We start from the raw sequence: 65,246 nt of genomic DNA, 5'->3' as shown, positions 1-65,246 counted from the left end.
TACTACTTTGTTTTCAGACTTAGTCATTTTCTTAGAAAAATAGTATTTGTTAAGACAAAAATTTCTTTATCTAATGACTATGGGATGGTCCACCCCTAATCACTTAGAATAGCTAACAAACATGCAAACCTTGGTTAACAATTCTAGCTGTTCTTAAGATTACAATTAGGTCATCGATGAATCTAGTAATGGTTTATACTAAGTACATAACCATTCCATCATTCTAAAATTCTTTTTCACTAGGGTATGTCCCTAGAAGGATTTAGGCAACGATTAATAATTAATCATAGACCTTATACTCTCATTAAAATGCAAATCAAATTTATGTGGAGGTAAGTTTGGATATAGTTCAAAAAAAATCAACTTAATGATCTTTGAACTAGATATCTAAATATTTCTCCACCCCTATCAGTTCGCAAGATCTTTAACCACTTACCTTAATGGTTTTCCACCATTGCTAGAAATTCATGAAATTTTTCAAACATTTCAAATTTCTTTTGCATAAGGTAAACTCTAGAGTGATCGTCTTATGAATATAACGAAAACTCATATCCACCCCTGAATGTACATCCATCTTCGAATGAGATGATTATACTTTCAGTGGATATAGGCATATTGACTCTTTACAGAGAAAGATCTTGTCAAAACCACTATGAACAAGATAGAAATGCCATAGATCTATATAAGCATGTAGTTGTGGTCTTTCGATGACTTAAGTCTAGTTATATCAAAGAGTTCTTAGAATAGTCCAAGTGGATTCTATCACAGAATATTAAACTCACATCCATACTAACATACAGTTTGAATCCATTGATAGAAAATGGATATTAAACACTTGTGAAAGTTTAACTGTATTGTATTCTGGAAATAGAAATATAAAATTTCTATTTGGAATCTAAAATTTAAAGTCAAAGACTTAAATTTATACCAAATGTACAATGAGTTTTGATTCTAGCTTTGACCACCACTACTAATCTAACTCTAAGTATGATTTGCCTAAAGTAAACATATACAAGTAGGAAATTTCTAAGATTGAGGACTTATATCAATCCGGGATCGAATGTCAGGAATATAATCATGTGCGCCATTCAATTTCTTAAGAGAAAATACAATGACATATTATGCAAATACTTTATAAACCATTCATCCAATGATATATTATTTAAGCTAATTCGAAATGAATAGGATAAGAGGAAAAATAAAGGATAATTTCGATTAAAATATAAGAATCCAACGATGTCCCGATTAGCGAGAATCAAAGTTATTCTTACTTTTATAAAATTCTTCATTGTTTCATATTGTAAATATTAGTCTAAGGTGTCATCTATTGATGAACAGCTAGATGTTGCATTTACAAATATTTATCTATCGAGATCTAACACTATTATGTTTGTCTAATGGATGACAATCCATTAGGGATTTATCCCATTAAAAACAACAAGCCAAGTTAGACCAACGATGAAGATTCAAAATTTAAACTACAATTAATAACAAAAAATAACATGGTTCAATATAAATTCACACACAATTCAAAAATTATTAAACATATAGCAAATAGGAATGACAAGTGAAAATACTAAAACATACAATCCTAAATAATTTCCAAGGTTTTCAACAAACTGATATCAGTGTCCCGTTTAGGCGAGAGTCAAAGATACTATCCATTGAATAGAGTTATCAGCTCATCTAAAATGAAAAACATTTTAGCAACCTTTTATTCGATCAAGATAAGAATTCAGCATTGTCCCGTTTAGGCGAGAGTCAATGCCATTCTATCTTATGAGCTTCTACAATTGTTTCATACTTTTGTAAGTCTTACTAATAGTCGCCACCATTAGGGTGATCCATACTAAAAATAAAACACTTACAAAAATACTTATCTTTCGAGATCTATGGCGTTAAATTGCTAATGAACGTTCTTCCATTAGGGAAGATTACTCACTAAAACAAAAAACTATGTAGCACCCACAATGGAGATCGAATATCCTAATAATAAAGCTCATTATTTAAAGAGTATTTTATTCTAATATGTATTTTAATCTATTTATTTTTTTAAATATATATATTTATTTAGTTAAAATTTCCAATTTAGAATAAAATTCTAAATATAAATTTTAATTTAATATTTATAAAATTATACTTAGATGGATATAAAAATAAAATGAATTATTTCCATCCTAGCAATAATTTTCAATAAATATTTAGAAAATTATTCAATTTAAGTTGTATCAAAATTAATTTAAATTAATTTACAACTCAAATTTAATTTTACTATAAATATATATTGCATTTCGAAAATTAATGTATTTAATAATAAATAAAATTTTTGAAAATGCTCTAAAATAAATAAAATAAATCCTGAAAAATTATTCTAATTTTATGTTGGTCCAAAATTAAAAAAAAAAAAAATTCAACATAAATATAATTTTCCTATTTAATTAAATATTTAAGAAAATTTCAAATATTTAAGTATCATGATAAAAATCAACTTAAATATTAATTTTCTATTTTATTAAATATCACTAGAACAATACTTCAAACAAACAAATAATAACTATCTAGACTTTCATTGACTAATTAATTTATTTTCTAATTATAATATATTTTAGTTCATTTATTTTAGTTAATCATTTAAATGAAAAATATAATGATTTAAGTTGGTCTAAAATTAAGATAAATAATTTCAACTTTAATCTATTTTTCAAGAAAAATTCAAAAAATTTCTGTTCAAAATTCAACTTTAATAAATAAAATAAATTATATTTTGAAAATTATTCAAATTTAAGTTGTTCTGAAATTAAAATTTCCAACTTAAAATAATTTTCTATTTAATTAAATATTCTGAAAAATAATAATATTTAAGTATCAAGAATGAAATCAACTTAAATGTTTTATTTTCAATTTAATTAAATGTATTAAATACAAGAATTAAATAATCAAGTATAAAATAAACTTAATTATTAATTCTAATTTAATACTAGGAAAAAATATTTTTAATTAAGTTGATCCAAAATTAATTAAAATAAATAATTAATTTTCAACTTAAAATATTTTCCTAATTAAATATTAGAAAATATAACTAGTCACTAGAAATAACTATCTTAAATATATTTCAATTAACTAAGTGTTTTTCTTAAATTAACTTTAAAATATTAATAAAAAAATCATATATTTTAAAAGTTAATTATGTTGCTAATTCAATTTTAATTAGGTTAGACTAATATAATTAACTTAATACAATTATTTAAATAAGGCAAATGGGCCTTCACAATTGGGGTGGTTCATGTGAGGGAGGGCTGGGTTCAGTATGTCGTACCCACTCCTATTGGCCCCCTAACTCTCACACAAGGCTCAAAGGAGAGGAATTTAACCTTTAAATAAATAATTGTTATTAATTGAATAAGCCCAATTCTAATTGGGCCTAAATAAAATTACTTATGTGAACTTTTATTTTAGCAACCTAGTCCATTTAATTAATTAAACTTAAATGGGCTTCCTATATGCATCTAAGCTCAAAAGCAAACATATAGGCTCACACAGGTCAAATGATTTGGATGAGCTCTATCATGTTACTAGGTTTACACAGATGAAAGAAGTACAAAATTTACCTGTTACAAATTATTTATAGGATCTATTGACAATAGGACTATGATTAAAATCAGATCATTGGATCTGTCAACAAGTTAATCATAGCAATTTAGATCAAATAAATAATAGGTTTGTTAAAAAAAATTGAATAAACAATATAAATAAACAAACAATGTCCATATAACAGATGTGAAATAAGATTTTAATGTAATTAAATTATTATTTTAAACTAACCAACTAAATTTTGAAAATTTAGGGTTGTTAAAACCAACCTTAAAAATCTCATCAAAATTTAAAATTCAAAAATGAAAACTAATTTAAAATATCTAGATTATTTGAATTATTTTATCAAATTAAATTAAATATCAAATAAGATAAATGATTTGAAAAATAATATTTTCAATATCATTTTCAATCTTATAATTTAATAAAATAAACCAATTTTAAAATAGATATGGTTAGGCAATTATTATTTTAAGAATAAAATAATAAATAAATAAATAACAATTTTCCTAATTATATGTCAAAATATCTCAAATTAAGCATTATTCAAATTTCTACAAAAATATCTAAGATATTTAAATATTTAAAATATAATTTATAAATTTCTAATAGGTAAAATGATATATAAAAAAAAATATATCATTTTTCAAACTTATAATTTATAAACAATTAAATATCTAACAAAATAATAAATTTTTGAATTTAAAAATATTATGGTTAGAATATCTATAAAAATATCTAGCTTAATTTCAAATTTATTAATTATTTAATTTATCATATAAGGTGATTTTAATATAATATTTTCAAATTAAAAAGATAATGATATCTTTAATTTAAAATATATATAATATTAAAATATCTAACCTTAAAAATAAATAATATATAAATATTAAAGAAATTAACAAATTTTAAATCTGACCATAATTTAAAAATAAAATAATCACTTTTTAAATTTAAACCTCAAAATATCAAAGATTAATAATAATCTATCAAAAAAATAAATATTATTCATTTAAAATATTGATATTTAGGTTTAAATGATAAAAATAATATTTTATTTTAATTTTAGGGTTTGAAAATTGGGAAAAATAAAAATTGAGAAAAAAATCCCACAAAATTCGGGTTGGGTGAGGTGGTTGCCCAGGAGGCTGCACACACCCCAGGACGCACGGGGAAGTGAGGGACAGCAGGGTGCTTGGGCAGCATTCTTCGATGCCTGCAGGGTGGGACGGGCGAACGTGCAAGGTGCTGGGCTTAGTGACCGAGGCTTCAGACAATTCCTGTCTGAAGGACGCGCGCGGATGGGGCTCCTTGTCCTAGTGCCTGGTGCACTCGATGCACCTACTCGACACCCCATTCAACCCGAAACTTCTAAAATTCATAACTTTCTCAATTTTTATCGGAATCGAGTTCCGTAAAAACCAAAATTGCTTAAATTTTCACAAGGAATCCAAATAATATATTTTCAGAAAGAAAAAAAATATATATTTATTTTATGGAAAAATTTCGTACAACACATACATTCATCAAATAAGCACATAAACCAACATGAAACCATCCAAATCAACACAAACATCATTTTAATCAATATTTCATAAAATTAAATCATTACCATGGCTCTGAGGCCAGTTGTTGGAAATATTTTACCAGGATCTAGATTTACTAACAAGTATGTTTCATTAACATCCTAATATGAATTTCTAAAACAATGAAATAAACACATAAGGGTTTAAGGAAACCTTACATTGATTGCAGCAGAATATAATGACTCCCCGTTCAGATCTCTAGCCCTTGATTCCTTTCTGAGCAGAGCATTATCAAGATCTGAACCTGAATCTCTTTCTCTCCTTCCTTGAGCCCGATTCTCCTTCTTGTTGATTGGACTCTTCACAGTCTTACACACTATGATTGAGATACCACTTGATGTGTGTGGACACTCACTCTATCACTCAAGGTATGAAAATTTGAAGAAGAAAAGAGAGGGTATAGGTTCAGCTATAGGTAGGAGCCTCAATATTTTCTGAAGACAAGAAATTTCATCAATCTATTAAGTGTGAGCCATCACTATCTATTTATAGGTAACCACCTAGGTTTAGGTTAGATTTAATTAGCATTAAAATAATAGAAAAATAAATGGTCAAATCCATGCATAGTGGCCGGCAATGGGTTGGATAATGGGCGCACTTTGCAATTTTGCCATTTTGTCATTTTCCCATCTAATTTTCTCAAAAATGCCAATTTTTCAATTTAACCACTTAAATGCCAATTCCAATTATTTAATAACTAAAAATTAATAATTAAATAATATTTTCATTTAATATATTTATTAATTAGACTAATCAAAGTCTCTTAATTAACAAATAAACCTAGAATCTCTTTTCTTCACATTTAAGCCCTTGCTTAGTGAAAATTCATAAACTAGACATAGTCTAAATTTAGAATTATAATTGATTAACTAAAATCAATTAACTGAGTCTTACAAGAAGTATGGTCTCAACTAGTATGGGGACCATGGGCCTATATAACCAAGCTTCCAATAAGTAGACCCAAAACTTACCAGGTAAATTCACTGACTTATTAATTCCTTGTTGCATCCACGCATAGAACTTGGAATTGCACTCTCAGTCATATAGAACGCTCAATATGTTCCACGATATAGATACGCTATTAGTTATCCATTGTTATAATCCCAATAATCAATGATCCTCTATAGATGATCTACATTGCATAGGGATAAAATTACCGTTGCATCCTTTCAATGTATTTTATCCTTAAAACACTTGGTCACCTATAAATGATATTATAGTGAACTAATATAGTCACTAAAATGAGCGCTCTATCATTTATCTCTTTTTAGCAAGTTCAAAGGAAATCATCGTTTCACTTCTAAATACACATAGAAGCTATAGATTCCATATCTATGATTAGCACTCCCACTCCATTGCACTACCATGTTCCCAAAATGTACGTATCACCCTGACCAAAAAGTAGGCTTAACTAACAAATCAAAGAACATGAATAACACTCTTGAGATCGAACTTAATCATATCAGGATTAAGATCATTTGATCTACGATCAACTAGGTGATATTGAATTGAATAGATATTACGGTAAATTTATCATATCTAATCAAAGTTCAATATCGGTCCATTCCAATGTATACTCCATACATCCGATACTGGTAAACTTTGCCAATACCCTGGAAAGGACATAAAACTTATCCAAGGTGTAAGAATACCTAGCGCTAATTATCATGCCACTCTAAATCCAGTGAACTAACAAATCAGGGAATTAAACTTTCGAACATATAATCATGATTATATTTTACTGTGCTAACAACACTATAATCATGAACAAAAACATATGTTCTGGACCTAATAGAATTTATACATTAAAGATAATCATGAAATAAATCATGTGAAGCATGCAACATAAAATGTGATTTCTGATCTTTATTGATCAGTAAAGTTGATTATATTTAAATGGGTTTTATTTAGGGCACAAAACCCAACAATCTGTTCTTCCGATTTCTGATAATCTGAATACCGAGAACATAGTTTAATATATCTGAATCAAAGTTCAATATCGGTCCCTTCCGATGCATACTCCATGCATCCAACCCAAGCTTTACTTTAACCAATGCTATGGAAAGAACATAGCACTTATCCAAGGTGCAAGTAAACTATGTTGTAGATTGTCATATTAGTTAAACCCTATGTACTGATAAATCTAGGAATATATCTTTAATCACATAATCTTGATTACTTTCCACTATCCTGGCGACACAATAAACAAGAACATAAATGTGATAAGGGCTTGGATGAATTTATAAATCAAATAGACAAGTAATTGATAACATGAACCAAATGACACAAAAATAAGTGAAAAGTACTTCTGTTACTCTATGATTGTTGTTGTCTCAGATGCTCAATCGGTGGTGAGGGCCTTGGAAGCAAGGCGCTATCCTCTGGTGTGGGAGGTTAGACCTTTAGCAATCACAGTTCTTAGTTTTGTTCTAATTTCAATGCTTGTAACTTCTTTTATATTTCCTGTTTAGACAATTTGATTCAATTGCCAAGAAGGCTAGAATTGAGGGTAATTTTAATGGTGTATTCGATAGGGAGGGTGTTGGGTTTTGTGCCCTAAATAAAACCCATTACAATCTGATTGGTTATCAATTTAGAATTTTGAAGTGGTTTATGTTTACATGTATGTTACATGTTTATGGTTTAATATACATATTTAATATATGCACAAAAATCAGTTAAATCCAGAACATATATTCATTCACAATTACAGTATTGTCAATACAGTGGAATGTGATTGTGATTATATGATTCAAAAGACTTAGTCCCTGTTCATCAGTGTTTTGGATTTACACTGATGTGATAATCAGCAATGAAGTATACTTACACTTGGAGTAAGTGTTATGTTCTTTCCAGGACATTGGTAAAGTATACTAGTTTCGAATGTATGGAGTATACATTGGACTGGACCGATATTGAACTTATATAAGATATTATAAACTTACCGTTGTATCTTTCCAAGTCAATATCAGAAGTTGATCTTAGATTAAGAGAATCTAAATCTTGACATGCTTAGGCTCAATCTCAGGAGAGTTATTCATGTTCTTTAATTTATTAGTTAAGCCTACTTTTGGGTCAGGGTGATACGTATATTTTGGGAACATGATAGCATAACTGAATGGGAGTGCTGAACATAAATATGGAATATATAGCTTCTACTGGTGTATAGAAGTCAAGTGATGATTCCCTTCGAGCTTAGTTAAATAGAAGTAAATGGATGAGCTCTTGTTTCAGTGACTGTATATTAGATCACTAAAACATCATTTACAGGTAACTAAGTGTTTTAAGGGGCAAAATACATTGAGGGGTGTAAACGGTAAATTTGTCCCATCTCGATGTAAATCATCTATATAGAGGATCTTTTAATCACATTAAGATTATAACAATGGTTAAATGAGATAGCATATGGATATCGTGAAACATATAATATGCTCTATATAAGACTGAGAGTGCAATTCCAAGTTCTAAGAGTGGATTCAACAAGGAATTAATAAGTTAGGGATTTACTTGGTAAATCGGTTTAACTTATTGGAAGCTCAGCAATATAGATCCATGGTCCCCATTCTAGTTGAGACTATACTGTTTGTAAGACTCTATAATTGATTTATAATTAATCAATTATAATTCTAAAAGTTAGATTATGTCTAATTTGTGAATTCTCACAGTTTAAGGATGAAATTGTAAATAAAAGGGTTTCTTGGTTTAATTATTAATTAAGAGACTTTGTATGTCTAATTAATAATTATTTTAAATGACAATATATTTAATAATCTATTTTAGTTATTAAATAATTAGTTTTGGCATTTAAATGGTTAGAATTGGAAAAATGGTATTTTTGGAGAAATAGAAATAAAATTGAGAAAACTGCAAAATCCATGTGAGGCCCATACACACCATGGTCGGCCACATGCTTTGATGTTTCCCAATTATTATTTTCAATTTTAATTGCGATATAATTGCTAATCAAAGCCTAGCAATAATCGGAAAGTGGTGGATCACACTAAATAAGGTAGTTAATCAATTACACAGTAAAAGAGGAAACTACTTATTTGGAAAGTTGAGCTCTCTCTTTTCCCTATATATAGCAGCCATTGTTCTCTTCTCTCGTATGCATTCACTATACACAAAATTAAGAGAGAAAAGAAGAGAGAATTTTAAAATCTTTGTGAGAGAGAAGTGCCCACACACATCAGTCAGTACCTCAATCATAGTTTAGAAGACTGTGAAGGATCACATCCAATTGAAGGACATTCGGGCTCAGATCTTGATTATACTCTGCTACAGACAGGAATCAAGGGTTAGAGATCTGAGTGGAAGGAGACACTTAATTCCGCTGCCATCACTGTAAGTTATTCTTAACTTTTATGTGTTTTGTTTATCGTTTTAGAAGTTCATATTTAGGTTGTTAAATCAACATACTTGTGAGTAGATCTAAGATCCTGGTAAAATTAATTCCAACAGAGGGGTCCTGTGGTGTGATACCCAATTTTCTTCTTCAATGAACTCCTTTGTGTTCTTTAAGAAAATATTATTTTCAAAATTTATTTTAAAATTAAATAAAATAATAAAAATAAAAATATAATATTTAAAAAATAAAAAAAATATTATAAAATTTGAAATAATTTTTATATTTTTTAAATAATAATATTAAGTGTGTCAATATAAATTTGACACATGCACAAAAGTATACACATAAGTCCTCTATATTGGCAATTAACTATGAAAAATAGATGACGCCTTAAATTTATTAGAAATTCAATAGTTTGGAGGGTTTTACTATCAAAATTTGAATTTAAGGTTAAGTGCAAATAGAGTGATAATTGAGAGGGTTTAGCCATAAAAAAAAAATCATTTTATTTTAATTTTTAATATTAAAATAATATATTTATAATTACACTTTTATATTTATATATATATTATAATATGAGATAGTTTAAAAAAATAGAAAAAAAAAATTTAGTGCTAAAATTATATTTTTTAATGTTGATTTAACTCTAAAATTAAATTTTAATATTAGAATTGCTTTTAAATTGAGAATGTACTAAGATCAAAATAGTAGAAGAATAGAGAAGAAAAAGTAGCTATGAACTACATACAATGAGAGAAGAAATAAATTATGGAAATGAAAAACCAACCAATTAAATTATTTTTAGAAAGAAAAAGGAAAAAAAAAATCAGCTTCATAAACTTTTTATATTTCCAAGAGCTGCCCTTAATTTAATGTACATAATAGCTAAAATAAGTTGAATGTTAGAAAGGGTATTTAGTATTTTACTTAGTATTGATATAATTAAGTATTAAATCTCATATAAATTAAAATATTAATAATCAATCGCAAGACGTCATCCCTAAACGATGTTAAGTACCGCACAATAGCAATTCTTCTAAAATAAACCTTTAAAAGTTATCCTTATCTAAGGTCTAAAACATGTCTATATACTATTATGGACATAACAAGGGTAACCACCACTTTTGTAAGTTTTTATAGGAGAATTTAGTGCAAGGAAAATACCCAAATTTCATTATTTAGCATGTGATTAATGATTATTACTTTACAAGAGACGCGGGACCCACAGTAACGGAAAAAAAAAAAAAAAAAAAAAAAAAGATGATAGGATCACAAAATTTTGTACTTACGGAAGGAGAATAAATCGCTCATTCCTCCGGTCCGGCAGTGAAGACATCGCCGAGAAAGTAAAGATTTATGGGAGATTCAAACCTTTTAATTACCCAATTTTTTCAACAGAGTGGACGATCTAACAATTTCAGAGAACTAAAAGACATAGTGCCTTCTAATATTCAAAGAGTGAAAATTGTTTTGTTTTTTTTTTTTTGATAATTATGTTTAATTGGAGTTGTATTAAGTGTGGAATAATACACGACAATAGAAACAATAAATACAAAGCATTGAAATAAAAATAATAATAATGAGATAAAATAGTATAATTCAATTGTCACAATGCCATAGACATACATACTCTCAAGATTTAAGCAATCGCAAAATTCCAATATATATTTAAAAATATATATAAATGGTTACAACTTTTCCCGAGTAATTGGTTTTCCAGATAACTCAATTCCTAAACAATTGGTTTTCCAGATATCCCGATTTCCTGTCACCATAACTGACCGTTCCTAAGGCCTCTTCTTGATTGAGTTTGGATGTGAAGGTGTTCGACGCCGAGTTCTCCTACAGCAGCTTTGGACCTATCTCAACCAGCCCTTCTTTATGGATATTCCAAACTCTTTGGATGTTCTAAATGGGGACAGCCTTCTTAAAATCCCTCTTTAGGTGCAAGTTTTCAACACTCATTTCCTCAAACGCACTGGCCAGCTAGCAGAACTTGTCTCTGCTTCTCTTAGCCACCTCTTAGAAGTGTATCGGCCATCCTTTCGTGAAACTTGGGGACCATACTTTCGTATTAGAGTCATGTTTGATGTGGCACACCCTCTCCCCTGGGGAATTCCTGTCAATTTCTCGAGTAAAAACAAGGTGGTTTGGCACGAATTAAAATACGAAAAATCTCCCCGATATTTGCTTTTTAGTGGTCGTATGGGACACAGCTATAATAAGGGTTGCGTGGACTATATGAAGGCTTGTGATGAAGCCCCTCTTCCGCCCGATCTCAGGAATGACATCAAATCCATTACTGACAAAGTTAAGGTTACTACTAACCCTATGTGGTGTCCTGAACAGCTTACTTTCGCCAGCCCTCCGGTGGCCAATTTCATGACTTCAAACCCCGCCAGTGTCGTGTGTATCTCTCTTCCTGACTCTATGCCTTCATTCCCTATCCACTGCCCTCAGGACCAAAATCTAGCCCACTACCAAACCCAACTTGTGGGCCTTTACAAGTCGGGCCCCTCCACTCAAACACATGACACTGTGACATGGACTCAAGGAGATGTCCAACCCAATAACACCAATCTACCCCAAACTGATACCAACCCACCCTCATTTACGGCTCTCCTAAATGCAACCATGAGCAACACTAGTGTTCAAAAAGCTCCACAAGCTTCAACATCTAGTTTTTCAAGTACCTCACAAAATTCTAGTAGCTCCAAATCTACTAGTTCCAAGTATTGCCATGTCCCTTTGCCCGTCAACATCCCTCTCCTTGACACTAGCAAACGGTTGGAGGCTATGAACCTAACCTATCAACCAGGAGTTGCCACTCCCTCTAGCTCAAAAGGCACAAAAAGGAAAAGCAAACCAGCTCGAAAGATAGCTTCAAAAGGCAAACTGAGATGGTCAATGGGGAACTTTGTCAACAGATCAAGCGCTCCCGCTCGGACAATCATCAGGACACTGAAATCTCTCTTGGAAACGCAGGCCTGGCCGCTGAGAAGGCCTACCCGCCACCATGAAGCTTGTGAGCTGGAATGCACGAGGTATTGGGAGTGATCGTGCATTCCGTCATCTCTCCCGTTTGGTCTCCTTATGTAAACCCGATATTTTGTTTATTATGGAATCAAGACTTGCTAAAAATGTTGTTGATTTTCTTAGAGTTAAGCTCCATTTTGACTCCGGTTTGGAGGTTCCTAGGATAGGTAGAGGCGGGGGCCTCATGTTATTTTGGACTAATGATGTAACTTTAACTTTGCTTTCTCAATCTATTAGTCATTTTGATTGTTATGTGTCGCTCTCTTTGAATAATGTTTTTTTCCATCTCACTTGTTTTCATGGCTCACCTATTGAGTCACATTGACCCCACACTTGGAAGATTTTGAATAGGATAGGGAATGATAACCCCAGAGATCCTTGGCTTATCATTGGGGACTTCAGTGCTTTCCTAACCTCGGGTGACAAGCAGGGGGTAACCCTGACAGGGGTCCTTCCTCTGAGTTTAGGCACTTGTTGGGTTCCCTTAATCTAACCTCACTAGACCTGAAAGGCCCTCTGCTTACTTGGAATAACAACGTGGCTTTGCCAAGAAATATCCAGGAGCGTATTGATTGGGGTATTGTTAACTCTTCTTGGATCGATCTCTTCCCTGATGCTCTTCTCACTCATCTTGGTTTTTTCGCGTCGGACAACCGAGATCTTGAGCTTGTTACCACCAGCACAGCCATTCCCCCTTCTGATCGTCCTAATAAACGTTTTCTCTTTGAAAATGTTTGGCTCTCGGAACCGAATTGGAAGCGAACTTGGAATCGTCTTGGGCTAATCCTCTTAGCCCATCTAGAGACATTCCGCGTCTCCTTGCAACTCAAGCCAGCTGCGCTAATCAGCTAAATGCTTGGAACCACAATAAAGATTTCCAGTTCAAAAATCGCATCAATAGGCTTGAAAAAGACCTTGAGCATGCTAGAAATAGCACCACTTGGGATGATCGTACGATTGGAAATATCAAGGATATCTAATCCCCGCTTGATGTTTTTTCTCTACAAAGAGGAGACGTAGTGGAAGCGAAGAGCCAGAACTAAATGGCTAGCCCAAGGCAACAAAAATACTAAGTTCTTCCATCGTCACGCCTCCCATAGGAAGAAAGTCAATAAAATCCTTCAACTTCACACAGAGAATGGAGGAATCGTCACCACAGAGGAAGACATCACTCATGAAATCGAAACCTACTTCCATTCGCTCTTCTCTTCCACAAATTCATCATTTTATGACATGCAAATTTCTTTGGATGGCATTGACTGTTCCTTGTCAGATATCGACAAATCCTTTCTGGATGGAACTTTTTCAATTGAGGAAGTTGAGAAAGCGTTCTCTCAGCTCTCTTTGGATAAAGCTCCTGGCCTTGACGGTTTCAACTCCAATTTTTACACAGCAAACTGGCCGCTTGTTAGGAAAGATGTGTTATCTGTGGTGCTTAGCTTCCTTAATGGAGATGGGGACATTGCACCCCTTAACACCACTCTTATAACTCTCATCCCTAAGACCAAGCAACCCTCTTCAGTTAAGGATTTTAGACCCATAAGCTTGTGCAACATAATCTACAAAATTATCTCGAAAGCGATCGCCAACAAGCTTAAATTAGTTCTAACCACCATTTTTGTATATTTTTAAAGGAGAATTCAGTGCAAGGCAAATACCCAAATTTCATTATTTAGCATGTCATTAATGATTATTACTTTACAAGAGACGCGGGACTCACAGTAACGGAAGAAAAAAAAAAAGATGATAGGATCACAAAATTTTGTACTTACGGACGGAGAATAAATCGCTCATTCCTCCGGTCCGGCATTGAAGACATCGCCGAGAAAGTAAACATTTCTGGGAGATTCAAACCTTTTAATTACCCAATTTTTTCAACAAAGTGGACGATCTAACAATTTCAGAGAACTAAAAGACATAGTGCCTTCTAATATTCAAAGAGTGAGAATTGTTTTGTTTTTTTTTTTTTGATAATTATGTTTAATTGGAGTTGTATTAAGTGTGGAATAATACACGACAATAGAAACAATAAATACAAAGCATTGAAATAAAAATAATAATAATGAGATAAAATAGTATAATTCAATTGTCACAATGCCATAGACATACATACTCTCAAGATTTAAGCAATCGCAAAATTCCAATATATATTTAAAAATATATATAAATGGTTACAACTTTTCCCGAGCAATTAGTTTTCCAGATAATTCAATTTCTAAACAATTGGTTTTCCAGATATCCCGATTTCCTGTCACCATAACTGACCGTTCCTAAGGCCTCTTCTTGATTGAGTTTGGATGTGAAGGTGATCGACGCCGAGTTCTCCTACAGCAGCTTTGGACCTATCTCAACCAGCCCTTCTTTATGGATATTCCAAACTCTTTGGATGTTCTAAATGGGGACAGCCTTCTTAAAATCCCTCTTTAGGTGCAAGTTTTCAACACTCATTTCCTCAAACGCACTGGCCAGCTAGCAGAACTTGTCTCTGCTTCTCTTAGCCACCTCTTAGAAGTGTATCGGCCATCCTTTCGTGAAACTTGGGGACCATACTTTCGTATTAGAGTCATGTTTGATGTGGCACACCCTCTCCTTTGGGGAATTCCTGTCAATTTCTCGGGTAAAAACAAGGTGGTTTGGTACGAATTAAAATACGAAAAATCTCCCCGATATTTGCTTTTTAGTGGTCGTATGGGACACAGCTATAATAAGGGTTGCGTGGACTATATGAAGGCTTGTGATGAAGCCCCTCTTCCGCCCGATCTCAGGAATGACATCAAATCCATTACTGACAAAGTTAAGGTTACTACTAACCCTATGTTGTGTCCTGAAGAGCTTACTTTCGCCAACCCTTCGTTGCCAATTTCATGACTTCAAACCCCGCCAGTGTCGTGTGTATCTCTCTTCCTGACTCTATGCCTTCATTCCCTATCCACTGCCCTCAGGACCAAAATCTAACCCACTACCAAACCCAACTTGTGGGCCTTTACAAGTCGGGCCCCTCCACTCAAACACATGACACTGTGACATGGACTCAAGGAGATGTCCAACCCAATAACACCAATCTACCCCAAACTGATACCAACCCACCCTCATTTACGGCTCTCCTAAATGCAACCATGAGCAACACTAGTGTTCAAAAAGCTCCACAAGCTTCAACATCTAGTTTTTCAAGTACCTCACAAAATTCTAGTAGCTCCAAATCTACTAGTTCCAAGTATTGCCATGTCCCTTTGCCCGTCAACATCCCTCTCCTTGACACTAGCAAACGGTTGGAGGCTATGAACCTAACCTATCAACCAGGAGTTGCCACTCCCTCTAGCTCAAAAGGCACAAAAAGGAAAAGCAAACCAGCTCGAAAGATAGCTTCAAAAGGCAAACTGAGATGGTCAATGGGGAACTTTGTCAACAGATCAAGCGCTCCCGCTCGGACAATCATCAGGACACTGAAATCTCTCTTGGAAACGCAGGCCTGGCCGCTGAGAAGGCCTACCCGCCGCCATGAAGCTTGTGAGCTGGAATGCACGAGGTATTGGGAGTGATCGTGCATTCCGTCATCTCTCCCGTTTGGTCTCCTTATGTAAACCCGATAATTTGTTTATTATGGAATCAAGACTTGCTAAAAATGTTGTTGATTTTCTTAGAGTTAAGCTCCATTTTGACTCCGGTTTGGAGGTTCCTAGGATAGGTAGAGGTGGGGGCCTCATGTTATTTTGGACTAATGATGTAACTTTAACTTTGCTTTCTCAATCTATTAGTCATTTTGATTGTTATGTGTCGCTCTCTTTGAATAATGTTTTTTTCCATCTCACTTGTTTTCATGGCTCACCTATTGAGTCACATTGACCCCACACTTGGAAGATTTTGAATAGGATAGGGAATGATAACCCCAGAGATCCTTGGCTTATCATTGGGGACTTCAGTGCTTTCCTAACCTCGGGTGACAAGCAGGGGGTAACCCTGACAGGGGTCCTTCCTCTGAGTTTAGGCACTTGTTGGGTTCCTTTAATCTAACCTCACTAGACCTGAAAGGCCCTCTGCTTACTTGGAATAACAACGTGGCTTTGCCAAGAAATATCCAGGAGCGTATTGATTGGGGTATTGTTAACTCTTCTTGGATCGATCTCTTCCCTGATGCTCTTCTCGCTCATCTTGGTTTTTTCGAGTCGGACCACCGAGATCTTGAGCTTGTTACCACCAGCACAGCCATTCCCCCTTCTGATCGTCCTAATAAACGTTTTCTCTTTGAAAATGTTTGGCTCTCGGAACCGAATTGGAAGGCGAACTTGGAATCGTCTTGGGCTAATCCTCTTAGCCCATATGGAGACATTCCGCGTCTCCTTGCAACTCAAGCCAGCTGCGCTAATCAGCTAAATGCTTGGAACCACAATAAAGATTTCCAGTTCAAAAATCGCATCAATAGGCTTGAAAAAGACCTTGAGCATGCTAGAAATAGCACCACTTGGGATGATCGTACGATTGGAAATATCAAGGATACCTAATCCCCGCTTGATGCCCTTCTCTACAAAGAGGAGACGTACTGGAAGCGAACAGCCAGAACTCAATGGCTAGCCCAAGGCAACAAAAATACTAAGTTCTTCCATCGTCACGCCTCCCACAGGAAGAAAGTCAATAAAATCCTTCAACTTCACACAGAGAATGGAGGAATCGTCACCACGGAGGAAGACATCACTCATGAAATCGAAACCTACTTCCATTCGCTCTTCTCTTCCACAAATTCATCGTTCTATGACATGCAAATTGCTTTGGATGGCATTGACTGTTCCTTGTCAGATATCGACAAATCCTTTCTGGATGGAACTTTTTCAATTGAGGAAGTTGAGAAAGCGTTCTCTCAGCTCTCTTCGGATAAAGCTCCTGGCCTTGACGGTTTCAACTCCAATTTTTACACAGCAAACTGGCCGCTTGTTAGGAAAGATGTGTTATCTGTGGTGCTTAGCTTCCTTAATGGAGATGGGGACATTGCACCCCTTAACACCACTCTTATAACTCTCATCCCTAAGACCAAGCAACCCTCTTCAGTTAAGGATTTTAGACCCATAAGCCTGTGCAACATAATCTACAAAATTATCTCGAAAGCGATCGCCAACAAGCTTAAATTAGTTCTAACCACCATTTTTGTATATTTTTAGAGAATTTAGTGCAAGGCAAATACCCAAATTTCATTATTTAGCATTTGATTAATAATTATTACTTCACAAGAGACGCAGGACCCACAGTAACGGAAGAAAAAAAAATGATAAGATCACAAAATTTTGTACTTACGTTGGGAGAATAAATCGCTCATTCCTCCGGTCCGGCAGTGAAGACATCGCCGAGAAAGTAAACATTTCTGAGAGATTCAAACCTTTTAATTACCCAATTTTTTCAACAGAGTGGACGATCTAACAATTTCAGATAACTAAAAGACAGTGCCTTCTAATATTCAAAGAGTGAGAATTGTTTTTTTGGAGTTGTATTGTGGAACAATACACGACAATAGAAACTATAAATACAAAGCATTGAAATAAAAATAATAATAATGAGATAAAAGAGCAGAATTCCATTGTCACAATGCCATAGACATACATACTCTCAAGATTTAAGCAATCGCAAAATTCCAATATATATATATTTAGAAATATATATATATATATATAAATGGTTACAGCTTTTCCCGAGCAATTGGTTTTCCAGATAACTCAATTCCTAAACAATGAAGTTAACTATTGTTGACCTAAAAGTACTGTGCATCACAAAGATTCCATAACTGAACTAAACTATTCTTTTCCAGTATTTTCTATGTCACTACATTACCCACCTAAAAGGCTAAAATCCATCTGTCCTTTTGTTAATCTATGTATGTACGTTGTCAAAGACCTTTTCTTCAGTGTAAAAAAGAAATTCAAACTATGTCAGCCAAAAGCTATCCAGTCCACAGCACCTCAACAAAAAAACATAGAGGTCTTAACATTGTCATGCAACTTAGGGAGATCTGGAACAGGAATACTACCCGAAGAACTAACTGATCTCTGTCCTGAAGAAGTATCGGAGAAATCGTCCAACTTGATGAACTGGCCCATTTGATATGCAGCAAGATGGGCATAACATATTGGAGCAACTGGAAAATGAAAATGAACGTTTGAGCAGTGTATGTAAGATATTTAAAAATATATGTATTGCGCATGTATTAGGAGGAAAAAAAAATTCCCAAACAACCTACCTATTGATATTGCAGTTGTGCTTCTTTGGTACCTGAAACAAGTTCAGTAAGCGTAATGTTAAAAGGTAATATAGACAAATGTTTTTCTTTTATTTTTTTTTTTTCAAAAAAAAAAACCGAATAAAAGCTTACACATAAGATAAGGAGTGGATAAGGTTTTGTAAGTCATCAGGAGAGAAATCGATCTCATCAACAAGGACATGGTAGTGTGCTGGTCTAGAAGTTCCCTGAGTTTTGTAGCAGCCAATAAAGAAAATGAAAGGTATAGAAAAAGAAGCATACAATGTGATCCAATTTTTAATTTGATCAGCATTTAATAGATCAAATCAGGAAAAATGAATAGTATGACAGTCAGGAATATATGATAGTTCAAAACACATGCAAATATCTCCGACAACCAACTTATCCAGACTAAACATCAAATCTCATTATGCAACCTAAAAAACTTCATTGTTATATGCAAGTTAATTAAACCGACAAAACATTTAAATGATAGGCTAATAAAATTGTGACTGATGCACAACACACTTAAATAAGAATGGTATATGAGAGTTAGGGTAGAGAATCATTTGGTTAAGTGAGCATTAGTTCTTGGAAGAGAGCTGGGTCGCTCAAATACCCAGCAAACTTGTTCTCTTTATTTTCCAATATCAATATATCAGCTATATTTCCTTCTATTGGCTACTGTTCTTGCCTAACTGATAGGAGATTCCTATCAACACTCTCCTAAGATACAAGATACTTACAATCATCCCAGCATGAGAGCACAGATAGAAATCATAGTTCCTTGGGTGCACAATTCCATTGTCCACAATAGTTCCTGAGAGACGAAAACAGAAATTACAAAACTAAGTACAGCTTTACTCAAAGGAATAATGTACCAATTATTTAAAAGCACAAACACACCTGGTGGAATATTATTGTTGGCACCACCAGCTTGAAATAACTTTGTGTGATGATTCTTCTGTGCCACAATCACAGTAAACTTAGGAAGGTTTTCCTCCCCTAGATGTTGATACGCCTGTAACACAAAAAGCTACTACATGTCATAGGAAAGACATGAGACTACAGAGACTACTATTAGCCGTATAAAGCAAGCACTTGGCAGAAAACACTGGATACAGAAATCAGTACAGAAAATATTGAAGAGCTTAATATAATATTTGCTAGAAACAATAGGGTTAGAATTTTTCTTTTTTCTAAAAAAAGGGTAAATACATAGAATAATAAAATTTCATATGATATATCGAATCCTGAATTACAGTTGATCAAGGTTTGTCCATAACCTTTATGATTTGATCCAACTCAATGTTCAAGACTTGATTGAATTGTGATTCACTTACTCCATCCCTAGAAAGAAAATCAATATGCTCAAGTGTTATAAAAACTGTCTTCAGCAATTAAAAGAAATACATATAACAAATTCAGGGGGCAAAAAAGTGAAAGATAATATTTCAAAACAATAATGGAAGCAAGATTTCATTACTAAATACTTAAAAATCTGAATGAAGAGTATCAATCAATATATTGCACAATTTCATTTCAACCTGGTTAAAAATTTGGCATTTTGATAGAGCAATGCGTCTAATAATTTTATCAAAATAACACAGGCACTAGTCATATGAGAAATAAATAACCAATACTGAAAATCACCGACCAATAGATCTTACACAATGTCATGATACCTGAAAATAATTATCTGATTAGGTTTCTGCGCATTACTTGTTTGGTAGAAGTCAATAAGCAGCTCCCTGCAATCAAAGGTTCATTCCAGTCTTAAGACGATTGAAAATTGACATATCCAAATAAATGAAGCTTGGTGGGTTTTTTTTTCTAAAAAAACAATTCTGTCAGGAGCAGTGTTGTACACTTGAACAAACAATAAAACATGAAAGTAACAAAGAATAATACAGTCAAAATATTAAAAATGTTGCTGGGACAATGCTCACAATTAATATTCACACAGATGATAAGGAGGAGCATGGCATAAAAGCCTGGATATATCACAACCAATCTAAAAGCTAGATGTGACATTACATATACTTCAATACCTTATGATTCCACCATCCTTTCCATTTTCCAAGGGCTTGTATAGACCATCGATCATCTCCATTTTAGGTGACTGTGTTTTTACTGATGCTCTATACCTTGAAATACATGGCCAACTTCGAGAGCTAACCACCTGAAAGCAACAAGACTATCAAATACCAAATAAAGAGACACTGATGCTTTGGACAAGAAAAAATAACATTTTAAATACCGCAGCTATTGAAGGGACATCTGAGCGCCCAGGAGACCCATGGGACACATCCATTCCCAAAATCATTGTGGGATTATCTTTTATGACAGGAATTCGTGAAGGTTTTTCAATTGCCAACAAAGAATTAATCCCCCCAAGCTAGAGGAAAAAAAAAACAAGCACAACATGTTATTTTGGTTAAATAAAAAAGAAACTATGTAAAAAAAAACACTTCTAACTTATAAAATTTACCTTGGTATTGATTTTCAGAAGAACATTGGTTAGATATTGATCGTTGACCTTAAATGGGGCGATACACTGGGTGACAATTCCGAAGTCACATAGGCATCTTTTCTTCCATGGCCCTAAAATAAAAATAACAATATTAACATTAACATTAACATTAATATTAATAATAAATATCACATGGTATAAAGATATGCATCACATAATATTAGAAAGTGCACCATAGATCTCAGAATTTTTTCTCTCCGGCAAGAGGCAAAGGATAAACTCAGGTGGGCCTGGAACCTTGTCTCTAATCAGCTCAAACATCTTTTCAACCCTTGTAACAGGGGATCCTCGGCGAGATAGATGATCTTCATCAATTAATGTTTTCGGCCCATCAATTTGCTGTACAGGAAAAAATCAGTCTGTTCTAGATAGTTTAAAACAAAATAGTTCAAGAACTTTACAATCGATACATAGAACATACAATTCCTTTCTTCCTTCCACAGCTAATAAGATCCCTTGAAATTTTACTCATATCACAGCGCGCAGAGAAGTTGACCACAACCCAACAGCTAATGCTAATTGGCGTCAAAACAGTCTGGAAATATATATATGTGCATTATAAATAGAGAATGAAAGTAACTCTCTTGGGAGAAAAAATTACTATAAGAACCGCTGTTTATTGATATCAAAAGACTGGGAAAATAAAATACATGTCAAAGGCCAGTGAGCATTAAAACTACGAAAGTGTACCTTATTGTTAAAGTTCCATCTCCCGTTAGATGGGGCAAAGCCACGATCATTACCAAACTCCAACTGTGATGTATAATAGGAAAAATGAAACCAATAGTCAATATGGATGTAGTAACACATTTCCCTCCAAACACTAACAACTATGCAAAATAATGCATGTCTCAATTATAAATCCAATTTTCCGAATCACCTCCAAAAAACATGGCCATACTTATGCAGACAATCACATGAATTTTTGTTTTTACCTTTGGGGGATCAAGGATGCGACCATCAACTTGAGTAAATTGCTTCTCTATAGAGATGCCACAGTCAGCTAGCAATGGGTCACTATCATAGCGGTAATTTCTTACTGCCTGAAATATTAAATCAGAAAGAAAAAAATAAGACAATGTTTAAATGAAAGATATTATTGATTCAGGTGAAAATAAAACTTACATCAACGACAATTTTCATCTTTTCCTGAGGCTTTTGTCGAGATTTTTCCACCAGCGATGCCCTCTGCCCAGAAGATAATGCTTTTGTATACCGTTGAAGCGAAACAAGTGAACACAACTGAAACAGAAATAGAAGAGTACAGAAAAAAACCACAAAATATTATTTTGCAAAAGAATTCATCAACACTTCTAATAAATAGATTGTCAAGCATATAAACCTAGCATACCTCAAGAGGTAGAAAGTTAGGTTTTTTTGGTCTGCCAACAATAAGGCATGGCAGGTAAGCAGATTCACGTAGCTCTATACCACAGTGTTTCATAAAATAGTCGTACACAGATATTTCTTCAGTCTCGTCTCCATTTGTATTATCACCATTTTTCACTTTCATGTTAAAACTGAGAAAATAAGACGATAAAATTATAGTTTTTTCAATAGAAACCAACTAGGGTAGGGAAAAATAGAGAAAGTAGCTTAGAAAGATAAACACATACAATAGATCACGGCATGGCTTGTCAGTCAAGCCTATGATTTTAAACTCCATGTGGCGGTGTCTTGTTTTAATCCTCAGATTTTTAAGCATTCGCTTTGCCTAAGTCACCAAAAATTATGTTTACAACAAATTAATGATCATGTCTAAGCACACATTTTAACAATTTATTTACCTTCCCCCAATCAACTTGACGAATATTTTGTACACCCTGATTAGCTATCAGAAATTCAATAACAGATCCAGGTCTCAAAATCAACGTTGTGGACACATCTAGACAAAGTTGAGAGGCAGCAATGTCAAAAAAACAGGTAGCAATAACACATCTTCATGTCTACATCACAATTTAGAAATCACAATTATAGAAAAAGTGATACCCATATTGAGGGACAAGCCATTCTGAGTTGGGCGAAAGCTAGCATGTAACCCTCGAACACCAGTTATTCCACCTCCAACATCAGTGAAGTTCCTCAAGTCGTCGTGAAAAAATGACTGCCTTACCATAAGGCATCCCCTGTAAATTGGAACAAACATAGTTTCGACAAGACAACATTACAGCTTCAAAAAGAAAATGGCCTAAAATATAAACCAGAGAGATAATGAGCAGGAGAGACAATGACATACCTGTTAGCTGCTTGCTGCCTAAGGATGATATCAAGCACTCTCAATGCATCCTGAGTGCTATTATCTGCATCAACTCCTTTAAGAGCAAGAGCAACCGACCTCAAAGGTACTTTGGTAGCATAACTTAATTCTACCTTAAAAGTCTTTGAGTGATAAGAGCGTTTTGAGCGTTTACTCTTTTCACTGGGATTATCCCTGCCACCAGGACTCCCATTTTCCCTACCGCACATACCCAAATAATGTCAGTCACCAAAAAGAAACAGTAAAAAGAAACAGTAAAAAGAAACAAGTAATAACAAAGAGACCTACTGCTTTGCTAATGACTCCTCCAAGACAACAGTGAACTCAAACTTGATTTGTGGCAGAGGACCAACTGTGTAAAGACTTTTCTCTCCATCATATGCAAACCTTTTACCAGAAAATTCAGAAGAATAAGTTTGGTGCAGCCTATCAATAACTTTTCTTCCAATTCCCTTAAGATTAACTTCTTTACCATCTTCTGAAGTAATAGATACCTGAAAGTGGTAGTACATCATAATCAAATTATAATGAGATTGAATAAACCCAGAAAGCACAAAAACACATGCAACTGAAACATACACTGTAGTGATAAAATACTGCATCTGGGACATTAAGGGAAACATTAAAATGATTTGCCAGTAAAGGTATCCGGCGCCCTGCACGTCCAGTTCCTTTTCTGCTCATTAAAGAATACTTTGGAGGGGTGACGGCCAGTTCTTGATTCACAATTGCCGGGACACCACATTGTTCCTTAGAACCCATCTGTAGATATTTCAACAAAAGTTATTGAAGAAATCATTCACAATATGAAACAAAAAAGTACAAGCCTAAACCTTGTTTCCAACCACTAAAGACTTTTCAATTTCCTAGAAGGCAAATATGACCCAAAAAAAATACAAAACCCTTGAAACTTTTTAAAAGGCAAAAAAAAATTAATAGAAAACCCTTAAAACCTTTTAAAGGCACATACAGTACCAGAAAAACAAATTAAACAACTGCGCATACAGAAGAAATCTTTCAAAACACAATATAGGTACATTCTCAAGCACAATAATCATTTGATTTTGTTTCATAAAGAGAACACTACCATGAACCCAAGAAACCCAGAAATCCATTCCGTAAAAAGAACCAAGAGAAATATAGACATGCTTATACAGAAAGATAAACAGGAAATTCAGTCTCAACATCGATACAAATAGAAGCCACATATGAAAACAGAGATAGAGCAATGCAGCATGGAAAACAAAAGTCGGTAACGAACTAATCCAATCTAAAGATTCGTTCATGCAAAAATTACTCCATTTTTTTAAGTTTATTAAACAGAAAAATAGGGGAAGAGGAAGATCGCAGAAAAAACACTACCATCTGTAGACATATACATAAATAATTATATAATTATAAACAAATTGAGTAGGAAACACAATAATCGTACCTACTAAGCTTTCTTTCTTGCTTTCCTTCACGGCCGACTGAGACTAAAAGAGTGAAGATGGAAAGAGAGAGTGACAAAGAGACCTTGAGGCTGGAGGGAAAAAAAATATATAATATATAGATATAAATTTGGTTTCCAATTTTAAATTTGGTTTCCCAATTTTCTCAAAAGAAAATAAAATAATAATAATAATAATAAAATGGTTTCTCAAATCTAAATTTGGTTTGCCAAGACTGCCCTTTCGCATTTCTCATATTCTGTCCGTATTTGTTTGTGAGGTACGGCATTACGTTAGGACGCAGACGCACGGGCCACGGCCACTCCATTGTACAGAAGATGTGGGAAAACGTTGAGCCTGTTGCCAAGAATTTTGACACGTGAGCCGTGGTGAATTCTCTCCTTGTTAGAAAAAGTGGAAGAAAATTAATAATTATTACTAGTAACATTTTTTTAATCATTCAAATACATATTATATCAAAAAAAAAATATAATATTTTTTTACTTTAATTTTTCTTTTTTACCAATGAATAACTTCATTGAAAAAAGAAATCATAATATCATACAATCTTTAAGTCTTAAGAAACTCCAATAAAAGAAGAAATATCATCAAATTATACTAGTTCTCTATCCACCCGAAGAGCATGCGTAACTAATCCATGTGCAACCTCATTGGTTGTCTGACGAACATGGATTAGGGATACTCCAAGAAAACTAGCTAGACAGCAAACTAGCTAAATCCTCTAACAAGAAATCAAGTTCATTGAGGAAAAAAGTACGTTTAGAAAACGCAATTACAACCGCTAAACAATCAGATTCAACAAAATGTAAAGAAAGTCCCACAATAATATTTTTTTTTACTTTAATTAAATAAATATATAGTACAAAATCTTCACATCATTTCACTCTAATAGCACTCCGAATTATGTACCAAATTAATGTGCACTAATTCTACACTATTAATAGTGTTGAATTTTAAATATACACCAATTTAGTGTACAACATTTTTTTTGCATTGTAACACTTATTTTATTTTATTTTAAAATATAATCATACATTATATTCCTCAAATTAAAATTTATCACAAAAATAATAATTAATTTTTTTATAAAAAAAAAAATAAAATATTTTTTAAAACACTAACATATTTAAAAATACAAAATAATAAAATAAATATTAATGCTAATAAAATAAAAACAACATCACACAAAGTTATAAAACTAAATAGAATAACATAAAGTAAAATAATAATTTAATAATCAAATTGAGCACGTATAGATCTTAACCTTGAAGAATAGCAAATTATTAGCTATATGTACTTTAAGTATTTTGAGAATATTAATATTTTTGAGATGCTTAATATTATTGGTGAACTCTTTTTTGTGTAATCTTTTTGGCTCATTTTAAAAATGGTCGCGTATAATAAGATCAATAACTTAAATAAGATTTTTTAAAAAAAAAAAAATATGTGTGGTATTTAATTGATTTAATAAATATTTATTTTACTAAATTATTTTAAGATTTTAAATTCTTACAAGTAGTATCCATGATACAATTCTTACTAATTATTTCATAAATTAATTATTTTAGGTTATTGATGTAAATAATATAAAATGTAAAATCTTTTAAGTAAAATATATTTATTTTGTAGAATATTTAGTGTGAATCATTAGAGATGTTGCACCAAAAAGTAAAAAATTCTACACTAAATTGTAGGGGTGTTCATTGGATCACATCCAATATTTTTAGGCCCATCCAGATCCGATCCAATTATATATTGGATGTTAGATTTTACCATCCGATCCGATCCAATTGATTTCAGTCATCCAATCGATCCAACATCCATTGGATGTTGGATTGGATCGGTTCTATCCATTGGATGTATTTCATATATATTTATTGGTTCAATTTGAATTTATTCAATATTTTAGACTAGTATTTTTGGATCGGATCAGATCCATCCAATATTTTAGGTCCAATATGTATTGGATTAGACTGGATCCATCCAATCCAAGGAAAAAAGAGTAAAATTTTTATGTATACATATATATTTTACGTATAACATTATGAAATCTAATTACTCATCCAAACTAAATGAAAATACTAATTAGTTTAATTGGATGTTGGATGTATTGGATTTTTAGACACTCCATCCAACATCCAATCTGATCCAATTGGATATTCAAAAATAACATCCAATCCGATCCAATCACAATTGGATATCCAATGTTTGGCGGTCGGTTATCATTGGATTGGATCGATTTATGCACACCCCTACTAAATTGGGTAGATTCCACACCAAATTGGTGTAATCATTGGAGATGGTCTTAGGTGCATTTGGTAAAATATTTTTCGACTTGAATTTTACCTTAGTATAATTACCACAAAGTTAAATGAAATTTTAGTTGCTGTAGCATTGAACCACTATTCTTTTAGTACAAATCGGTGATAACATAGACACCATTATTAATGTTCACTTGAGATCGCATGTCTCGCTCTTGCACAGTTAATGTATTGGATTTTATGCCCTAAATAACGCATTTTAATATAATCTTATTTGCTAATTAATAAAAGATCATAAATCATTTTATGTTGCATGGTTCACATAATTACATGATTATATGTTTAATATATAAATTCTATTAAATCTCGAACATATAATTACTCATGATTATAGTATTGTCTACAATATAGAAATTATTCATGATTATATTCTTCAAACTATTATTAGTCCCACGATTTATTAGTGTACTGAATTTATACTGACGTGATAATCAGCGATGTGGTTTTATTTATACTTGTATAAGTGGAATGTCTTTTTCAGGGCATTAGCAAAGTAAACATGTATCTAATGTATTGGCTATACATCAAACTGGACTGATATTGATAGTGGAAAATATATCATAAACTTATCGCTATGTATTTTCTAAGTCAATGTCCCTTAGTTGATCTTAGGTCAATTGATCTCAATCCTGAATGATTAAATTCTAGCTTAATTATACTATACGGGTTCTTTAACTTGTTTGTTACCAGCTTACCCGTAGGAGTCAGTGACGGACCCAGGATTTTTACTTTGTGGGGGCTTATTTATCGTAAAAAAATATTTATAGCTACATTATAATCACTTATACTAAATTTATCTAATTTAGTGGGGGCTTTTCTACTATTTTGGCCTATAATTATTAAATTAAAAAATTTACATTTAATTTTTTAAAAGGCAATATTTTTGTTCATGGGGGCTATAGCCCCCACATCACTCTTAATGGGTCCGTCCCTGCGTAGGACTAGCCCATACTTACATCTTGGGAATTTGGTAGTGCAACTAAGTGGGAGTGTTAATCATATATATAGAATTTATAGCTTCTATAACTATTTAGAAGTGAAACGATGATTTCCTTTAAACTTGGCTAAATGTGATAAATGATTGAGTACTCATTTCAATGATTATATTAGTTTATTGAAATATCATTTACAAGGAGCTAAGTATTTTAACGATAAAATATATAAATACATTAAAGGGTAAAACAGTAAATTTGTCCCTATTCAATGTAAACCGTCTATAGAGGATCGTTGATTATTTAGATTGTAACATTGGATAATTCATAGCGTGCCTATATTTAAAATGTAGAGTGTTCTATGTAGCCAAGAGTACAATTCTGAATCTATTGTGGAGTCAGGATGAATTAATAAGCTAGGAAAGTCAGGAGGAATCAATAAGCTAGGAAGTTTACTTAGTAAATTTTGGGTCTACTTATTAGGAGCTTGGTTACATAGGCCCATGGTCCCCACATTGGTTACATAGACCCATGGTCCCCCCGGACAGAACTAAAGCGCGTCGAGGAAGTTTACAATCACTACTAGGATAGATTTTAGGAAGATGTTGGGGAGCTTCTGGGCGATGGAGACGTCCTTTCGCCCGACTTCCTTATGGGGAACCTTCTTGAGGAGTTTACTAAGGTAATCTTGTATTTTACTTTTATTTCGTCCAACCAGCTCTTATTTCCACCTTAACTGACTTTGCCATTTTTTCCTTAGTTAAACTTGCAGGCCAGATACATCTACTGTCGGACCAAGGTTGTGGTGAAGCAGTCCGTCACTAACAAGGCCAAAATTAAGCGACTTAGACAGGAGCTGGCTGAAAAAGAAAAGACCTTGGAGCAAGCCAATGGGATCTATCCAAGCAGAAGAAAAAGGCTAAAGAGTTGACCCAACAAATTGCCAAGATCCCTTCGACTGCCTAGCTGGAGAAGGAATGTAACACCCTACTAGTTTAGGCGTGTTATCGTGATTTTATACTAACTGTGCAGCTTGTTGCTAATCAACGAGTTTATTAAAAATTGTGATTAATTAAAACTTTATTTAAATACTTATAAATACCAAACTAACATATATTTATAACTGAGATCTCATGTACAAAATATTTACAACTGTTTCAAGCACTAGATATAAAAGTTGTGGTCTAGCGACTGTACAAAATACAACCAGTTATCCCAAAGACCGTACGCTCTAGGCCTAACTGCCCTGACATGTACATGTTGGGTTTTATGCCCTAAATAAAACTTCATTTCAATATAATCTTTATCTTTTAAATATCAATAAAGAAACAGAAGTATTTTCATCACTTATTTGTGTGTCATTTGGTTCATGTTATCATTTACTTGTTTATTTGATTTATAAATTCATCCAAACCCATATCACATTTATATTCTTGTTTATTGTGTCGTCAGCACAGTGGAAAGTAATCAAGATTATGTGATTAAATATATATTCCTAGGTTTATCAGTACACAGGGTTTAATTGATATGTGAATCTACAACATAGTTTACTTGCACCTTAGATAAGTGCTATGTTCTTTCCAGGGTATTGGTTAAAGTAAAGCTTGGGTTGAATGCATGGAGCATGCATCGGAAGGGACCGATATTAAACTTTGATTTAGATATATTAAATTTACCATAGTATCTATTTAATTCAATATCACCTAGTTGATCCTAGATCAAATGATCTTAATCCTGATATGGTTAGGTTCGATCTCAGGAGTATTATACATGTTCTTTGATTGGTTAGTTAAGCCTACTTTTTGGTCAGGGTGATACATACATTTTGGGAACATGGTAGTGCAATTGAGTGGGAGCGCTAAACATAGATATGGAATCTATAGCTTCTATCTAGCAAATAGAAGTGAAATGATGATTTCCTTCGAGCTTGGCTAAATAGAGATAAATGGTTGAGTACTCATTTCAGTTCACTGAAATATCATTTATAGGTGGCTAAGTGTTTTAAGGATAAAATACATTGAAGGGTGTAACGGTAATTTAATCCCTATACAATGTAAATCATCTATAGAGGATCATTGATTATTGGGATTATAACAATGGATAATTGATAGTGTATCTATATTGTGGAGCATATAGAGCGCTCTATATAACTGAGAGTGCAATTCCAAGTTCTATGCGTGGATGCAACAAGGAATTAATAAGTTAGTGAATTTATCTGGTAAGTTCTTGGTCTGCTTATTGGAAGCTCGGATAAATAGGCCCATGGTCCTCATACTAGTTGAGACTATACTACTTGTAAGACTCAGTTAATTGATTTTGATTAATCAATTATAATTCTAAAATTAGACTATGTCTAGTTTATGAATTTTCACTAAGCAAGGGCTTAATTGAGAAGAAAGAGTTTCTAGGGTTCATTTGTTAATTAAGAGACTTTGATTAGTCTAATTAATAAATATATTAAATGACAATATTATTTAATAATTAATTCTTAGTTATTAAATAATTAGAATTGGCATTTAAGTGGTTAAATTAGAAAATTGGCGTTTTTGAGAAAATGAGATGTAGAAATGATAAAATGACAAAATTACAAAGTGGGGCCCATTATCCTATACATGGCCGACCACTTATGTAGCCTATTTATCATTTATTTTTTCATTATTATAATGCCAAATAAATCTAACCTAACCCTAGGTGGTTTCCTATAAATAGGTAGTGATGGCTTCAGGAAAAAGATGATGCATCTCATTCCTTCAGAGAAAACTCAAAGCCTTCTTCCTAAACCTAGCCGCCACCTTCTCTCTCTCTTTCTCTCTTCTGAAAACCGAACCCTATAGTGAGTGAGTGAGTGCCCACACACATCGAGTGGTATCTCAATCATAGTGTGGAAGATTGTGAAGAATCCAGATTCAAGAGAAGGACATGCGGGCTCAGATCTTGATGATACTCTGCGACAGAAAGGATACAAGGGTTAGAGATCTGAGTGGAAGGAGACATTATATTCCGCTGCAACCACTGTATAGTTTCTTCTACTTTATATGTGTTTATTTCATATCGTTTTAGAAGTTCATATTTAGGATGTTAAATAACATACTTGTTAGTAAATCTAAGATCCTGGTAAAATATTTCCAACAGTACAATCTTCATTCTCTGGCTCTCACGGCTGCTCAACCTTAGCCTTGCCCTTACCTAAATATACAAACAATATCCGTGAGTCGACTGTTGTCCTCAAAAGTGAGTGTTTTAATATTTATACTCGCAAGTGCACGAATCGTTTCGGAATATAGTGTTCATGTAAGTGCAAGGTCGAACCCATGGGAGTTGACTAACATCAAAAGAAACTATTTCAAACAAAATAAGAATAATCTAACCTAGCTCCAAATATTTGATGGGATTTTAGTTTTGCAAAATAAAATAAAAGACAAGTAACTAAAATACTTAAGATTAAAGATGAGTGAGTATGAAAATGATTTTCAAATAAGATGTGTAAAATAAGATTATTAAGATATTAGAATCCACAAAATGCAAGTTCAATAATATTTATAAGTATATTGATTCCCAAGTTTTAGATATAGTTGAAATAAATCTCACCATATTTTCCAAAATATATTTTTCATTTAAGTACAAGTTATTTTCAAAAAGGTAGGATTTTTCTTCACTTATAAAATGTATAATTTCTAAGTATTAAATGTGTTACAATTTAATGAAACTACACAAAATCAAAGAAACTATGTTTAGGCAAAATATAACACTTATATTCTAAGAATTAGATGTAAACAATTTAATGAAAGACATTTAATCAAAGAGTATTATATTTTTGCATAATGAAGAACTAAGTAGAAATATGCTTTAACAATAAAAAATACATGATATTGAAGATGAAAAAGACATATTTTTGATAGAAAAATCCATGAACTTTATAACACAAATGGGAAATCAACATACAAACATAAACACTATCTAGTTACATTTTGCTTCATCATCATCTTAATAATCTTGAAAAAAAGATTAGAAGCTCATAACTAGATAAAAATTACAAAAGATAAACATACTTGACATGCTCTTCAAAGTGTAAAAATGGTAGAAAGAAAATGGTAAAAATGAAGAGTGTGGAATGGAGAAGTGTTTTGGGTTGAAGAGGTGTTTAGGAGGGTGAAGAGATGTGTAGGAGGGTGAAGAGATGTCCCTTGAAATGGTCTTCCAACACCATATTTATAGGCAAAATTGGGAGATTAAATTAATCAAAATAAAATAAATAAATTGATTAATTTAATTAGTGTTGGGAAGAGATGGGATAAATAGAGTATGTGTAAGAGTATTGGAAAAAATAAATGTTTGTTTGGATGGAAAAATAGTGAAAAGATAGGGTAAAAATAAATTAGGAATGTTTATTTAGGTGAAAATAATTGGGAGAATAAAGTTGATATTTAGGTGTAAGTTGTGAGAGAAAATGAGAATTTTGGCTTTTTGTAAAGTAATTTATTTGGCTGAGATGTATCAAATTTAAACAGCCATTTTTTCCTTTTTTTTTTCTTCTGCAGGACACTTGGCGTGCTCGGGTTGGTAGGAAGGCCGACGAGTTGCCGAGGTGGCAGGACGCCGTTGGAGGAGAACCGCCGGCCGGGACCCGCGCGTGCAGGCTGGGGAGAAGGATTCCAGGCGTCACTTGCGCCTGCCTGGGGGTGAGTTGCACTCGCCCATCTGGGCCGTGCGATCAGTCAAGGAACGGCTCAGATTGGGTCAACTCTCTGACCGTGAGTGGGCTTCTTCTTGGGCTGATTTGATTTGCTTTTAAAATTGCATTTTGACCCCAATTTCTTCACATCTTCTTCAAATTAATCCATACTTTATCCACCAAATACACCTAAAGATTCATAAAATTAATTAGAAAACTAAAATAAAATTAAAAATAAATACTACATAACATATTATAATAAAATAATTATAAAACACACAAAAACATATAAAATTACAATAAAGCTAATAAATTCAAAAATAATTAAAAACTTACTAAATTAATTAAAAACTTAAGAACTAAACCAATTTTTAGTAAAAAAAATGTGAAAAATAACTCTAATTTCTAGAGTTATCACAACCCCAAACTTAAAATTTTGCTAGTCCTCAAGCAAAAGAAAAATTAAAAACACACATTTTTTTTTATTATTTTTTTTTTATTTTGGTGATATCAAAAATGTCCTCAAAAATTGCACATTGAAAATAGCTTATATAAAATATGAATAAAAATTAAGCTCATGTAATTAATTCAATAGTCAATCTTGCTTTGAAAATATAATTTAAGTTATAAATCTAAAATTTGATTTTTTTAGCAAAATTGACCCAAGAATTAAAAATAAAGCTTAAAAGAGATTCATATTTGTATAAACTAAAATCAAACTCAATCAAGGGTATTATCATAGGAAAAAGGGGATATCACCAAAGGGTTTTTTTTTTTCTTTTTGTTTTTTTTTAAGGCATAAATATATATATATAGAAAATTAATAAATTTTTTGTTTTTTTGTTTTTTTTTTTTTTATAAAAATATATAATATTACTACTTTAGCATCCAAACAATAATTTATTTTTTTTTTTAGTGAAAAATATTCTACCATTTCTAAGCACATGAAAGAAATAACCATAGGAACTCACCACCCCAAACTTAATTTATGCATTGTCCTCAATGTATCAAAATACAAATATAAATTGAAAGTGAAAGAGTTGAGAGTTTAGAATGGTCATACCTCATCTTGGAGCATGTCAAGAGCAACAAAAAGATAACAAAAATCAAAACAAAAAGTTAATCTAAAACATAAAGAAAAATACATATTACCAAGAATTGATGAGAGCAATTAAGGATCATGGTAAATTGGATCCTCAAGGAGGATTTCATCCACTTCCACATTTTTCAATTCTAAAAATGGTTTCAATTTTTGTCCATTAACTTTGAATACATTACCATTATTAGGATTTTCAACTTCAATGGCTCCATGTGGAAAAACAGTGCGAATAATGTATGGACCTACCCACCTAGAGCGTAACTTTCCCGGGAAAAGATGCAAACGAGAATTGTATAAAAGGACTTTTTGACCGGGAGAAAAATCTTTTCTCAAAATATTTTTGTCATGGTAAAATTTCATTCGGTCCTTATACTTTTTCGAATAGTCATATGCATCATGCCTAAGCTCTTCTAACTCATTCAATTGAAGCTTTCTTTTCTCACCCGCTTTGTCTAAGGAAAAGTTTAGTTGCTTAATAGCCCAATAGGCTCTATGTTCTAACTCAACGGGTAAGTGGCATGCCTTCCCATAAACAAGTCTATAGGGAGACATTCCAATGGGCGTTTTATATGCAGTACGATATGCCCATAATGCATCAATGAGTCTTAGGGACCAATCTTTCCTAGTGGGGTTGACAGTTTTCTCTAAGATGTGCTTAATCTCCCTATTTGATATTTCAACTTGACCACTAGTTTGTGGGTGATAAGGTGTAGTGACTTTATGTGTAATGCCATATTGTTTCATTAAATGTTCAAAAGGCCTATTACAAAAGTGTGTACCATTATCACTAATGATAGCACGTGGTGAACCAAATCGTGAGAAAATATTTTCTTTCAAAAACTTAAGCACAACTTTGTGGTCATTAGTGTGGCATGCGATAGCTTCTACCCATTTAGACACATAATCAACACCAACAAGAATGTATAAATTACCGAAAGAATTAGGAAATGGACCCATAAAATCAATGCCCCAAACATCAAATATTTCAACAATAAGAATAGGATTTAAAGGCATCATGTTTCTCCTAGTTACACTTCCTAATTTTTGGCAACGCTCACAAGATTTACAATGCATATAAGTGTCATGAAAAATAGTAGGCCAATAAAATCCACATTGTAAAATTTTCAAAGCAGTTTTCTTACCACTAAAATGTCCACCACATGCATGATCATGACAAAAAGATATGATTTTAGATTGATCACAATTTGGAATGCATCTTCTTATTATTTGATCGGGGCAATATTTAAACAAATAAGGATCATCCCACATGAAATTTTTCACTTCAGCATAAAATTTAGATTTATCTTGTTTAGACCAATGAGAAGGAATTTCACCAGTGACCAAATAATTGACAATATCAGCATACCAAGGAAAAGAAGATACATGCATGAGTTGTTCATCAGGAAAAGTTTCAATGATAGTGGTGGAATCATGATTAGTTTCAACAACAATTCTAGACAAATGATCAGCTACAACATTTTCAGAACCTTTTTTATCACGTATCTCTAAATCAAATTCTTGTAAAAGCAAGATCCAACGAATTAAACGAGATTTAGCATCTTTTTTCGACAAGAGATATTTCAATGCAGCATGATCAGAATAGACAATTATTTTAGATCCTAACAAATAAGACCTAAACTTCTCTAATGCAAACACAACAGCAAGCAATTCTTTTTTAGTTGTAGAGTAATTCAATTGAGCTTCATTTAAAGTTTTGCTAGCATAGTATATTACATGAGGTAACTTGTTAATTCTTTGTCCTAAAACAGCACCAATTGCATAATCAGAAGCATCACACATTATTTCAAAAGGAACATTCCAATCGGGAGGGCGGATAATAGGTGCACTAGTTAAAAGGGATTTCAATTTTTCAAAGGCAACATGGCAATCATTATCAAAGACAAAAGCATTTTCTTTTCCAAGTAAATGACATAAAGGGCGTGAAATTTTGCTAAAGTCTTTTATAAATCTTCTATAAAAACCGGCATGGCCTAAGAATGATCTAATTTCTTTTACTGTCTTAGGTGGAGGGAGTTTTGAAATAAGATCTACTTTGGCTTTATCAACTTCTATTCCTTGAGATGAAATCACATGACCTAAGACAATTCCCTTTTTAACCATGAAATGACATTTTTCCCAATTAAGAACTAAATTCATTTCTTTGCAACGAATTAAAACAAGAGAAAGATGGTGCAAACAATCATCAAAAGAATTTCCAAACACAGAAAAATCATCCATAAACACTTCAAGATTTCTTTCAACCATATCAGAAAATATTGCAATCATACATCTTTGAAATGTTGCAGGAGCATTACAAAGACCAAAAGGCATGCGACGATATGCAAAGGTTCCAAAAGGGCAAGTAAAGGTAGTCTTTTCTTGATCTTCGGGGGCAATGGGGATTTGGTTATATCCCGAGTACCCATCAAGAAAGCAATAATAAGCATGGCCAGCTAATCGTTCAAGCATTTGGTCAATGAAGGGTAATGGGAAGTGGTCTTTCCTAGTGACACTATTCAACTTTCTATAGTCTATACACACTCTCCACCCAGTTTGGACTCTAGTAGGGATTAACTCATTTTGTTCATTTTTAACAACAGTGATCCCAGACTTTTTTGGAACAACTTGAACAGGACTAACCCATGGACTGTCAGAAATAGGGTAAATGATCCCTACATCTAACATTTTAATTACATCATCTCTTACTACCTCTTTCATGTTTGGATTTAATCTTCTTTGACTTTCTCGGGAGGGCTTAGCATTTTCTTCTAAATGAATTCTATGCATGCACACACTGGCTAATTCCCTTAATGTCTCCCATGGTCCAACCTATGGCCTTTTTATGTTTTCTAAGGATATCTAACAACTTTGTTTCTTGTTTTTCATCTAAATCAGATGCAATGATAACGGGATAAGTGTTAGACTCTCCTAGAAATGCATATTTCAAAGTGTCGGGCAAAGGTTTGAGATCTAACTTTGGTGGTTCAGGAGTTGACTCAACATGCTCTAATGGAATACATGGTTCAATTTGGGCTTTCCATTTTTCAGTATCCATTAGTGGGGTAGACTCAAGCAAAGAATTGACATCATGAATAAAATCATCAACATTTAAGCACATTCCAAACATTTTTGCATAAGCTTCAAAAGATTCATTCATGTCCATTTCAAACATATTTTCCGTGTTAATCATGTTCACTTCATGTATTTCCTCACACTCAACAGATTTAGCAACATTAAAAACATTCAATTCAACAGTCATGTTTCCAAAAGATAATTTCAATACACCATTACGACAGTTGATAATTGCATTAGATGTAGCTAAAAATGGTCTACCTAAAATGATGGGTATTTGAGCATGAGCATTTTCAACAGGTTGAGTATCAAGAACAATGAAATCAACAGGAAAATAGAACTTATCCACTTTAATTAAGACATCTTCTATAATACCTCTAGGAATTTTCACAGAACGATCAGCTAATTGAAGTGTTATAGAAGTTGGTTTTAATTCTCCTAGACCAAGTTGCTTATAAACAGAATAAGGCAATAAATTCACACTAGCTCCTAAATCAAGTAAAGCTTTGTTAATAAAATGATCACCAATGATGCATGAAATTGTTGGACAACCAGGATCTTTATATTTCACAAGGCTTTTATATTGAATTATGGAGCTAACTTGTTCAGTTAAAAATGCCTTTTTTGGAACATTAGTGTTTCTTTTAACAGTGCAAAGGTCTTTCAAGAATTTGGAGTAGGCAGGAATTTGTTTAATGGCATCTAAGAATGGGATGTTGATACTTACTTGTTTGAACACTTCTAAGATGTCACTATATTGATTGCCTTTTTTGAGTGGAAGTAATCTTTGTGGAAAAGGAGCTTTTGGAATGGAAGGAAGAATTTGATCATTATCTTTTGACAAGTCATTTGTGTTGGAACTTTGAGGTTGGCTTTGGTCTTTTTCAACTTGAGGTGTGTAATCGGGTTTGGCAATTTGTTTTCCGGACCTAAGTGTTGAAATAGACTTGGCTTCTTCTTTATGACTTGGGACTCCTACTTCATATTGGCTTTTAGGATTTGGGACGGGTTGGCTAGGAAATCTCCCTTTTTCTCTCTCAGTTACGGCATTGGCAAGTTGACCCAATTGTGTCTCAAGTTTGGCAATGGATTGAGATTGATTTTGCATGATTTGTTGGGTGGATTGCATGAATTGTTGTAAAGTGTCTTCTAAGGAAGGCTTTCTTTGTGGAGGGTAAGGTTGACTTGGTTGGGTATGATTCGGATTTGGCATGTTGAATTGGTTTCCTTGGTTCATTTGTGGTTGGTTTTGTCTCCATGAAAAATTTGGATGGTTTCTCCAATTAGGATTGTATGTGTTAGAAAATGGGCTATCATTTGGTTTACCATATGAATGTAATGCATTAGCCTCTTCGGAAAATGTTTCAAGAAAAGAAGGACATGATTGATCATTATGACAAGCACTAGCACAAACATCTTTTTTAGGTTGAACATGAGAATTCATAGTTTGACTTACGACTAAGGCTTCTACCTTTCTTGCTAATTTTTCAAAAGATGTTCTCAAATCAGTTTCTTCTTTTATTTCATATTTTCCTCCTCTTTTGGGTGAATTATTTGCTCTAGACCTAGGCTCAGAATAATTCCATTGTTGTGAATTAACAGATAATTCTTCAAGAGCTTCCCAAGCCTCTTGCCCTTGTAATTTCAAAAATTTTCCGGTATGCATAGATTGAATCATTTGTCGGTTTGAAGGGGTTAAACCATCATAAAAATATTTTACAAGTCTCCATTTTTCAAAACCATGGTGGGGGCATTTTAATAATAAATCTTTAAATCTTTCCCAACATTCATAAAATTCTTCATTATCTTTTTGATAAAATTCGGAGATTTCTCTTCTTAAATTATCAGTTTTGGACATGGGGAAAAATTTGGCAAGAAATTTATTAAAAAGTTGATCCCAAGTTGTTATGGTTCCGGTTGGAAGTGAGTTTAACCAAGCTTTGGCTCTATCTTTTAAAGAAAAAGGAAACAACCTAAGCTTAACCGATTCATCCGAAAAATTTTGAAAACGAAAAGTTGAGCAAATATCTAAGAAATCTTTTACATGCATGTAAGGGTCTTCTCTTTCTAAACCATAAAAAGAAGGCAACAATTGAATGATTGATGGTTTAAGTTCAAAATGAGTGGCATTAGTAGTAGGCAAAACAATGCATGATGGAGCATTAGATGAAATAGGTGAAAAATATTCAAGTAGTGTTTTTTCTTGCGCAATATTAGGTTCTTGTTCCATTATGCTTAATTTTTCAAAAACACTTTCAATTTCACCTAAAGTTACTACTCTTTTTACCAAACGATTTTTAGAATCACGTTGCCAATGATGCATGCAATGTCACAAATTTCACAAAGAAACACAAACAACACACAATAATCTCAAGAAGACAAATTTCTGATGTGGAAGATCAGTTATAAACCGCAACCACAGAGCATACTTATAACACAAAGAGATTATGATTATTTTTTTTTGTAAAGTTTTAATTTTTCAATTTTTTTTTTGGTTTAACTTGTTCCCAGGCCTATTTGATTCCACTTACTCACGACTTAATAACAACTCCCCGGGGTTAATTATTAAGTGTGGATGGGAACTTTGCCAAATTTCCTTTAAGCAAAAATTGCTTATGTTGAAAGAACAAGCTTTGTTTTTAATTTTTTTTTCAAGTATTTTCTTAAGCAAAGTAAATAAGATTACAACTAAATAAATACAATAAAAATTAACAATAATAATGGTAGATAGTTATATTAAAGTTAGGAGGCACAAAATGCCATCAACTAACTATAATAATAATAGTAATAGTAATAATAATAAGATTTTAGGAGGCACAAGATGCCATCAACTAAAATGATAAACGAAAATAAAAGCTAGGAGGCACTAATGCCATCACTAGAGGGGATATAATAGGAGGCAAAAATGCACTCAACTATCAAGTATGTAGGAGGCACAAAATGCACTCAACTACTAAAAAAAAGGTTAGGAGGCAAAAATGCACTCAACTAACAAGTATATATGTAGGAGGCACAAAATGCCATCAACTACCAATAAATATGTATATATATAGTATACTATATAATATATAATATATAACAATATATATGTATAAATATGTATAACTTTCTCTTTTTTTCGATTTTTTTTTTCAACTTTTTTTTTTGATGAAAATGAGAAAAGAAAAAAAAATAACTAGTAGAAGAATATTACTTACCTTGTAGAAAGATTGTTTCTTTCTTGCAACTCCCCGGCAACGGCGCCAAAAACTTGTTGTCCTCAAAAGTGAGTGTTTTAATATTTATACTCGCAAGTGCACGAATCGTTTCGGAATATAGTGTTCATGTAAGTGCAAGGTCGAACCCATGGGAGTTGACTAACATCAAAAGAAACTATTTCAAACAAAATAAGAATAATCTAACCTAGCTCCAAATATTTGATGGGATTTTAGTTTTGCAAAATAAAATAAAAGACAAGTAACTAAAATACTTAAGATTAAAGATGAGTGAGTATGAAAATGATTTTCAAATAAGATGTGTAAAATAAGATTATTAAGATATTAGAATCCACAAAATGCAAGTTCAATAATATTTATAAGTATATTGATTCCCAAGTTTTAGATATAGTTGAAATAAATCTCACCATATTTTCCAAAATATATTTTTCATTTAAGTACAAGTTATTTTCAAAAAGGTAGGATTTTTCTTCACTTATAAAAATGTATAATTTCTAAGTATTAAATGTGTTACAATTTAATGAAACTACACAAAATCAAAGAAACTATGTTTAGGCAAAATATAACACTTATATTCTAAGAATTAGATGTAAACAATTTAATGAAAGACATTTAATCAAAGAGTATTATATTTTTGCATAATGAAGAACTAAGTAGAAATATGCTTTAACAATAAAAAATACATGATATTGAAGATGAAAAAGACATATTTTTGATAGAAAAATCCATGAACTTTATAACACAAATGGGAAATCAACATACAAACATAAACACTATCTAGTTACATTTTGCTTCATCATCATCTTAATAATCTTGAAAAAAAGATTAGAAGCTCATAACTAGATAAAAATTACAAAAGATAAACATACTTGACATGCTCTTCAAAGTGTAAAAATGGTAGAAAGAAAATGGTAAAAATGAAGAGTGTGGAATGGAGAAGTGTTTTGGGTTGAAGAGGTGTTTAGGAGGGTGAAGAGATGTGTAGGAGGGTGAAGAGATGTCCCTTGAAATGGTCTTCCAACACCATATTTATAGGCAAAATTGGGAGATTAAATTAATCAAAATAAAATAAATAAATTGATTAATTTAATTAGTGTTGGGAAGAGATGGGATAAATAGAGTATGTGTAAGAGTATTGGAAAAAATAAATGTTTGTTTGGATGGAAAAATAGTGAAAAGATAGGGTAAAAATAAATTAGGAATGTTTATTTAGGTGAAAATAATTGGGAGAATAAAGTTGATATTTAGGTGTAAGTTGTGGGAGAAAATGAGAATTTTGGCTTTTTGTAAAGTAATTTATTTGGCTGAGATGTATCAAATTTAAACAGCCATTTTTTCCTTTTTTTTTTCTTCTGCAGGACACTTGGCGTGCTCGGGTTGGCTGGGAAGGCTGACGAGTTGCTGAGGTGGCAGGACGCTGTTGGAGGAGAACTGCCGGCTGGGACCCGCGCGTGCAGGCTGGGGAGAAGGATTCCAGGCGTCACTTGCGCCTGCCTGGGGGTGAGTTGCACTCGCCCATCTGGGCCGTGCGATCAGTCAAGGAACGGCTCAGATTGGGTCAACTCTCTGACCGTGAGTGGGCTTCTTCTTGGGCTGATTTGATTTGCTTTTAAAATTGCATTTTGACCCCAATTTCTTCACATCTTCTTCAAATTAATCCATACTTTATCCACCAAATACACCTAAAGATTCATAAAATTAATTAGAAAACTAAAATAAAATTAAAAATAAATACTACATAACATATTATAATAAAATAATTATAAAACACACAAAAACATATAAAATTACAATAAAGCTAATAAATTCAAAAATAATTAAAAACTTACTAAATTAATTAAAAACTTAAGAACTAAACCAATTTTTAGTAAAAAAAATGTGAAAAATAACTCTAATTTCTAGAGTTATCATCGACAGACTCAGTAAGAAAAGCATAATCATAACATAGACATATATTCAAACTGTAACCAGGTGCCCATATACCTAATCACGATTTGAAAACTAGGTTAGGAACGTTCTCGACAAAGTATGACTAACTGTGAATCCAACCGATAATTAGTACTCTAGTCGTACTGATGTGGTAGTAGTTAATTCATACTATGTAATAGCCTAGCATATATCTGTTGGCATCTCTGTGCAACTCTATGTACACCTCACTGAAACCTTGATATGCTAATCTGATGGCTATTGATTTGCCTAGCATATATATATTGGTATTGTTGGGTTTTTTGCCCTAAATAAAACCCATTTCCATATAATCAGATTTGCTAATTAATAAAGATCAAAAATTGCTTTTATATTGCATGGTACACATGATTTATTTCATGATTATGTTTAATGTATAAATTCTATTAAGTCCTGAACATATATATATATTTGTTCATGATTATAGTGTCGTCAACACAGTGGAATATAATCATGATTATATGTTCAAAAGTTTAATTCCCATGATTTGTCAGTTCACTGGATTTAGACTGACATGATAATCAGCGATAAGGTATACTTACACCTTGGATAAGTGTTATGTCCTTTCCAGGGCATTGGCAAACTTTACCAGTATCGGATGTATGGAGTATACATTGGAACGGACTGATATTGATCTTGAATAAGATATCATAAACTTACCGTTATATCTTTCTAAGTCAATATCAATGATTGATCTTAGGTTTATGGATCTTAATCCTGATATGGTTAGGTTCAACTTAGTTGTATTATTTATGTTCTTCAATTTGTTCATTAAAGTCGACCTATTGGATCTTCTCGTGACATACAGATTAAGGACATGGTAGTTCAATTGAGTGGGAGCACTGATCATAGATATAGAATCTATAGCTTCTATAAGTATTTAAAAGTGAAACAATAATTTCCTTCAAGCTTGGCTGAATAGAGATAAATGATTGAGGCCTCATTTCAGTAATTATATTAGTTTATTGAAGTATCATTTATAGGTTGCTAAGTGTTTTAAGGATAAAATATATTAAAGGGTAGAACGGTAAATTTGTCCCTATTCAGGTTAGATCATTTGTAGAGGATCTTTGACTATTAGGATTGTAATAATGGATCATTATAACGTGTCTATATCGTGGTACATATAGAGTGTTGTATATAATTGAGAGTGCTATTCAATTCTAAATCTATAGTGGCGCAAGGCAGAATTAATAAGTTAAAAATTTAAATTCTAAATCTACTTATTGAAAGCTCGGTTATATAGGCCCATGGTCCCCTCACTAGTTGAGATAATACTGCTTGCAGCCTTAGTTAATTGATTTTAATTAATCAATTATAATTCTAGACTATGTCTTATTTAAGAATTTTCACTAAACAAGGACTTAATTGTGAAGAAAAGAGGTTTTAGGGTCAATTTGTTAATTAAGAGACTTTGTATGGTCTAATTAATAAATAACATAAATGACAATTTTATTTAGTAATTAATTATAATTATTAATAAATAGTTTTGGCATTTATAGGATTGAAATGAAAAATATAGTATTATTGAAAAGAAGAATAAGTGGTTGAAATAAAGTAGCAAAAATCTAACTAGAGTTTGGTCCTTTAAAGTGTACGACCATTAAGTTATTTTTGCTCAATATTTTTTTTAATCCATATAACTCAACCCTAAGCTCTAGTTGAAACACTATAAAAGGAATATGATGCTCTCATCTCATCTTCTTGACAAACTTGTCAACTAATGTCAACTTGACTATTCAACCAACCAAGATGAGAGAGTTCCTTCCTTAGTGATTTTAACCTCCTTCATTGTTCTTCCATATTCGAAACCTTGAGTGAAAGAGTGACATGCCCACACATAGCAAGTCAAGTACTAAACCATAGTGAGTAAGACGGTGGTAACCAAACCCGAAGGAGAGAAAGAGATCCAAGTTCAGATCTCGATTATGCTCTGCTACAGAAAGGAATCAAGGGCTAGATATCTTGAATGGAAGGAGTCATATTATTCCGCTGCAATCAATGTAAGGTTTTCTTAAACTCTTATGTGTTTATTTCATTATTTTAGAGATATTTATATTTAGGATGTTAATTCACCATACTTGTTAGTAAATCTAGATCCTGGTAAAATATTCCCAACAACTGGCCTCAGAGCCATGGTAATAATTTACTTTCACGTAATATGAATTTAAAACGATGAATATTGTTTGTGTGTTGATTTGGATGTGTTCATGTTAGTTTATGTGTTATTTGATGAATGTATGTGAATTACGAAATTTTTTCATGAAATTAATTTTATTTTCATTTTGAAAATATTTTATTTGGATTCCTTGTGAAAAATTAAGCAATTTTAGTTGTTAGGGAACTCGATTCCGATAAAAATTGAGAAAGTTATGTGGTTTTGAAAACAGGGTGCACATGGTGCTCAATCGCACGCACCAGGCTTTGGACAAGGAAGCCAGACGCGCACGGACAAGGGGACACGAATGCTGTCTGAAGCCGTGTGCATTCAGACACGAACCCTGTTGTCCGCCCGTGCATCACCCTGTAGGTGCCGAGGAAACTCGGCGTGAGGCCCTGCAGATCCTTCTTCCCGCACGCGTATGGGGTTGCTTGCAGCCTTCCTGGGCTACACGTGCAGCCCTCAGTAGCCACTCCCCAAACTATTTTTTTGTGGGATTTTTTCAATTTTTCTGAATTTTCCCAATTTCAAACCGTAAAAATCAAAATAAAATATTATTTTTAATAATATTTAATTTTTAATAGATTATTATTAATTTTTGATCTTTGACTATTAGGATTGGAACAATGCATAACCATAACGTATCTATATCGTGGTACATATAGAGTGTTCTATATAATTGAGAGTGTATAGACGGCGCAAGACGGAATTAATAAGTTAGAGAATTTACTTGGTAAATCCTAGATCTGTTTATTGAAAGCTCAGTTATATAGGCCCATGGTCCCCTCACTAGTTGAGATAATACTGCTTGCAGACTCAGTTTATTAATTTTAATTAATCAATTATAATTTTAAAATTAGACTATGTCTTATTTATGAATTTTCACTAAGCAAGGGCTTAATTGTGAAAAAAAAGAGCTTTTGGGGTCAATTTATTAATTAAGAGACTTTGTATTGTCTAATTAATGAATTACATAAATGATAATTTTATTTGATAGTCAATTATAATTATTAAATAAATAGTTTTGGCATTTATAGGATTGAATTGGAAAATATAGTATTATTGAAAGAAGAATAAGTGGTTGAAATAAAGTGGCAAAATTGTAACTAGAGAATGATCCTTTTAAAGTGTACGACCATTAAGTGATTTTTGCCTAATATTTTATTCTTTTTTAATCCATATAATTCAGCTCTAAGCCCTAGTTAAAACACTATAAAAGGAACATGATACTCTCACTCATCCAACTAATGTCAACTTGATTATTCTTCAACCTAGATGAGAGAGTTCCTTCCTTAGTGATTTCAGCCTCCTTCATTGTTCTTCACATTCGAAACTCATAGTGAAAGAGTGCCGTGCCCACACATAGCAAGTCAAGTACTCAATCATAGTGAGTAAGACGGTAGTAACCAAACTCGAAGGAGAGAAAGAGATCCAGGTTCAAATCTTGATAATGGTCTGCGACAGAAAGGAATCAAGGGCTAGAGATCTTGAACAGAAGGAGTCATATTATTCCGCTGTAATATTTTCTTAAACCCTTATGTTTTTATTTTCATTGTATTAGAGAATTCATATTTAGGGTGTTAATTCAACATACTTGTTAGTAAATCTAGATTTTGATAAAATATTTCCAACAACTGGCCTCAAAGCTATGGTAATGATTTACTTTCATGAAATAGAGATTCAAAACGATGAATATTGTTTGTGTGTTGATTTAGATGTGTTCATGTTAGTTTATGTGTTATTTGATGATTATATGTGATTTACGAAATTTTTCCATGAAAATATTTTTATTGTCATTCTGAAAATATTTTCTTTGGATTCCATGTGAAAAATTAAGCAATTTTATTTTTTACAGAACTCAATTTCGATGAAAAACGAAGGAGATATGGTCGTTTGAAGTTTCAGGTGTACATGGTGTCGACGCTCGACACCACACGCACCAGGCGCACACAGCAATTCGGACAAGGTGCTTGTCCGTGCGTGTCTGAAGGCCCACCCAGCGAGCACCATTTTCGACACACGAAGGCTGCAATGCAGCCTCCTGCGTGCGCGGACGAGGCTGTCAGCAGCCTCTATGTGCACCTCTGGGCAGCCAGCACACCTAAACCCGAATTTTGTGGGATTTTTTCAATTTTTTCGAATTTTCCCAATTTTAAACCCTAAAAATCAAAATAAAATATTATTTTAAATATATTTAAACTTAAATATCAATTTTAAATTAATAATATTTAATTTTTAATAAATTATTATTAATTTATGATATTTTGAGGTTTAAATTTAAAAATTGATTATTTTATTTTTTAACTATGGTTAGATTTTAAAAATTTGTTAATTTCTTTAATATTTATATATTTTTTAATTATAAGATCAGATATTCTAATATTAGTCATATTTTAAATTAAAAGATATCTTTATCATTTTAATTTGAAATATTATATTAAAATTATCTTATAAGATGATTTAAATAATTAATAAATTTAAAATTAACCTAGATATTTTTATAGATATTCTAAACATAATATTTTTAAATTTCAAAATTGGTTATTTAGTTAAATATTTAATTGTTTATAAATTATAAGTTAGAAAAATAATATTTTATATCATTTTACTTATTAGATATTTATAAATAGTATTTTAAATATTTAAAAAACCTAGATATTTTTGTAGAAATTTGAAAAATACTTAATTTGAGATATTTTGACATATAATTAGGATAATTATTGTTCATTTATTATTTTATTCTTCAAAATAATAATTGTTGAACCATATTTATTTTAAAATTAGTTTATTTTGTTATTTTCTTTTTATTAAATTATAAGATTAGAAAATGATATTGAAAATATCTATTTGGTTATTTTTAAATCATTTATCTTATTAGATATTTAATTTAATTTGATAAAAATCATTTAAAAAAACCTAGATATTTTAAAATTAGTTTCATTTTTTGAACTTTAAATTTTGAAAAGATATGTAAAGTTGTTTTTAACAACCCTAAATTTCAAAATAATTGGTTAGATAAGAGCTAATAATTTAATTATATTAAAATCTTATTTCACATTTTTTACATGAACATTGTTTGTTATATTTATATTGTTTTTTCAAAACTTTTTTTAACAAACCTATTATTTATTTGATCTAAATTACTATGATTAACTTGTTGATAGATCCAATGATTTGATTTTAATCATAGTCTAATTGTCAATAGATCCTATAAATAATTTGTAACAGGTAAATTTTGTACTTCTTTCATCTGTGTAAACCTAGAAACATGATAGTGCCCATCTAAATCAATTGGACCTGTGTGAGCCTATATGTTTACTTTTGGGCTTAGATGCATATAGGAAGCCCATTTATTTCTAGATAGATAAATGGACTAGGTTGCTAAAATGAAATATCACTTATGATAGTTTTATTTAGGCCTAATTAGTATTGGGTTTATTCAATGAATAACAGTTATTTAATAAAAGGTTAAATTCCTCTCCTTTAGGCCTTGTGTGAGAGTTAGGGGCCCATTAGTAGTGGGTACGACATACTGAACCCAACCCTCCCTCACATGAATAACCCCAATTGTGAAGGCCCATTTGCCTTATTTAAATAATTGTATTAGGCTAATTATACTAGTTTCACCTAATTAAAATTGAATTAGCAACATAATTAATTTTGAAATTTATGGAATTAATTTTTCATTAGATTATTTTAAAATTAATTTAGAAAAACATACTTAGTTTAATGAAATATTCTAGACAGTGATTTCTAGTAACTAATTTATATTTTCTAATATTTAATTAAGTAGAAAAATATATTTAAGTTGAAAATTAATTTGTTAATGAATTTTAGACCAACTTAAATTAGAATTAATAGTTAAGTTGATTTTATTCAAGATACTTAATTGTTTGTTTCTATTACATGAAATTTAATTAAATTAGAAAATATATTTAAGTTGAAAATTAATTTGTTAGTTAATTTTGGACCAACTTAAATTAGAATATTTTATTAGATATTAAATTAAAATTAATAATTAAGTTGAATTTATTCTAGATACTTAATTGTTTTTATTTTAATGAATTTAATTAAACAGAAAATTATATTTAAGTCGGAAATTTTTCAATTTCAAATCAACTTAAATTAGAATAATTTTCAGAATATATTTTATTTTAAGAATCATTTCTCACATGCTAATTTCAAAATACATTTATTTTTAAATGTAGATATTTTAAAATTTTTCAATTTTAAAAATTAGATTAAGTTGAAAATTAATTTAATTAATTTTATATCAACTTAAATCAAGTAATTTTCATTAATGATTTATTTAAAATAAATAGACTAAAATATATTGTTTTAATTAGAAAATCAGTAATTAGTTTATAAATTATCTAGATAGATATTTTCTAGGTAGACGTTTTGGTATTTTTCTAGATATATTTAATTAAATTAGAAAATTAATATTTAAGTTGATTTTGTTCTAGATAGGGGTGTTCATAAAAACTGAAAAACCGAAACCGATCATCAAAGCGACCAGACCGTAACCGAATTTTCGGTTCCACGTCATCACCGAATTTGGCGGTCGATTTCGGTTTCAGTTTTTTTGACATGGCGGTCAGTTTCGGTTTTTGAAATAAAAAAAATAGTTTAACCAAAAAACCGTCAAAACCGCCTAAAACCGCCTAAAACCGCCAAACCGAAAACCGCCAAAAATTGTACGATCGGTTTTATACGGTTATAATTTCTAAACGGTTGGCTACGGTTTTCGTAAAATAAAATCCGTAACTGACCGGTCGGTTATAAAATTGTAAAAACTGACCATAACCGACCGATTTTCACCCCTAGTTCTAAACACTTAAATATTTGATATTTTTCTTAAGATATTTAATTAAATAGAAAAATTATATTGATGTTGAAAATTAATTTATTTAATTTTAGAGCAACATCAATTAGAATTATTTTTCCAGTTTTATTTATTTTATTTTTTATGAATTTCACAAATGTATTTTTTAATATATTGGATTTCAAATTTTGTCATATATATTTATAGAAAATTAAATTTGAGTTGAAAAATTAATTTAATTAATTTTGGACCAACTTAAATTAAGTAATTTTCTAATATTTATTGGAAAATTAAGACTAAGGATGGAAAATAATTTTTATTTTTCAGATCTTCTTAGAGTATAATTTTATATATATTAAATTAAAATTTATATTTATATTTATCTAAATTAGTAATTTTAATTAAATATATATTAAAATAAATAGATTTAAATAAGTATCAAATAAAAATACAACTCCTTAAAATAATGAGCTTTAGTTATAAGGATATTCGATCTCCATTGTTGGTCCTACATGGTTAATTATTTTCAATATAACATCGAGACGCTAGACTTCGTCCCCCTAATGGATGGTTATTCGTTGAAGCATTTAACACCGTAAAGATCTCGAAAGATAAGTATTTTGTAAGTTTTCGTCTCTATTAGACTCTCTCCTACGGTGACTACTTAGAGATAAATTTACGAAGTATGAAACAATAGTAAAAGCTCATAAAATAAGAATAATCTTGACTCTCACCTTCCGGGACAACGTTGGATTCTTATTTTGATCGAATAAAAGGTTGCTAGAATGGTATCCATTTTAGATGAGCTGACAAATCTATTCAATGAATGATATCTTTGACTCTCGCGTACCGGGACACTGTATCAGTTTGTTAAAAACCTTGGAAATTATTTAAGATATGATAGTTTTGTATTTTCACATGTCTTTGTTACTTGCTGAATGTATGATAATTTCTAAATTGTGTATGAATTTATATTGAACCTATGTTACTTTCTATTATTAATTGTAGTATAATTTCGAATCTTCATTGTTGGTCTAACTTACCTTGTTGTTTTAATGGGACAAATCCGAAAGGATTGTCATCCGTTAGACAAACATAATAGTGTTAGATCTCAACAGATTAGTATTTGTTAATGCAACATCTAGTTGTACATCCAAAGATGACAACTTAGACTAGTGTTTACAATATGAAACAATGAAGAATTTATAAAATAAGAATAACTTTGACTCCCGCCTATCGGGACATCGTTGGATTCTTATTTTAATCGAAATTATCCTTTAATTTTTTCCTCTTAGCTTATTCATTTCGAATTTGCTTAAATAGTATATCATTGGATGAATGGTTTATAAATTATCTGCTTATGATGCACTCTGATTTTTCTTATGAAATTGAATGGAGCAGATGATTATATTCCCGACATTCTATCCCAAAATGATATAAATCCTCGATCTTAGAATTTTCCTACTTGTATATGTTTACTTTAGGCAACCTAAACTTAGAGTTAGATTAGTAGTGGCGGTCCAAGCTAGAATAAAACTCATTGTATATTTAGTATAAGTTTAAGTCTTTGATTTTAAATTTTAGATTCCAAGTAGAAATTTTATTTTAGTTTCTTAGAATACATTGGACAATACAGTATGACTTTCACAAGTTATTAATATCAATTTTCTATCAATGGATCCAAACTGTATGTTAATGTATGGAATATGAGTTTAGTATTATGTGACCAGGATCCACTTGGACTATTCTAAGAACTCTTTGCTGTAACTAGACCTAATTCATTAAAAGACACAATAATAGTTTAATATACCTATGGCATTTGCATCTTGTTCATAGTAGTTTTGACAAGATCATTCTTTGTAAAAAGAAAATATGTCTATATCCACTTAAAGTAGGATCATCTATATTCAAATATGGATGTATATTTAGGGGTGGATATGAGTTTTCATTATATTCTTAATACGATCACCTGGGGAAAGATTTCTTACACCAAGCTGATGGAAACTTGTAATAAGGACTACTTGGATGTGAAGAATAAGATGTTGAAAAAGATTGAAAAGGGAGTTACTCAGAAGGAGGCAAAATACTCATCTTACGGCTATACTGCAGCGTTGCAGTATTGGGCATACGAGGCCATCTTGAAGTTCGGCAACGAGTATGCAGTGAGGAAGTCGCAACGCTTTCCAAGAATGGTGAACTGGGAGAGTGATCAGATTATTTGCTAGAAATGTAAGTTTGTTACGCTTTATGTTTAATTCATGTTAATTTCCATATATTATATTAATATATTTGTTTTATTTTTCAGTTGACAGTTTACTCCATGTTATGTCCCCGGCCGAATGAGATTGAGTTTGTGAGTAACATCACTGGGGGTCAGCCGCCTTTATTTGTTGACTTGGAAGAACTTGTGTTGGGTGAGGATGGGCAACCAACACAGGATGCTTTGCGAAGTCAGGCCGAAAAGCTTGCCTCCACATTGGAAGAACGAGCGGATGCAGCCCGAATATTTAGAGACTCTACACCACCTCCACCGTCTCCACCACGTGCACCGTCTGTAGTTCCAATTGAGTCTGGTGTTGACCCATTTGCAGCTTCAGTTCCAGATGAGTCTGGTGTTGAGCCATCTGCAGCATCACAGGATCCTCCTGTTCCCTCGTCAGCTTCTATTCCCAGCACCTCAGAGGCTCGCGATGCATTATACCCTGCCATTTTTGCAAGGTTGGAGACTGTGGAGAAGGGGCAGATTGATTTGAGGGAAGGGCAGACCGCTCTGCTAAGAGGACAAACAACGATTATGGATCAGTTGAAGAACATAATGAGGCTCCTACAAGATCCTGGAAGGCTGGCAGCAGATTCACAGTCACAACCACATCCACAGCCACAACCAGAAGAAGAGGCTCAGTCACCGGAACGTGAAATCTTTCTCCCAAATGATTACAGACTGGATGATGACATGTTCTGTACACCTGAGAAGACGAATATCACCAGCATCGGGGATACTCAGGATTCTGAGGTACAGGTGTTAGAGACAGCTCCTGAACTCGTGGAGAACTGGAGGAAGAGAAAGCGGCCTAGGTGGTTCGATGAGTACACTGAAATGAACAATAAGTCTAGGGCTACGAAGACACTCGTGAATGCGGACCCACTTATAGTGGTTGATCGGAAGCTGCTCAGGACTTTTCACAGTTGGGTACTCGGCCAGATTGGGAACAAGTACCCGAGAGAGTGCTTCTCTGGTAGACACGATTCGGCTTGGTTCCTCGAACTACATACTCCGAGGGCATGGCTTGGGGGCGATGTAAGTTTTTAAGACTTTTTTACTTCTTTTGCTTTTAAAGACTTTATCTAACTCTTTTTATTTAATCTCTGACATATTTAATTTTCATGTTTTAGCATTTGGATGCGGCATTTCATTTGATGAGGAGGCGACAACACTTTTATCCGGAGGTGTACCCAAATAGATGTGTCATCATGCCGTGTATTTTCCCAGTAGGAGTTATTGGTCGGTGGGAAGCTGCGGGTGATGACCACACTAACTTTCAGTGGGATGAGGGCATATTAGATTTGATTCGAGGGGACGAAGGTCAATACATGGCCAGTTGGAAGAATAAGGAGAGAATATATATGGCCCTCTACTTCGATAGTGCAAAGCATTGGGTGACACTAGAGGTAGATCTGGATCATTGGTTGTTGAACATATTTGACTCGATCCTCGGATCGATTTCCCCGAATGAATTCAAGAGTCACTTGGCAATGTGGGAAAAATTACTGCCAACTTTGATGTTGTAGGCTGGCCTATTCGAGACTCATGACATGATCCTCGTGCCTCAACTTACCGCCTCAAAGAGCCAGGTTAGAAGTTTCACTTCAAAAGTCATGGACCGGGGCGTTGTTCGACAGACAAAGTCAAGGTAACTTAATTACAATTAATTTTTTTGTTATTTAACTTGAATTTAATTTGCATACTTTTATTTATTTACTTTTTATTGTCTCATACAGCGGTGACTGCGGGATGCATGTGATAGAGCACATCGAGCATAGTATGCTAGAGACTACGTTTGATAGTATGCACGATGACAATATGAAGAAATTTAGAGAGCAGTGGTGTGTAGATTTGTTTTACCAGAATTTAGCATGAACAAATATTTTTTTTAATTGGTATTTATTAAGATAACAATGTAACTAGTTTTTTTTATTGGTATGTTTATGTTTTTTTAAGAGTTCATACAAACTTTATGCCTTTCTTTCATGCAACAAATTATAATAATTATGTAAACATAAAATATCACAAATTCCAATGTTTAAATTAGTCCGACATTAATTCAATAACAATACATAATAGTCCAAGCCATCACAATACAAATAAACTAAAAATTCATTTTTAACCTCGGTAGGTGCAAGTGCTTTTGTTGTGCCGCTTGGCACCGCACTTGCTATAATTTCGTGATTTGATAATCCTTTCACCGTTACAAGCAGTTCGGTTGTTCTTAATTCTTCCAACCTTTTGCTTCTTGGATCGCCCTACTGGTTGTTTCTCAACAGGCACTCCAACTGACATGTTCTTTATGTCATCAGGCAATGCCCAATAATCCTCGTCACCAACTGGCATAATTGTTCCTTCATATGTCCTCCTCCAAATTCTGTTGTGTAATATGGCGAGCATAGTGTGTACACGCTAATACTTCGCTCCTGAGATGCAGCACATGCATGAGGACAAGGAAACTTCATGCACTGGAACAAGTCGCAAGTGCAAGTCTGTTCCTGCAAGTCCACTACGCCACCGGTCAGAACTGTTCCTCCAGGGTGAACCTGCAACGTGTAAGGTCCACATGAGTCAACTTTCAAATACCGACCTTTTTCAAAATGCAATGTCAAGTCCTCTTCCATTTCTGGTGCTACGGGTTTCGTCCACTTGTCAGCTTTTTCTTTTCGTGAAGCAAACCACTTTTGGACTTTGGACCTCAGGAATGCTACAGCAGCAGTGATCGGGAAGCCTCTTACGTCCTTAGTTGTGTTGTTGAAGCTCTCAGCCCAATTGCTCGTCATTACATTGTAACGTACCCCTGGAAAGTACGACCGGACCCATTTTTCAAATCCAATTTCCTCAAGATATTGTGCAAGCGCAACATTCATTGCCCGAATGTTCTCAAATTCTCTGTGAAACTCTGATCTTGAATACGTGTAGGCACATGTGTAAATGTGATTCGTGAAGACGTCAGTCTTGAACTTGTGGTTGACGTTCATAATAATGTGGTGGTAGCATGCACCGTGGTGTGCATCAGGGAACACGATATCCAAAGCACGAACAATGCTTTGATGCCTATCCGAAACAAAGGCTAAGTTCTCAACATCACCAATCGTTTCTTTCAATTTTCTCATAAAATAGGTCCAAGAATTGTGGTTTTCACTGTCAACTATAGCAAAAGCTATCGGAAAGATATGACTCCCTGCATCCAGAGCCACTGCACACAACATTTGCCCACCATACCTAGTCTTCAAGAAAGACCCATCAACGCATACAACAGGTCGACAAAACCTAAACCCCCAAATACAAGGACCCAGAGAGAAGAAACAATACTTGAAGCGACCATCTTCTACCACAAAATCCGTGATGGTACCTGGATTTCTCAACTGTAGCATGTGCAAGTAACTAGGTAATTTTGAGTACGAATCTTCAGGTGTACCCCGAGCTAGGTGTAGTGCCTTCTCTCTGCACCTCCATGCCTTTTCATAACTCATTTGGATCCCGTAATCCTTGTGCATACTTTTTCTTATATCAGAGGCCAAGTGATCCGAGCCGTCAGTTGCGAACTTATCCTTAATTAGATGGGCAACTATCAAAGGTGATGCTTGACGGTTATCTTTTCCTCGAAGATCAAGGGAACATGTATGTACATTATGAAATGTACTCACCTCAAACATGTTAGAAAGTACATTCTTCTTCGCTCTTAATCTCCACCCACAATCTGTATCCTTACATGTGACGTACCAAATATCAGTACCGGACTTCCTAATGTAGTAGTCAAACCCTTTCTTCATTACATACAAGCCAACAACCATCTTTAAATGTTCTTTGTCTCTAAAAAACTTTCCCACATGTAACTCCCCGCCTGGTGTGCCACCCGTAGATATATAATGACTATGATCCTCGATGTCTTCTCTTGTATACATTTTCTCCTTGAATTTATCGTAACTTGTCGAAGAAGAAAATGGATCGCTCCATCCAGTCACATTGGTCCCTTGAGCATCAGTAGGACCACTAATATCATTGGTTTCTCTACCATTATTAGGACCTGTACTGTCAGTAGTTCTTCTAGCATGACTGGTTTCGCCTAGACGACTACTACTAGTACCAGGTGTTTGACAATTTTCTCTACGGGGCATTCTTTTCCGTGTCGGTGGCCTCGATGGTATTTGGTACGATAGTGGAGTCAAGTTCAAAGGTACAGCAGCAGGGGCCTCTGTACCTTGGTCGTCTCTTACGCCATCATTGCCCTCAACTTAACATTCAGGGTCTGGACCATCAAAAAAACCATCAATGAATGGCATTTGTGCTATAATATCAGCACTCGGCATCATAGTGTTTAATTCAGGTAATACATCCGCAACCAACACCTCTGGATTTGTTTCCAGAACAAAACTTCCAACCTCGCTACGATTATCCTTAATAGAACTTGGTGTGGGACTAGGATCGACGCAAACATTCTTCTTTAACAAAGTCACAAACAAAGGAGTAAATTCATTTGGCTTCTTCGCAAGTGTAGATAAAAAGTACCTTGAACGCTTATCATTTCCAATAACTTCAGGGCGTACTAATAGCCTTTCCTGTACTTGTAATTTACTTCCAATTTCAAGTCATACTCCACTTTGTCAACATCCAGTTCTTCTTACAAAACATCATCCAAACCTGAGTAGCTTAGGTTCGGATCAATGTCAAATGTCAAATTTTTGCCCCGTTTATAAACCCAATCTCTACCATCAAGCTCCCAAACACCATTATACATAACACACGCATTAACAGTTGAACCTGCCACATACATTTAAAAAAACACAATTATAATTTACAACAAAAATCTCACTAAAAAAATATTAATTAATAATTAATAATAAAATAATGATTATTAATTGATAATAAAATAATAATTAATAATTATTACTAAAACCATAAAAAATAAAACAATAATTAATAAAATAATAATTAATAATTCATAATTATTAATAAAAAAATAAAAATAAAACAATAATTAATAATTCATAATAAAACAATAATTAATAATTAATAATAAAATAATTATTAATAAAAAAATAAAACAATAATTAATAATAAATAATAAAACAATAATAATTAATAATTAATAAAACATTTATTGATAAAAAAATAAAAAAAATTAACAATTAATAAAACAATAATTAATTAAACAATACTTCATAACTCAATAATAAATAAAATAATTCTTAAAACATTAACTAAAATAATAATTAATAATTAATAATTATTAATAAAAGATTAATTAATAACACAAATATTAATAAATCAATACAAAATAAATTAATCATAAAATAATAAATAATAATTAATAATTAATTAATTAAAAAAATTAAAAAAAATTAAAAAAAGCCATCGGGTTTGATTGGTCCGATTGGTTCGATCATCGGACCCACATGGAGGAGCATTGGACCTACGTTCAAAAAATTAAAAAAAAATTAGAAAAAGCCATCGGGTCTGATGGGGTTCGATTGGTCCGACCATCAGACCCACATGGGGAGCATCGGACCCACGTTCAAAAAATTAAAAAAAGCCATCAGGTCCGATTGGTCCGACCATCGGACCCACATGGAGGAGCATCAGACCCACGTTCAAAAAATTAAAAAAGAAAAAAAAAGCATCGGATTCGATGGGGTCCGATTGGTCCGACCATAGGACCAACTTGGAGGAGCATCGGACCAATCGGACCTTCACCCCTGCCAACAAATTTTTCCCCTACATCGGGCCCCCATCGGGCCCGACGAAAAAAAATGCAAAAAACCAGCAAAAATCCAGTTTTCACATGCTGCAAACATTTTAACTGAAAAAACAGCAAAATAACAGCAACAATCCACAGATTAAGCAACAAACACAACATTCTTAATTAAATATAACAACAACAAACAAGATTTAAAAAAATAATAATAATAATTACTTACCCATTGATGCTATATGGGAGCTTGTAGTGTTCTAGCTTCTAATGTGGTGGCTTAGTGTGGTGGCTTGTAGTGTGGAAGGTTGTAGCTTCTAGTGTATTAATTAGTGAAGAGAAGAAAAAAAAAATTTGGTGGTGGTGGAATATGGGATTCTGGTGTGGGTGTGAAATTGATGGGAATAGAAGGTTGGAGAGAGTAGATGTAATTGGGGAGAGTATTATGGGGAAAACAATAAAAGTGTTATATATAACTAATTTTGTTAAGTATAACTATAAGTATAGGAGAAAAATTTTAAGATAAGTAAGGATATTAATTTGAATTTCCCATATGGTGAACCAACTCTCCTGCCAATGCAGTTACTTCTCTAGTCACATGCCTTTCCGTTCCACTGTCATTCACGTCAACCTGAACTGCTCCACCAATGCGCCGGTCACCCTCACTTGCTCTCTCTTGTTCAGTAGTTGAACATCTACTTGCACCCATTTCCATATCATTGACACTCAATCTTCGTTGTCAGAATGCTACGAAACAATTCAAAATTGAATCATCATCCGTTAGCCATGGCCCATATTTCGAAATAAGAACTCCATCCTTTGTTTTCTCCGTCGAAACCTCAACATCACATTCCCTCGGCTCATGCCCCCAAATTCCACAACTTTAAGTTAACACAACATTATCATATGTTCAAATTTAAATTGTATCCAGTGTTGTTTTCCATTAATACAAAATAAATTACTTAAAAAGAAGTTTTTGAAGCTTTTAAAGTTCTAGCGTATAATAATGATATTTGAAAACATGGTGTTATGCTTTATCAATGTGCGATATAGCTATTTGGCAATTATAAGAAAAGGAGATCCATAAATAGAGAGTGCATATAAAACTAAAAAAGGAAATTCAGTACCAGGAGGTGGAGGGCCTACAATAAAACTTCGTATGAAGCTACCCCACACACCAGGCTGGCTGGTAGACAGATTCAGTCTAAAGTAAAAAAAAAAAAAAAAAAAAAAAAAAGGAGAAATGAAGCAATTGTCATCTACCAGAAAGTGAGTTCTATTTCGACATAATTAAAGAAGGGCCTTAAATACAATACCAATAAGGCCTTGGAATGAGGTAATAGATATACAATACCCCTGATGACTCTAACCATATACACGAGAGCACCGTGGACAATATATCAGCCTTTATTCAATGCATAATAAAACACGCAATGATTACCACTGAAATTTGGATGTCAGATATGATACCAAAACATCTTCAACCTGACCATCCTCTCTGAGGAGAAGCCCCTGAAGGGTGTACATTCAACCGATCCAGCACCGAATTGAAATCAATGGGTTGACCACTCTCCTCCATCCTCTGAATCACACTTGAAACATGATCACTCCTGAACCCCATGTTCAACAATTTATCAATCAACTCGCCACGGGGATGGTTCCGCATGAACTGTTGGTTCCGGACCATAAGATTAGGGCCCGCATTTTGTTGAGTCTGAAGAGGGGCACTCGCTGGAGGATACCCACCATGGGTGAAGTGAGAAGGTTGAGGTTGAGGTTGATAATGAGCTCTGCTGCCTTCACTATCATACATCATATATGAACTTCCAGGCGGAAGAGCAGGGTGAGGTCCAGATGCTGCATATCCGTCTCCAGGTTGTGTTCCATAAGCTCCCTTAATTTGCTGAGGTGGAAGCGGCTGCTGTGGAGCTGCTCTAGCAGCGCCAGAATAACCAAAAGGCACAGCATCAGAGCGACTGGTTCCTGGTTGAGGAATACCAGAATATGACACCTGCATCGACATGCCATTTGGATTCTCTGGGGGTGGAGGTTGGTTTCCAGGCTGACTTGGTGCATAGGGAGGGTACACAGTTGATGGCGGCCTAACCTGACTTTGCATTGGAGGCTGTTGGTGCAATTGCACTTGCTGAGGCGGCAACTGTTGGGGCAACTGCTGCTGATACTGAGGGAATTGCTGGATTGGAGGTGTCTGATTTACCTGAGACTGTGCAGGCTGTGGTGCCACTCTAGGGTCTTGCAGTTGGGTGTTCCGATACTGAGAATCAGAAGTCACATATTGACTCTGAGGGTGTTGTGTTGGATTCGGTGGATTTGGCATCTGAGGTGGAGTTAAATAATATGATTGCTGCTGAGAGACGTTCTGAGATGGAGCCTGCTGGGGAGGTGCCACAGGCTGCTGTGGTTGCGCTACTTGATGAGGCAAGGCAAGAGCCAATTGTTGGTTATTAGTATCAGCTGTGTTCTCTGTCTTTTTGGGATCTGCAGTCTGCGGTGAAGCTCTATCCTCAGTGGATTGGGAATGGTTGGACGAAGAAGATTCTTTCTGTGCCAGTTGAAGTTTTGCTAATTCTTTCTGAGTCTCAGCCAGCTCTTGTTTGTCTCTTAGGATTTGTACAGACCTGTGAACCTAGAACATATATTGTGAAATAAGTTAATCTAGCTTTATTTGCATGAAGAAGAAAAAAGCAACGCGATAATATCAACAAGAGATATAAAGGGAGGCATGCTAAAACCTATATGGGGTGTTTGGTATAAGAGTTTAATTTGGTGGGTTTTAGTTGAGGGGTTGAGATTAAGGGAATCTCAAACTCAAGTATTTAAAGAGCTTCAGATTACCCCACTAATAAACTTGAAAGTGGGGGCTCACTTAATCATAAGCCCTCTACTAAAACTATACCAAACACAGGTTTGGTTTTACATTGTCATCACCAAGAACCCAAACCCCCATACCAAACACCCCATATTAGTGATCTAAGTAAAATGCAACACCTGGCTATAGAAAGCAGAAGACATTCCAAAAAAATGTTGAACTCATAAAATTGGCAACATCATGAACGTGGATTAGCAAATCTACAAATGTTATTAATACTTAGTATATCATCCATATATACAGATAAACATATACATCAAGAGGACTCGTTCCGTTCACCCCTCCCATACACACACAGCCAACAACTTGAGCTAGCCTCAAGTGGCATATGGTTTCCTATGGTTAACCATGTATTTCTCGTTTAAATTATAATGAATCCAAGCTATCCCTCAAATATGATTTAATAAAGACATGTAATCTTTTAGAAGGCACCAAACTTTATATTCCTGCATAACCATAAGCAGTGCTCAGAAGGTAGAGAAAATAAAAATCACGCAAAATAAAATAAGGCTGCTTCAGTAGTTTAATGAGAGACACCAGACAACTTACTCCAGCTTGCATAAGAAATTCTCTGATGCACAAGAATAAAAGAACTAAAATTCAAACACAAGTGCCAAAAAAAATCATGAATGAACAAAAGACAAGTTAAAATAAGATATTCCTAATTTAAAAACTTAAGAGTTTCAACTCACTTCTTGAAGGTGTTTCTCAATAAACTTTAGTTTTGAATCAGCCTCTCCATGATCACGAACTAAATCAGATCGCATTTCCCCGATTGACTTATCAAGGTTATAGCAATACAGTTCCAACTGTGAAAGCCTTGAGCTAATGCCTTCAAGAAAACGCATGAGGTTGTCAGCATTTCTTTTCAAGCTTTTTTCCACAGCAGAAACCAGATCTTGGTTGAAAGAATCTTCTGGCTGGCTATAAGTAGCACCTGGAAACATTGATGATCTTCCCCTTCGACCGTTGTGGAAATCCTGATGCATAAAAAAAATATGTTGTTCAGAAACTTGTTACGGGTACAGCAAGTCAAGGACATTATACAGCCTGCATAAACTTTTTTTGAAATAAAAATTGAGGTAATGTTGGCATAAAACCTCAGAGAAAACAAAACAAAGGTGAAAATACGTTTAATTTCAAATAACATCTAGTGATATGATATCTTAACTCTAATAGAACAACTGGTAACTAAGAACACATGAATTTTAGTGTCATGTTTTCTAATAATTCACGATACCCATAATTTCCTTCTCGCTTTAATTTAGACTTAGACTGGGTTTTTAATTGCCCGCTCATTGGGAAGACTCATTTATTTATAAAAATAGTCACAAAATATATCTTTATTATCAATCCATCGGACTCGAATCTTGAGCTCTTAAAATCCAACAGAAAGGAAGGAAAAAGAAACAAACAATTTTTTAAAAGAAGAAACTCCAACAGATATTAGGTTAAAGGCACACGCCTCTATTCAATTTTTTCGAATCACAATTTACAAAAGTCAAACCGAAGCAATTGGGTACTTTGCTATATGTACAACGAATCAGACTCAGAGGCAAATGAATTCTAATAACATCGAAAAGATCAGACTATTCTCATCCACCACATATAAATAAATGGAAATGGCCTTACATACACACACATACACATATATAGAGGTCTTGCTCAGGAGAGCAACAGATATACATCAATTATCGATATGACCCAAAACCCTATCTCGCTCCTAAAACTAAATTATATAAGAATCCATAACATAACAGCTTAATTAATATCAACTCCGGGATTTCAAGCATCAAAGTACCTGGCCGGAGCTAGAAGTGATCACTGGATCCCCATGGCTACCATTGGAGGATTCCTGGTTACTGTAGTCTTCATACGAGCAGAGAATATCATCTGTGGCGAAATCGAATCCCTTGGAACCGGAGTTGGGCCTACCCGAAGATCCAGATGCCATAGTTGCTAAGATCAGGAGTGGAGAAGGGTTTCAAAATATCGAGAATTAGGGTTCGAATGAGGGAAATTGGAGGAAGAAGACGTAAAGAGAGTAGAGAGAGAGTTTTCTTTATTTCTTTTGTTTTTCCGATGAATGAGTATGGAAGTTTCGTGATAATAAATGGGAATTCGGGGACTCAAAACGAAAATATAAATCTTAATTAATACCAATAAACAAATAAAAAGGTAACCCCATATTTATTTAATGATAAAAAAAGAACAATACGGGAGGGTTTCTTTGGAGTCAGAAGTCAGATAAGGATTAGATATGATGCAACCGAGTCACCGACCTTGCTTTTTGGCTTCGGATGGAGACTTTTATTATTACTAGTGGAGTCTCACGTGCTTCGCACGTGTAGCTTATTTAAGCACAATTATTTTAAGAAAATAATTAATATTTTATCTACAAAATTTATAACACTATCAAATTGTATACTCTAAAATATACATTATGGTGATAAAATTTTGTGAACTCTTCAATTTACAAACATATAGTACTTTTGTTAACTTTATTCTTTTTTATCATTTCACAGTTCATTTGTCGTTGTAAATTAATTACTTTTCTCATGAACATTGACCACTATTAAATTATGCCTCTTCTTAAAAAAATTAATAAAATATTTTTTTCTAATAATTAAAAAAATCCAACTTAAAATATATTATTGTTGATTCATATAAGAAATTTGCACCTTCAATTCTTATGTTTTGAGAATAGCAATTTTGTATGTAAAGAATATGAATATGATTGGTAAATATGAAAAAAATTAAATCTGATTTGTTTAAGTGAACTTAATTTTTGAAAGAAAGAATTTTAAATATTTAATATTACTTTCTAAAATAATAGTTATTAGATATAATAGTATTATTTAAAATTTAATATTATTTCTAATACTAAAAGGAAAAATAGGTTTTAAAAAAAAATATTCATAAATCACAAAATATATATGTGTTATCAATTTAATTATATATACACATATATAATTCTCTTTTATTATATTATATGCTTATTAATATATAGGCATGGTTTCATTCAAAATATATATTTATAGGCATGGTTATATAAATAATAATTATTAGTAAAATTAGCTTAACAAATAAAAATGCATTATTTATTTGAAAATATACTTATTGATAGCAACAAAACAAAACATAAGACAAAATAATCATTTTCACAAATATTCACAAAAGATAAAATGTTAATTAGGGAGAAGCTTAGTTTAGAAAAAAAAAAGTAAATAGTGTACATGTTTCAATTGCTTAGTTAAAATTTTTTATAATTGAATATATAGTAAAGGCTAATTATGTAATTCAATTAGTGAAAGCCCAAAAAGCTATTCTCACTTTTATATAGGTTATAGATTAGTATTTCAAATAAATAGTTGTTTGGCAATAGGATTATCTAATGTTTATGTTTGGTAATCATTGACAATATTTTTGTTTCATGTATATATATTATTATGATTATAAAATAATACACCACAAGTGAAAGAAAATAGAAAGGAGATAGAATTTTCTAAGAATTTTATTTTAGTGTTATACAAATATATGATTATAGATTAAAAAATTAAGAAAAAGAGAATAATAATTACAAGTAATTGATTTGAAAAGATTTGGACATTTAGAAATATTTATTATTTATAATACTCTCCCTTGAATATTCATAATAACTGTCTTATTAAAAATTTTGTTGTGAGACAAAACTTGATCAAGGAAAAAAGAGTGCACTATGAAATTACACCCTCTCATTTTGGCATTCTTGGAGTATTCTAATCTTGTGAACCTTCTTCTCGAAAGTTGATGTTGGTAATTGTTGATTATGGTTACAAGTTTTGTCATCCGAAAGGGAAGCTGTGAATCCGAAGAGTAGATACGGGAAGCTTGGTGTGGATCCAGAAAGTCTTATGTAGAAGACTTTGTACAACACGGAAGGTGTTTCCAGGTAAGCTTGTACCACGTATGTACCACGTCAATCTTGGCTGTTCATCTAGGAAGGAGCGCTTGTACCTATCCAGATAGCTAGTCAGTATTAAAGCTTCTCGATTGTCTGTACTGAAAGTGTGTTATCAAAGCTAACGTGGATTATTATTGCTGGTGATGAGCTAGAACTTTTAAGGCGGTGTAAATGTGCCACGATAGTTTCAGAGCTATATTAGGCAACAATGTAAATATATAAATAGCTATCGATCTTTGTAATTTGTGTAAGAATTAGATCATTATTGCTTGAGTGAAAATCGTGATAGTGTAAGGTTGAAAAAGAGAGTCTAAACTAGAGAGAGAAGCCTTTTCTCGTAATCTCTGAGAGTTTGTGAAGATTCTTGTAACCTTGTAAATACTGATATTAATAAAGATATGATTGTTGTTGTTCTGACTAAGATGTAGAGCATTGCACATGACTCAAACTCGTTAAACCTGGTGTCATTCTTTTCTATTTTACTGCTTAATTCATTACTTGAATTCTAAAATCTCTTTATTTATTGCTTCTTGATTATGTTGCGTGTTCATTGGTCCGGTATACTGAATCGTAAGTCATTGATTGTTTCTATTTTACACAACAGTAATGACTTTATGAATAAGTCTACTAGATTACTACTTGATTGAATTTGTTGGACATTGATATCACCATTCTCTTGAAGATTGTGCGTAAAGAATTTTTTTGGTGAAATGTGTTAGTTCTATCTCCTTTAATGTACCCTCATTTCAGTTGAACGACACAAACATTATTTTCATAGAGAACTGCTAGTACTTCTATATTAGATGTTAATTCACGTGTTCCTCGAATATGTTATGTTATTGATCTTAATGATACACATTCTCGACTTGCCTCGTGAATTGCAAGTAGCTCAGCAAGATTTGAGGAAATAGCCAGTATAGTTTACTTTGTTGACCTCCAAGATATAAAAGTGTCACCATAAGTGAGCAAATAGCCTATTTGAGAGCCAGTCTTATGTGGATCTAATAAATTTCTTGCATCTGCGTAGCCATTGAGTTGTGACCCACAATTATTAGAATAGAATAGTCCTTTATCAATAGTACCTTGGAGACAGCGAAGTATGTGCTTAATGTTGGGATTTATTTTACCAGGATCTAGATTTACTACCATGTATGTTTCATTAACATCCTAAATA

General features: G+C 32.9%; 2 protein-coding genes, 1 non-coding gene and 1 pseudogene across 3 annotated transcripts; 1 reads left to right on the top strand and 3 right to left on the bottom strand.

Moving 5' to 3' along the window:
- Window positions 1-18,080: 18,080 nt before the first annotated feature.
- LOC115724100 (protein argonaute 16) lies at window positions 18,081-25,367 on the bottom strand. Its single transcript, XM_030653558.2, has 23 exons — window positions 25,004-25,367; window positions 24,151-24,333; window positions 23,860-24,065; window positions 23,551-23,769; window positions 23,304-23,440; window positions 23,102-23,199; window positions 22,931-23,028; window positions 22,666-22,834; window positions 22,440-22,556; window positions 22,250-22,357; window positions 22,005-22,067; window positions 21,736-21,849; window positions 21,488-21,653; window positions 21,273-21,385; window positions 21,042-21,179; window positions 20,833-20,963; window positions 20,467-20,532; window positions 20,068-20,131; window positions 19,688-19,802; window positions 19,528-19,601; window positions 18,914-19,008; window positions 18,782-18,813; window positions 18,081-18,679 (listed from the first exon to the last, which is right to left on the bottom strand). The coding sequence occupies exons 2-23, from the start codon at window positions 24,331-24,333 to the stop codon at window positions 18,504-18,506; spliced, it is 2,682 nt and encodes an 893-aa protein (XP_030509418.2). The 5' UTR covers window positions 25,004-25,367; the 3' UTR covers window positions 18,081-18,503.
- An 8,434-nt stretch (window positions 25,368-33,801) lies between these two features.
- Window positions 33,802-39,789, bottom strand: LOC133030975 (uncharacterized; annotated as a pseudogene).
- On the top strand, window positions 38,855-38,961 carry LOC115724224 (small nucleolar RNA R71). The gene has a single exon (XR_004013026.1). It is a non-coding gene; the product is annotated as a small nucleolar RNA R71 (small nucleolar RNA).
- Window positions 39,790-58,499: 18,710 nt separating the features above from the next.
- On the bottom strand, window positions 58,500-62,409 carry LOC115722186 (uncharacterized). The gene is made up of 3 exons (XM_030651320.2): window positions 61,931-62,409; window positions 60,822-61,109; window positions 58,500-59,886 (listed from the first exon to the last, which is right to left on the bottom strand). Exons 1-3 carry the CDS (start codon window positions 62,081-62,083, stop codon window positions 58,720-58,722), a joined length of 1,608 nt encoding a protein of 535 aa, XP_030507180.2. The 5' UTR covers window positions 62,084-62,409; the 3' UTR covers window positions 58,500-58,719.
- Window positions 62,410-65,246: the final 2,837 nt, after the last annotated feature.

The sequence above is a fragment of the Cannabis sativa genome, chromosome 9, assembly GCF_029168945.1.
Source record: "Cannabis sativa cultivar Pink pepper isolate KNU-18-1 chromosome 9, ASM2916894v1, whole genome shotgun sequence".
In the NCBI taxonomy this organism is placed as follows: Eukaryota; Viridiplantae; Streptophyta; class Magnoliopsida; order Rosales; family Cannabaceae; genus Cannabis; species Cannabis sativa.
Note: the sequence above shows the minus strand (reverse complement) of the source record. Positions and strands in the feature narration are given on the sequence as shown.

What these genes read in the sequence shown, in the direction of transcription:
- LOC115724100 (XM_030653558.2), bottom strand. Translation starts at nt 24,333, where the DNA reads ATGGGTTCTAAGGAACAATGTGGTGTCCCGGCAATTGTGAATCAAGAA. An exon ending in AAAAAATTCTGAGATCTATG is followed by an intron (nt 21,386 to 21,487) that starts GTGCACTTTCTA and finishes TTTTTATTTTAG; the next exon opens with GGCCATGGAAGAAAAGATGC. An exon ending in ATCCACTCCTTATCTTATGT is followed by an intron (nt 18,814 to 18,913) that starts GTAAGCTTTTAT and finishes AACTTGTTTCAG; the next exon opens with GTACCAAAGAAGCACAACTG.
- LOC115722186 (XM_030651320.2), bottom strand. Translation starts at nt 62,083, where the DNA reads ATGGCATCTGGATCTTCGGGTAGGCCCAACTCCGGTTCCAAGGGATTC. An exon ending in TCACTTCTAGCTCCGGCCAG is followed by an intron (nt 61,110 to 61,930) that starts GTACTTTGATGC and finishes TTTATGCATCAG; the next exon opens with GATTTCCACAACGGTCGAAG. An exon ending in TTGAGAAACACCTTCAAGAA is followed by an intron (nt 59,887 to 60,821) that starts GTGAGTTGAAAC and finishes TATATGTTCTAG; the next exon opens with GTTCACAGGTCTGTACAAAT.